Here is a 67,246-nt window from a genome sequence, read left to right as displayed (position 1 = left end):
AGCAGCCTCTCACTGAAAGGGACCTGGGGTCATCTAGTCTAACCTCCACGGAAGGAGAGCCCCCCCCCCCCAGTTGCCTGCCAGATGCCCCTTACGGGAGCCTCTTCCCCTCTTGCGATTCCCAGCCACGGGGAGGCAGTCGAGTCACCAGGGCTAGGAGCCATCCAATAGCTCTCTCCCATCATTGACTCCTGTGGGAGGGAGTTCCACAGTCTAACCATGTGCTGCATAAAGAAAGACTTCCCTTTTTTTTAGGAAGGGGGAGGCTGGGACTCAATCTCTGTCCGGGTAACCATCCCTTCTTCTGCTCCTAATGCAGGCATAGGCAAACTCCGGACCTCCAGATGTTTTGGAACTACAATTCCCATCGTCCCTAGCTAACAGGACCAGTGGTCAGGGATGATGGGAATTGTAGTCCCAAAACATCTGGAGGGCCGAGTTTGCCTATGCCTGTCCTAATGCATTGTGAGTCAGAGAAGAGCAGCGAGCCACTGCCCACTGCGCATGCTCAGAGAATCCCTGGTCCAAGGAAGGAGAAGGCACCTTGGAGTCTTTGAGGCCAAGTCCTAAGGCAGCCTTGGCCAACTGGGCACTCTTCACATGCTCTGGGCTGGCAGCTCCCATCAGCTGCTGCAACATTCGGCTGCGGTGGCTCAGACTGTTGGGAGTTGGAAATGCTCAGAGGGCGCCGGGTTGGCCAAGGCTGCCACGAAGCCTTCCTCAGCACCGGAGGATCCTGCAGCAACAGAGGCCAGCTGGGTGAGCCTCCGGCTTAGGGGCTGAAATCTGTGAAGGGGGAGGACTGCTGGCACACCCACCCTCTGCCCAAATAACCCCGGGAACTGCCCCCTGCACAGAGCACCCTTTACAAACTAGGGTTCCTAGGAAACTTGCTAAAGGGAGCTTCCAAGGCCAGAGGCAGTCTACCTCCGAATGCTGCTAGTTCGGGGGGAGGGGAGGAAGGCCCTTGAACCCAGATGGAAGCTTGGATACAAGCCCCCCAGATTAAGTGGGGCTCCCCAGCTGGAGCGAGGCCTCCTAGAGTGAGAGAGACCCCTCACATATTTCTCAGCTTGGCCTTGTGCTCCTGCCCCACAAGAGCTGGGAGGGAGGGGGAATGCCCTGAGGGGCTGGCCGGATGCCACCCCTGGCACCCTCCCTCCCTCCCAGCCTTGGCTGCCTCTCCTGGCCACCCAGGACCTGCCCTTGGCCCTGCCTTGCCCTTGTGGCGCCTGGCAAGGGCGGGCAGGGAGCGGGGAGTCGGTGCCCTGCCTGGCACAGGCTTGGAAGTGACTCGGTTCTTCTTCTTCAAGGGCAGCCCCAGGGAGTGGCTGGCAGTGCCAGGACCAGGCTCCTGCCTGCTTCACGCAGCCCTGGGGGGTGGGTGGCTGCCGCACTAACCAGCAGCCCAGGCTGCACATGGCGGGGAAGCCGCGGAAACTCTTCCCTGACGCCGTTTCTTGTTGGCATCGGAAGCAGACTCACACAGAACCCTTGGGCAGGAAAAGTCGTTTCCTTCCCTCCAAAGAGTGCAGATATTTAACAGGGTTGAGCCACCAGATGGGCAAAGGGCTCCCCATTCTAGCTGGGGGTCTGTGACCCCAAGAAGAGCCGGACAAAGGGTCCCCTGGCCTGTCCCCTGGTCTTTTGCTCTCCCCCGCCCCCGAGGGCAAAAGTGGGTCCTCACGGATATCTCCCCCCTCTAGCTGGAGGGCTCTGCTCGGCCTCCGTAGTCTGAGGCAGCAAATTCTCCTCCAGACCAGTTTTGGGAGGCAGTGAGACAAGAGGGGAGGGTCGCTCCTGGGGGTTTCGCACAAGAGGCATCTGGCTGCCACTGTGAGAACAGCATGCTGCATTGGCAGGGCCCCTGGCCTGATCCTGCAGGCTCTCCTTAAAGGATCAGCCCTGGCCAGAGATGTCCCTGGACTCTGCCTGCCCCCAGCTGCAGGGGGTCTCTTTTACCTGACTGCACAGGAGGGTCTGCGGAGCGGCTTCCTCGGCCTCTTGTCCTCTTCCTTTGGTGCTGAGGTGCCAGCCACCTCCTGCCTCTCCTACCGCTGCTGCCACAGTCTCTGATAACTCCCCCCAACTGCCTTCCTTATCACAGCAGTGGCCGTGGCACGTGGAAGGGATCTCGCCTTGGCACAGCAAGAGCCGCCCCCTTTGTGTGTGTGTGTGTGTGTGTGTGTGTGTGTGTGTGTGAACAGGGGCGGAAATGTCTATGGTTACCAGATTTTTTTCAATGAATCCGGGGACACTTTTTTTTGAAACTGAGTAGCAACAGGGAGTCAGTGGTGGGGATGGTGAGGCAGAAGACCCTGGGCCCAAGCACACATGCATGTTGTATTAAAGTGCAAAGCCCTTCTTTCACACCCTGTCAAACATAAACATACAGTTTTTAAAAAACTGGGCAACAGCTGGCCGCGACTCCTGAAACTCCCTCGGTCAGTCAAAACAAAGGGGGAAGGGGGCAGGAGTTCTGTACCGCCAGACGTCCCTGGTTCCTCTTCGGCAGTTGGCTCTGGCTGGCTTCAGGAGCTGCTTGCTGGCGCCCGCCATTTTTCTCTCTGGAAGTCCCCATATGATGGGTTGCACACAAGACACATCATATGGGGACTTCCAGAGAGAAAAATGGCGGGCGCCACGGCAGCGAGCAGCTCCTGAAGCCAGCCAGAGCCAACTGCGCTACCAGGCTGGCTCCGGGCTGCTGAGGCTGTCGCTGCCACGTTTCCCGGGGACAGATTTGCAAATCCGGGGACATTCCAGGGACGGAATTTGTCCAGGGACAGATTTGCAAATCCGGGGACGTCTGGTAACCCTATCTTATGGGAAATAGTGGGACCTTTTAAGAAGCCACGTGTCTTCTGTTCTGGGCATCTTTGTTGTTTTGCTCGGAAGCGGGAACCTTGTTGCAACAAGGAAGGATCTTGGCTTCCCAGCCGCTGTTTGGCTTCCATTTGCCTGGCTGTGGTCTCTTGCTTGAACCTGACAGACTCCAAACCCCCAGGGCTAGCAACGTTGGAGGACAGTTTAAGTACCACCCCCCAAGATTTTGCCCTTATCAGACGTCCGTCTCTCCTGAATCTCCCAATATTCAGCTTCATTTGGATGTCCACAAGTTCTAATGTTAGGAGAGGGACAGAAATTCTCCTCCATCCACCTTCTTCATGTGTGTACAATGTTACAAGCTTCGATTCTGTGTCCTGGAGACGTCCAAGGTCAGACCTCTGGCCCCAGCTGGAACGGACTGTCACCAGGTGATGGGCACCAAACTGTGTTTGTGTCACATGGAGCCGACTGCAAGAGGATCACTTCCTGGTGGCAGGGCCGTAGCTGGGGGGTGGGGGGTGGGGTGGTGAGGTGGACCCCTGCCAGGGTGCAGGCAATTGGGGGGCACACAATAGGCTAAAAATGTGTCCATAAATATAAATATCGATTATTGCCTCATAAGAAATGGTTTTTAATAGAGGGTGACTTGAATGGGGGGGGGGAGGGGAGAAGCAAAAAGAAGATCTTATTTGTCCTTGACTAGGGGGCACAATCTGGACAGTTCTGCCAGGGGCGCAAGACCACCTAGCCTGGTGGCAAGCAAGACCCTTCTCCAGCCAAAGCAGAACCACAGGACCAAGCAGATTGTGAGGCCTAGCATCAACACTTAAGACAGCATCTTCAAAAGCAGAGACATCACCTTGCCAACAAAGGTCCGTATAGACAGAGCTCTGGTTTTCCCAGTAGTGATGTATGGAAGTGAGAGCTGGACCATAAAGAAGGCTGATCGCCGAAGACTGGATGCTTTTGAATTCTGGTGCTGGAGGAGACTCTTGAGAGTCCCATGGACTGCAAGAAGATCAAACCTCTCCATTCTGAAGGAAATCAGCCCTGAGTGCTCACTGGAATGACAGATCCTAAAGCTGAAGCTCCATACTTTGGCCACCTCATGAGAAGAGAAGACTCCCTGGAAAAGACCCTGATGTTGGGAAAGATGGAGGGCACAAGGAGAAGGGGACGACAGGACGAGATGGTTGGATGGTGTTCTCGAAGCTACCAGCATGAGTTTGACCAAACTGCAGGAGGCAGTGGAAGACAGGAGTGCCTGGCGTGCTCTGGTCCAGGGGGTCACGAAGAGTCGGACACAACTAAACAACAACAACAACAACAGGATCAACACTGCCAGAACAGCCACATCTGAACTTTCTGAACACTTCTCCTATTCTGTCAAGCAAGCTCTTCTGAATTGCCCCAGAGATAGTGTCAAAGCCAGGTGGAACCACATCAAAGAGGCAATGCAGCTGGAAACCTTGTCGGGCGAGATCACGCCAGACCGCAGCAAGCAGAGCACCATCAAGATCTGAACTGACAGGAAAACATGGTCCTTGACACGACAGGAGAACCGGGTGTCCCTCCCTGGATGAGCTGGAGATTCTCATCAACTCTCTCTCTTTTTTTATATAAGATATTTATTAAGATTTTTTTAAGATATTACAATACAAAATGAAAAAGAAAAAAACACAAAAAACTGATTAAAAAAAAAACCACTCCATTTTTCTATTACTTATTTTCCTTAGCTTGTTTCCTGGACCTCCTCATACCTCCCTTTTTTGTATTCCAGTTCAATTTGTTGGCTCAGCAAATCCTTACCCTCTTTGTTTATCCTAATCTTTGGTCTTGAAATAGTAACATTAGATTTTTCCCTATTAACAACCCATTTTTCATATTCCCTTAAAGCATTACAGCTGGAAACCACTTAATTTCTATCCAACATCGTTCTAACATTCATTAATTTTACAATATTTCTGTAGATAGTCTTTAAATTTCTTCCAATCTTCTTTCACCGACTCTTCTCCCTGGTCTCGGATTCTGCCAGTCATTTCCACCAGTTCCATATAGTCCTTCATCTGCCATTCTTCCAGAGTGGGTAAATCTTGTGTCTTCCAATACTTTGCAATGAGTATTCTTGCTACTGTTGTAGCGTACATAAAAAAAGTTCTATCCTTCTTTGGCACCAATTGACCGACTATGCCCAGGAGAAAGGCCTCTGGTTTCTTCAAGAAGGTATATTTAAATACCTTTTTCAGTTCATTATATATCATTTCCCAGAAAGCCTTAATCCTTGGGCACGTCCACCAAAGATGAAATAATGTACCTTCAGTTTCTTTACATTTCCAACATTTATTATCGGGCAAATGATAGATTTTTGCAAGCTTGACTGGGGTCATGTACCACCTGTAAATCATTTTCATAATATTCTCTCTCAAGGCATTACATGCCGTAAACTTCATACCTGTGGTCCATAACTGTTCCCAGTCAGCAAACACAATGTTATGTCCCACATCTTGTGCCCATTTAATCATAACAGATTTCACCGTTTCATCCTGAGTGTTCCATTTCAACAGCAAGTTATACATTTTTGACAAAGTCTTAGTTTTAGGTTCTAACAGTTCTGTTTCTAACTTTGACTTTTCCACCTGGAAACCAATTTTCTTATCCAAATTATATGTCTCCATTATCTGATAATAATGAAGCCAGTCTCGCACTTTGTTTTTTAATTTTTCAAAACTCTGCAATTTCAATCTATCTCCGTCTTGTTCCAAAATTTCCCAATATTTTGGCCATTTGGCCTCCATATTGAGCTTTTTCAGAGCTTTTGCTTCCATCAGTGACAACCACCTTGGAGTTTTATTTTCCAATAAGTCCTTGTATCTTATCCAGACATTCAACAATGCTTTCCTGACAATGTGATTTTTAAATGCTTTATTCTCATCAACTCTCACGCGTGTGGCGAAGCCCCAGGACAGGACATGATCCCAACGGAAGTGCTGGAAGCCAACCTCCACTCCTCTCTCCTAATGCACCTCCACGGCTTCCTCTTGCCACGTTGGGAACAAGGATCCACAAGACCTCTGCGACTCCAGCAGTGTGACCCTCGACAAGAGTGCGGCCACTGAGGGGTGAAATCCCCAAAAAGGATGTTCCTTTTTTCCTGTATGCCACAGCAGCTGCGAGAATTTTACTAACAAAGAATTGGAAGAAACAAGATTTACCAACTATCGAAGAATGGCAGATGAAGATGATGGACTATATGGAACTTGCCAAACTGACTCCGAGACCAGAGAGAAGAGATGGTGGAAGAAGACTGGAAGAAGTTTAAAGAATATTTGAAAAAATATGTGAATATTTAAATCTTAGAATAGCTTTGGAAGTGGATATAGGCTGTAGGGTTAGAAGTAGAAGGTAGTGTATTTTAGAATAGTATTACCTGTAAGGGATAAAATGTCAAGATTTTTATGGTAAAAGTAGGTGTGATTAAAAAATGGTTAAAAATTATGATTCAGTGGTGCCTCGGGTTACATATGCTTCAGGTTACAGACGCTTCAGGTTACATACTTCTCTAACCGAGAAATGGTATCTCGGGTTAAGAACTTTGCTTCAGGATGAGAACAGAAATCATGCTCCAGCGCTGCGGCAGCATTGGGAGGCCCCATTAGCTAAAGTGGTACCTCAGGTTAAGAACAGTTTCAAGTTAAGAACGGACCTCCAGAACGAATTAAGTTCTTAACTTAGAGCCAGTGTGGTGTAGTGGTTAAGAGCGGTAGTCACGTAATCTGGGAAACCAGGTTCGATTCCCCGCTCCTCCACCTGCAGCTGCTGGGTGACCTTGGGCCAGTCATATTTCTTTGAAGCCTCTCAGCCCCACTCACCTCACAGAGTGTTTGTTGTGGGGGAGGAAGGGAAAGGAGAATGTTAGCCGCTTTGAGACTCCTTCGGGTAATTTAATTTAATTTAATTAATTAATTTATTATTATTTATACCCTGCCCATCTGGCTGGGCTTCCCCAGCCACTCTGGGTGGCTTCCAAAAAAAATATTAAAATACTGTACTACATCAAACATTAAAAGCTTCCCGAAACAGGGCTGCCTTCAGATGTCTTCTAAAAGTCTGGTAGTTGTTGTTCTCTTTGACATCTGGTGGGAGGGCGTTCCACAGGGAGGGCGCCACTACCGAGAAGGCCCTCTGCCTGGTTCCCTGTAACTCTCGCAGTGAGGGAACCGCCAGAAGGCCCTCGGAGCTGGACCTCAGTGTCCGGGTAGAATGATGGGGGTGGATAAAGCGGGATATCAAATCCAAACTCCTCCTCCTTAACCTGAGGTACCACTGTATATGTAAACTGCTAAAGATGAGGTACAGTGGTACCTTAGGTTACATACGCTTCAGGTTACAGACTCCGCTAACCCAGAAAAAGTGCTTCAGGTTAAGAATTTTGCTTCAGGATGAGAACAGAAATCGTGCAGCGGTGGTGCGGCGGCAGCAGGAGGCCCCATTAGCTAAAGTGGTGCTTCAGGTTAAGAACAGTTTCAGGTTAAGAACGGACCTCTGGAACGAATTAAGTACTTAACCCGAGGTACCACTGTAAAATGAAAATCAGATAGGGGGGACTTGGGGAAGCTCACCTAACAATGCTTAGAAAAAATAAGGATAAGATAAGAATTTGTATTGTCTGTTCTTCTGATTGTGTTGTTTAGTTGTGTTATAAAATGAATAAAAAAAATTGGGGGGGGGGGAGGGGAGTGCTGCCACTGCTGTGGGATCTCCCTGCTGAGTCCTGTGAGGGAAGCCTTTGCCTGTGGACAGAGCAACTCCTGTCTGCAAACAAGCCCTGAAAGCTGGCAACATCAGCCGTGCCAGGTGAAAATCCCTGGTAGAGGAGCCCAGGGCCTGGGACAGTCAAATTGGGCATCCCTGGCAGTGACAGAGGAGGAATGGCCCCTGGGAGGAGCAGCCCTGGGGGGCATCTGCAGCAGCACAACCGGACGCCTTCCTTGGAGGTTGTTAAGCAGCGCTTGGATGGCCACCTGTCATGTAGGGGAAGCAGGCAGAGGGCCTTCTCAGTGGTGGCACCCTCCCTGTGGAATGCCCTCCCATCAGATGTCAAGGAAATAAACAACTACCTGACTTCTGAAGGCAGCCCTGTTTAGGGAAGCTTTTAATGTTTGATGTTTTATTGTGTTTCTAATATTCTGTTACAAGCTGCCCAGAGTGGCTAGGGAAGCCCAGATGCTGTGAGTTCCTAACAGTTTGACTTCCTGCCCAAAGGCTCTTCCCTGGGGTCACGAGACAGGCAGGTGCCAACCAGCCAGCGTCACCTCTTACCTTTTAAAAAGCCCCCAATTCTGCAGCGTTTCTTCCCAGGGGAGTCACTCCACCCCTTGACAGTTTGGCCTGCTCTTTCCTGAACCTTGTCCAGCCCTATAATATCCTTTTTGGAAGTGAGGCAACTGGGGCTGCCACAAATGTGGTCCCACCACAGATTTGGGCCTCCTGGTGGTTCCCTCATTGCGAGAAGTGAGGTTACAGGGAATCAGGCAGAGGGCCTTCTCGGTGGTGGCACCCTCCCTGTGGAACGCCCTCCCACCAGATGTCAAGGAAATAAACAGGTACCGTATTTTTTGCTCTATTAGACTCACTTTTCCCCTCCTAAAAAGTAAGGGGAAATGTGTGTGCGTCTTACGGAGCGAATGCAGGCTGCGCAGCTATCGCAGAAGCCAGAACAGCAAGAGGGATTGCTGCTTTCACTGCGCAGCGATCCCTCTTGCTGTTCTGACTTCTGAGATTCAGAATATTTTTTTTCTTGTTTTCCTCCTCCAAAAACTAGGTGCGTCTTGTGGTCTGGTGCGTCTTATAGGGCGAAAAATACGGTATCTGACTTTTAGAAGAGACCTGAAGGCAGCCCTGTTGAGGGAAGATTTTACTATTTAATGCTGAATTGTTTTTAACACTTGATTGGAAGCCACCCAGAGTGGCTGGGGAAACTCAGCCAGATGGACGGGGTATAAATAATAAATTGTTGTTGTTGTTGTTGTTGTTGTTGTTGTTGTTGTTGTTGTTGTTGTTGTTGTTGTTGTTGTTGTTGTTGTTGTTGTTGTTGTTGTTGTTGTGACACATTATGATATTACTGGTTTTATTTCCTATTCCTTTCCCAAGGATCCCTAGCGGGGAATTGGCCTTTTCCAGGGCTCCCACACCTGAGCTGGGCACCAATTGCACCTTACAAATTATTTGAGAGGTTCGGGAGAATGTGCAGCTTCGCCTTTCCTACGGGAGAGTCCGCTGCCTGGCTTCGCGGTTAGAGCGCCCGGCTGGGACCCGGGGGTCCTGGGTTCGAGTCTTCGGTAACGAGGTTCGGGTGACCTTCAGAGTCCGCGAGTGCCTGGAAAGAACCCAAATTGATGCCCAGTGGCCAGAAAATCTTGCGAAAGGGCGGGCGCTGTCGGTGCCCAAACGCTGAAGGTCACGGCAGGGCGGGGGGGGGGAGCTCCGTCCGTGTCGGATTTCCAGGCGACCCCCAGGGCGACCCTCTCCCCCCCCCGCGGGAGATGGAGAGAGGGAGCCGCCGAAGGTGGCATCTCCCGTCGCCAGAGACCCGGATGAGGCGAGCCGGGTGCCCAGCTGGCACTGCCCCCTCCCAGCTGGATCAGGCGCCCCCCGCCCCTTTGGGGTCTCCGCCGGGCGGGGCGCGTCAGCGAGGGGGTGGGAGACTCGGAGGGGCGCCCCGTCGGAGACCCCTGCGCTGAGTCGGCTGCCCCCCGCGCGCCGGGAAGCCAGCTTCAGAAGCGGCCCCCGTGGCGCAGGATTTGCATCCGGAGCCCGCGGACGGGGGGGACCCCAGCAAGTGCCCCCCGCCCGACGAGCCCAGGTCCTTCCCTCCCCCCCCCCACGCCGGAGCCCCTCTAGACTCCCCCCTCCCTGCTAGCGGGCGGGGCTCGGCGGGCTCGGAAACGGAAACGACGCCTCCCCCCCCCCGGTTCTCTCCCTCCTTCTCCCCCCCCCCCCGGCCGCCCCGTCTCCATCCTCACGCAGGCGCCGCGCTGCTGCAGGTACCGCGATGCAAAAGGGAGAAAAAAGAGGGGAGGGGGTCGCTAGGGATAACGGAGCCCCCCCCTGGGAGGGGTGCACGGTGGGGAGGGGGCTGCAGAGGCACCGTCGGGGGGGGGGAGCCGGCGTTCCGGGATGCCTGGGCGGGGAGGGAGACGGTGCCTGGCCCCCTCCTTCAGGGAGACCCCTTCCCACAAAGGGACCCCCAGGGGCATCGGGAGCAGATTCTGTGCCCCCCAATAGGTCTGGCCTTGCGGGGTGGGGTGGGGGGGCTGCACGATCGCGGCCGGGGATGCCCGACCCCCCGGGAAGGGCGCGCGGGGCTCCCTCCTTCCCCCGGCTCCTTTCTCCGCCGACGGCCCCCGACTCTGGGCATCGGGGGTGGGAGAGGACGCCCCCGATTCCTTGGCCAGCAGGGCCGGCTTGGAGCAGACGGGGGGGGGCACACCTGCCAGGGAAGCTGCGCCAAACCCCCTCCATCTCCAGCATCCTTCCAGGAGAGGCCTTGGACGGGGATTTGAGCAGGCGGGGAGGATGTGGGGCTGGTGCCCAGCTGGCACGGGGGCGGGGAGAGGCCAAAGCGCCCCCCCGGAACAGGAGCAAGCTGGCCTGGATGGGCTCCCCCTCAATCCAACCACCCATTTCTGGCCGCCCCCCAAAAGGGCCTGTTCACAACTAGAGAGGAGTGGGCAGTGGGGGGCTTCCCTGGTCCAGCCCCCTGCAGACCCCCCCTCCAGGCCCTGAGCCCCCCCCCAGCGCTTGGTGGGTTCAAGGGGGGTCACGGGGGGCTTGTGGAAGGTGGTGAACTAGGGGGGTGCTGTGATGAATTAGGGGGTCCTGTGGGGCAGGGCAGTGGGGGCCCTGGATCTCCAGGGCGTTTTGCCAGGCTCTGGGGCTGAAGGGTCTTGGGGTGGGAGGGGGCTGCTGCTTCTGGGAGACCCCCTTCTCCTGCCTCAACTGAGCTGCGCCTTTTCTGCCTCCAGGCTCTAGGGGCAGACCCTCTCCTGGCCGCTGCCCGTTTTGCGCCACCCAAAGCATGTAGTTGCCCGCTCTTCTCTCTCTCCGGCCCACGACAGGTAAGTCCAAGGGGGTGGGCAGAGGCCACTGGGCTTAGGGCAGGGGGTGAGCAGTTGCAGGGGGCTGCCGAGGTTTCTCAGGAGAGAGGGGCATAGAGCATGTGCAAAGTGCCTCGGCCCATTAGAGCTGGGGGCGAAACTTTGAAGGCAGGCTGTTCTGGGGGTGCCAGGACTGCGATGCCAAAATGCCACCTTCCCTGCTAACAAAGAAACCCTTTTAAACAAAGAATTCCAGCTCTTTTCTGAAATTGAGCTCTCAAACACTGCCCGGAGATCTTTGGATATTATTGTTGTTATTGTTGTTGTTTTATTATTATATTTTCTGAATGCCAGGCCTTGTGGCTCAATGCTGGCACAGTGAAGGCCTTGTGGTGGCTGGGAAATGGATTTCCTTACCAGGATCAGCTATAATAAGAATAATAATAAAATTTATACCCTGTCCATCTGGCTGGGTTTCTCCAGCCACTCTGGGTGGCTCCCAACAGAATAATAATAATAATAATAATAATAATAATAGCGACAAAACATCAAACATTCAAAACTTCCCTAAACAGGGCTGCCTTCAGATGTCTTCTGAAAGTCAGGTAGTTGTTTATTTCCTGGAGCGTGTGATGGAATTCTGCAGAGCATGTGCAGAGCGCCTCTCCCTTTCCCCTGAGAGTTAGAGCAGGCAGCCTCCAGGGATCTGGAGAGGGGGTGGGGTGGGGTTGGCAGTGGAAGAGACCAGAATCCCTGCTTTGCACAGGACATTGTTCACCTGCGGAACTACCTGCCACAGGAGGAGGGAGTTGCTCTTGTGCTGGGATCCTGCTTGTTGTGGGTTTCCCTTTGGGGCCCCTGGTTGGGCACTGTGAGGGTGCCAGAGTGGGGCTGAGCGCCTAAGAGGCCCCTCTCTTTTCCTCTCTCTCCTTCCTTCCCAGGGCTCCCGCCATCTCCTTTCCTGCCCCCCACGGGACCCCCAGCGCCATGTCGGGCTCCCTGAGCAAGAGGGGCGACTTGGCCAACGACAACAGCTGCCTGGGCCTGAGCCTGGGCCTGGTGGCTCCCGCCGTGGGCCCGATCCTGCCCCGCAAGGGCCACTGCGCCTACAGCGAGCTGCAGGGGGTCCTGGGCTGCCCCCCCAGCGCGGAGGAGCCCCCCTCCAACACCAAGTGGGTGAAGGACGGGCAGAACCAGCTGCGCCAGGCGGCCGAGAGGGGCCGCGACCAGAACCGCAACGAGCTCAGCCCCCCCACCAAGGAGCTGAGCGCCCTCCTCATCCCGCTGACGGGGGACGCCCAGCGAGAGGAGGAGGAGGAGGAAGAGGAAGACGAGGAGGAGGAAGAAGAGGAGGAGGAGGAGGAGGAGGAAGAGGACTCCACGCCCGTCCAGAGCGAGCCGGCCACCGAGTCGGAGGAGCAGAGCTCGGAGAGGGCTCCTCCGCGGGGGGATCAGGGCCGCAGCGCCAGCCTCCTCTTTGGCATGCGCCACAGCACTGCCAGCGACGAGGACTCCAGCTGGGCCACCCTCAGCCAGGGCAGCCCCGCCGGCAGCTCCCCCGACGAAGCAGGTAGGGGGCCAAGGGGGCCTGGGGGTTCCTGAAGCCGGACCCCGGCCGTGCCAGGGCAGGCGGGACGGCTCCCTGTTGCCCGCTCTGACTGGCAGGAGATGCCCAGGAGGGGAGGGCTGAGGGTCGTGGGTTCAAAATGGATGACCCTTGGGGTCCCTTATCTGGTTTTTAAAAATATTTATATACCGTCTTTTTTTCATGGCTCCCAAGTACAGTGATATCTCAGGTTACAGACGCTTCAGATTGCGTTTTTTCGCGTAATGGGCTGCCGAAACCTGGAAGTGCCAGAACGGGTTACTTCCAGGTTTTGGTGGTCATGCACAGAAGCTCTAAATTGCACTTTGCACATGTGCAGAAGCGACGAATCGCAACTTGCAGATGCGCTGCTGCGGGTTGCGAACGTGCCTGCTGCACGGATCACGTTCGCAACCTGAGCGCCCGCTGTACGTGGTTCTCCTCCTGGTTGCCTCCTCACAACAACAAATTGATTTAAATCCAGATTTAGATGTGAATAGGAATTTAATAAATAAGCACAACAGGCCGGTGAGGTCGGCTGGGCTAAGAGATGGTGTCTGGCTCCAAGGGCAGCTCAGAGGGAGTGGGGAGGGGGCCTGTGGAGACAGAGCTGCCCCCCCCCAAGCATGATGCTATCGTTACGAATCCTGCCTAGATGACCCTCGGGGTCCCCTCCCCCTCTGCAATTCTCCTGGGGGGGGGGCTCTGATCTGAGCACGGTGGGGAGAGGGAGGAGGGGTCTCTCACGGCCACAGCCGGGACCACGTTGATGCCAAGGCAGCGGGGGGGGGGCTTGCCCACTGGGGCTCCCTGATTCCCCCCCAGCTCCTTATCTCTATTTGTCCATGGGGTGGGGTGTAGCGTTCCCAAAGCAAGGAAGGATTGGACTCTGATTAATAGAATACACACGAGGCTTGACCAGCAAGGAGCGCGTATAATAATTCCTGCCCACCCCTTGGCCCAGGTCGTTTTATTCCCCAAAGAACTTTTTACACCATGTTTGTAAGAACCAATCAGACTCCCTCTGAGCATTTCAAAACCCACGTGGGACAAAGTCAGATCAGAAGAAATTCTTTTAACTACAAAGAAACTATTTCCTACTTGAGCATTCATATGTAGTACAGAGTCAATAAAATAGGAATAAAAGGAGGAATGCATTCAGCAAAACCCCGGAGGTCTTAAACAGGAGAGGCGGTTTCTACCATCTCCTTGTGAACTCTCTTCCTGGCCCCCAAGATCTCTCTAAAGATTAAACCACACCAAAGTAATCTATTATCTATATGTCCTGAGGATGCCTGATGAAGCAACTGGCCTGTGCTTAGAATGCTGATACAGTGGTGCCTCGCAAGACGAAATTAATTCGTTCCGCGAGTTTTTTCGTCTAGCGAATTTTTCATCTTGTGAAGCACGGTGTCGGAAAAGTTTTGGAAAAAGCTTCAAAAATTGCCAAAAAACTCAAAAAAGGCTACCAAACTGCGTTCTATGAGTTGCTCCTCGAAGTCAAGTCGCAACTGTATTAACGGTGTTAAGAAAAAGGAAACAAACTTGCAAAAAGCGCAAGACGTTTTCATCTTGCAAAGCAAGCCCATAGGGAAATTCGTCTTGCGAAGCAGCTCAAAAACCGCAAAACCCCTTCGTCTAGCGAGTTTTTCCGTCTTGCGAGGCATTCGTCTTGCGGGGCACCACTGTACGTGCCCGTCAGGCATAGAAAATGAACAGTAGAGAAAATGGGCAGAGATGGAGAGGCTTGTGGGATTCGATCAGAAATTATTGTCAATGAATCAAACCCAGTCAACGCCATGCTTTCATTGCAGACACAATGGCTTGCTCCATATTTCATAATTCCTCATCGCAATGCCACCTGACCCCCCCCCCCACTCTGGATATTTGCACCCCGATAGTGGGGGGCGGGCAGGGGGCTGCGGCTGGACTCCCTGCTTTCTTGGTCTGGGGGGGGGAGAGCTCAGCTCTGAGCCAGATGCGTTTGCTGCTTCACGCCCGCCCCCGCTGCCTGGCATCTGGCTGTTGTCCTCCCCCCCCCCCGGGGAGCAGGGTGCCTTGGCGACGCTTCTTGCCTTGGCAGCCGTGATGTCAGTGGGTGCCTTGGGAGACGGGGCAGCCGGCGACACCCGCCCTCCGGGGCCCACAGGGAGCAGGCGTGGAAGCTGGATGCAGCCCCCCAGCAGGGACAGGAGCCATGCGGAGCCCCAGCCAGGGTGAGCGGGGGGGAGGGGGCTCCGGGGGACGGGACGGGCTGGCAGACGGGGGGAGGCCCAATTTACAGGCCTGTGAGGAGGAGGGCAAGGCAGGCAGGGAGACTCCTCGGGACTTGGGGCCCCCCTGACCTACAGCAGCAGGCACTGCCCCCCCTTACTGCCGGGGGGGGGGGAAGAAGCAGCCCATTGGATCGTGACTCAAAGAACTGGATGGAACCCAGGGGTCATCTAGTCCAACCCCCCCAATAAGGGGGAAGTTGCAGATCAAGCTTCGTTCTTTAAAATATCTATCCCCCCCCAAAAAAGTTGCCAACCAAAGGCTCTCTGGTGGTCAAAGGAAGGGACTAAAGGTGGGGGGAAGGAGGCAGAAAGTCAGAAGCAGTCCTTCTTTCCTGGGGGGGGGCGCAGGGGGACCCCAAAACATTTTGTGAATCTAAGTTTGGCTTCATTGGGGGCAGTATTTCAATGCCGTGGCACCTTGGTTCCCAAACTCCAAAAACCTGGAAGTGTTCTGGTTTTCAATCGGTTTTTTGGAAGCTGCATGTCCGACGCAGCTGCCGGCTCTTGTTTCCGGGGCGCCTGCACCAATCTGAAGCTGCGCCTTGGTTTTCAAACTTTTCGGATGTCAAACAGACTTCCTGGACGGATTAAGTTTGGTGCTTTTGTTTTTGCTATTTATGTTGTGTTTTTGTTTCTGAGGCTTTTTAGTTTAATTTGTTTTTGCGACTGTGCAGAACCCTGTTCAGCTACTGATTGATGGATTGCGTGACTGTGGAAATGGATCAAAGCAATGGATCCAAACAATGACTATCATCAGAGCAGATGAAAAATTAATTTTAATTTTTATCATCTACAATACTGTCTTGTTTATTTTATAGTACAGTACATTGATTATTGCTTTCATTTTAGGGATCAAGGGTCTCGTTAGATAGTACAATTCATATTAAATTGCTGTTTTAGGCGTTGTTTTTAAAAGTCTGGAACGGATTAATTCATTTTGCATTCCTTTCTATGGGAAAGTGTATCTTGGTTTTGGAACACTTTCGTTTTGGAACAAACTTCCAGAATGGATTAATAATAATAATAATAATAATAATAATAATAATTTTTTATATATACCCCACCCTCCCCGGCCAGGACTGGGCTCAGGGCAGCTAACACCAAATATAAATTACAATAAAACGTAATAGGAAAAAAACTACATCAGTTAATTAAATATGGCTTAAAATGCAGCCTCATTTTAGTAGTAGCCCATAAATCAAGACCATAAAGGGAGGAAACATCAGATATCCACCCGAGGCAGCTGTCCATGCCGGTCCTATATGGGCCAGCAAAAAAGCCAAGGGAAGATTCATATGCCAAATCCCATATAAGGCTGTGCCCTGGTCAAAGGTCTGGCAGAACAGCTCCGTCTTGCAGGCCCAGCGGAAAGAAATCAGATTCTGCAGGGCCCTAGTCTCATGAGGCAGAGTGTTCCACCAGGTCGGAGCCACAGCCGAAAAAGCCCCGGCTCTGGTCGAGGCCACCCTAACCTCCCGGTGGCTCGGGACCTCCAAGATGTTTTTGTTTGAAGACCGTAAGTTCCTCCATGGGACATACCAGGAGAGGCGGTCCCGTAGGTACGAGGGTCCTAGGCAGCATAGGGCTTTAAAGGTTAAAACCAGCACCTTAAGCCTGATCCTGGCTCTACCGGGAGCCAGTGCAGCTGGTGAAGCACTGGGTGAATGTGATCCTATGGTGAGGACCCTGTAAGGAGCCTCGCTTTCCATGGAGGCGCAGGTTACAGCAACAGCCAAGGCGACATTTTCTCACCTTCGCCGCATCAAGCAGTTGGTCCCTTACCTTCCCCGCCCCGCCCTGGCCACAGTCATCCATGCGATGGTCACCTCCAGGCTTGACTATTGTAATCTGCTCTCTGCGGGGCTGCCCTTGAAGGAGTACCCCTAAACATTTTTTTAACAGAAAAAAGCACTTATCGGAAGAGAAAACAAACTCCAGCACTGGGGCTGTAGAGTCAGAAGGGACCCCAGCAGTCACCCCACCCCAGGCAATGCGGGAATCTCAGCTTGAGAAGCCGGGACAGATCAGCCGCCCAGCCGTTGGGGGTCCTGCCTTGCAGGGGGTTGGACTGGATGACCTCGGGGTCCCCTCTGACTCTGCCATTCCCTGACCCCTTCCCTATGGGGTGGAGATCGGCTGGCAGGGGGCTGGGAGGCTGAGGGGGCCAGATCCCAGGGACTGGGGTGGGGGTTCTTTCTGACCGTCCCCCCTCCCCCCAGCTCTTTCACCCCAGTGCACTGCCTCCATTTTGGGTGGGGGCAGGTGGCCCCCTTTCCCTTTTTTTTTTAAAAAAAATATTGAATAAATTTTAACATAATGAAACATTCAAATTACATTTTACAATTTCAATTCCCGCCACTCCCCCCATGACTCCCCCCAACTTCCTTCCCTGGTTTATAACATATTTATTTCTTCTGCTTATACTTTGATATACCTTTTTTTTTTTACTTCATATTTGTATTTTCTATTGTAAGTGTATTACTCAAATCCTGCAAGTGAGTTTGCTTCAATGCATCTCTTCTGCATATACATCATAAAAGGTTCCCAATCTTTTTTGAAGTCCTTCTTGTCCTTCTCTTTGAGTCTCTCCATTAACTTTGCCATTTCTGTGTCTGCCATCAACTTTTCTTGCCAATGTTCTTTCGTTGGTATTTCATCACTTTTCTGTCTTTGGGCTAACACGATTCTAGCCACTGTTGTTGCATACATAAATAAATAATTTTTTCTTTAAATAATTTTTTATTAATTTTCCAATAAAAAACAGCCAACCAACATATCCAATCATGAACCAACTAAAACAAGAAACTAAAATTTAAAAAAGACCAAATTATAATCCAAATTGTAATTATTAATTTTTTTGGGCTTCCCATAGTCTGGACCTCTGAAGCACATCTCCAAATCTCAGTCCTGCCTCTCCTTGTTATTTTCATATTTTCCACATCCCGATTTTAACGCTTTAAAGTTCTCCATCCCTGGCTCTATGATTCTCAATCATGTATCCATCGAATACAGCTTTATTTGTGTATATATATATTTTCCCAACTGTCTATTTGCCAGCGCAGCTTTCCCTGACTCCATTCCAATCTTCCAATCTGGCCTGTTGTCCAAACCTTTCTTTTGAGATTTAATGACACAGTACCTTCCATGTTGAAGAAATAAAATCGTCTTTGGGTATATCTTACTCTAATATACCTAGCAGAAATGCTTGAGAGCTGACTCGCCCCTCTCTCTCCGCAGACTCCTTCTGGCTGTGCAACTCGCTGGAGACGGACTCCGACCTCCCGGCCGGATGGATGCGGGTTCAAGACACCTCCGGGACCTATTACTGGCACATCCCAACCGGCACCACCCAGTGGGAGCCCCCCTCGGGGGGCGGGGGCAGCGACTCCCCGGGAAACACCCCCTCCAAGGAGAGGCAGGTGAGGGGGAGTCTGGAGCAGAAGACCAGCCAGGGCCGGACGGGGCTTGGAGGCGGCCCTCAGCTCCGGAAGGGAAGGGGGCCCGTTCCGTGTCCAGCTCTCCTTTGCCCACAAGAAATGGTCACTGTTTTTTGTGTTGAATGTTTGTTAGATGGTCATTGCAGGAGCTCACAGGGATCTCAAGCCATTTGCACATCACAAAAGATGTACCGTATTTTTCGCTCTATAAGACACACTTTCCCCCTCCAAAAAAGTAAGGGGAAATGTGTGTGCGTCTTATGGAGCGAGTGCAGGCTTCAGTGCTCCCGCTGCGCTCCGGAGGCTTCGCGTTGCTTTCGCTGAAGCCAGGAGAGCAAGAGGGGTCCGTGCACACCGATCCCTCTTGCTCTCCTGGCTTTGCTTCGCTGGAGAGGCGCTGCGCAGCTTTCCTTCTATGCTCAGCGCCCCTTCAGCGAAGCGGGAGGAGAAATGGAAGGGGCTCTGTTTCTCCTGCCGCTTCGCTTGAAGGAGCGCTGCGCAGAGAGGGAGAGAATATTTTTTTTCTTGTTCTCCCCCTCTAAAACTATGGAGTCTTATGGAGTGAAAAATACGGTATTTTATCAAAGTAATTGATATAGAATTGAGCAAAGCAGTGGTATTTGAGGGAGCAGGCGAGCAGACGGGGCTCATGACTTACATCAGTGGTGTCCAAATTTTTTCAAAGAGGGCCAGATGTGATGAAGTGAAGGGCCATAAGTTGTTAAAGTTGAAGTTGTTGAGTTTTTTTAGGGTTGAAGTTGTTGAGGTTTTTTTGAGGCTTTTACCCCAGGAAATAAACTTACACAGGGGCCGGATTAAACTGGCCAGCAGGACTTTGGAGATGCCCGACTTACATCACAGGAGCCTACACAACACATAACACAGTTTTATTTTATTGGTTTTCCATCTTAAATTTTGGACATCCAGTTTTTTCCCCTTTCATTTTTTGGGGGGCCCCCAAGAGACAGTGGCGGAGGAAGGGGGGGCAGTCCTCCCAGGGTGCCATCTCTGAGGGGGGGACAAGAAGGCACCCCCAGGGGGACTCGCCCATCGTACCACCACAGCTGCATGCAGAGGATCATCCGCTCATGGCTGCACCCTCCGCCGCAGCCCATATGGCGCTTGAGCATTGCTGTCGGTAAACCGCCCAGTGGTGCGTGCACATGTGCTGTATGTAGGGTGCATGCGCGGTGCCGCTCAAGTGCCTTGTGGATGGCAGCAATGATCCCTCTGCCACCGCCACAAGCAGAGGATCCCACCATTGTCTGTACGGCGCACGCATGTGTGACACGTAGTGGCGCCTGCATGCGCCGTATGTAGTGGTGTGCATGCATGCACGCTGGGCGGTTTGCCCTGCCCCCCGACATCCTGCCCAGGGGGCTGCTTCTCCTTCCTTCGCCCCTGCCCAGAGAGGGGGGCCCTAAGCTATCGCTTGCTTAACTTAGACGTATATCCGGCCCTGAGCTCTTTCCCAGGCTCAGTTTAAGCACTGCAGGTCTAGGGCAGCTTACAATTTTAATAAATATGAGATAGACTAATAAATAAAAAATAAAATAATAAATAATAATTATAATTCCTAGGGACTCTCTTGTGACACTTTTTCTTCTCTTTTCTTCTCTTAAAATATATTTTTATGCAAAATTTCTTAGTTGACAAAAATACACGCATTGTCTCTTTTTCCACATTTGCGTTTTCTACAGATCAGTTTGATTTGTGGTGAGACGTTAGAGTCTCACTTTCAGTCGGTGGCCCTCCTTCTCGGGGGGGGGGGGCTGCCAATTCTGCGCTCGAGCCGTTGCTAAAACCCCTTTCAATGTTACATATTTATTTATTAGATTTGTATACCTGCCATCATCGTGAGGTCTCAGGGCAGCTTGTGGAATAAAATACAGGACAAAAGGAGCTGAATAAGTAAATCAAAACAGCAGGACAAGACGCCCGCAGTCTCTGTGCCGCCCTGGGCTGTGGGGATGGGGTGGGTTGGTGTTTTTTTTTGAGAAAAACCCTTTCTCACCATGTGAACCAGAGGAAAATCAAACAACAAGCAGAAGCTTTAATTATGAGCAAATGATTAATGTTGGCTCCACCCACTTCCCTCCCCTGGCGGGAGACCCAAAGAGCGCAGCTCTTCATGGCTGGTGTTTAATTGAGCGTTTAATATTCTCTGGGGAGTGGCGGGAAACCCAGATGGATGGGTGGCCGATAAATAAGAAAGTTATGATGGTGCTGATGGTACATTGAGGGGACTTTGGGGATTTCCTTTGTGCTGCACGTGCTCTGGGCTGGTTCTGTAGAAGCGGAGATCTGCCAAAGGGGCCCCCAAAGGTCCTCTAGTCTCACCCCAGCAGTGCAGGGATGGCAGCTGGAGCAGCCCTGACAGGCCGACACTCAAACTCTGCACCTCTTAGAGTCCTTCTCTCTCCTTCTTTTTCAAAGTTCTTTTTGTTCATTTTCACTTTTACCATTTGATATCTGTTGAAACCAGGAATGGGGGGGGGCAGTTAAATGACTCCCCACCAAACCCCAACCCCAGCCTCCCAAAAGTAGTCTATAAAACTATAAAACTTTTTTTTAAAAAAATTAATTTTTATTAAGTTTTACAATTATATATTCACCACAATAAATCTTGTGCCCACTTAATCAATACTCATTTAACCTCTCCATCCTTGGTTTCCCACTCTTATACATCTTCTCCAACAATTTCGTATTATCTTCAATAATTTCCCCTTGGAATCTGGATAAAGTATAGCTAAATCCTTTCTTTTTATCTTCTTTAAAGACCTCATTTAATTGACAATATTGCAACCCATCATGTACATAATCTCCCATCTCTTCAAGATCATTCCACTTTAATTTTCCCTCTGTTTCTGTTAACAGATCTCTAGATGTAGCCATTTTTCTTCCCTATTTGTTTTTCTAATTGAGGCTGCTTCTGTTGGAGACAACTGTCTTTTGTTCTAATAAACCTTTATGTTTTCCCCATACTTTTAAAAGTGATCTCCTAATTATATGATTATGGAATTATTTATGTACCGTATTTTTCTGTGTATAGGACGCTCCCTATTTTGGGGGACTCCAAATTAAGTAAACACCCCTCAGCACGACCCGTGTATAAGACGAGCCCCTAATTTTTTGGTAAAAAAACCCCTAGTCTTATACACGGAAAAATACGGTACTTTCCCTTGATTATACTGTAGACACGCATGCCAACCAAATCTATTATCACATCTTTCCAGATCTAACATATCCATATCTTCTCAGAGTAATTCTCAGCCCTCTCAAGGATGTTTGAGAACTTGGGGGTGGGGAGCAAGTAAACTCACCTGCCGGTGGTGGGGCAGCCCCATAGACCCCTCCCCTCGCTTGTGCTGAGCTAAGAGGGGCAGGGAGGGGCTGTTCTTTCTCACCTGACCCCCCTGCACCTTTTCAGCTCACCTGGATGGAGTTTGGGCAGGCTGAGCCCTCGGAGGAAGCCGCTGCCTTCTGGAAGGTGAGAGGCTGGATGGGGGGGGGGTGAGGGGGTGAGGGAGGGGGCTGGGGCTGAGCTGGGGGGCTCCTTTCTCACGGTGTCCCTTTTTCCGCTGTGCTCCCTGCAGGACGTCCCGCCGGAAGAGGGGGTCCCAGAGCCCCAGGAGGACAAGAAGGGCACGCTTGGCTTGTGCTTGGGGTCCCCCAGCAACTGGTGAGTGGGGCGGGAAGGGCCCCCCCCCAGGAGGGAAGAGTCACTGTTTGCACGACCCACTAAGAAGGACGGTAACGCCACCCGGTTCAGAACAGGGACAATTGAGTGCACATTTATACGCAGTGGGACCTTGGTTCTCAAACTTGATCTGTTTCGGAAGTCCGTTCCAAAACCAAGGTGCGCTTTCCCATAGAAAGTACAGTGGAACCTCGGGTTACGTACCTCTCTGGATACGTAAACCTCAGGTTATGAATGCGGCAAACCCAGAAGTATTTTCCCAGGTTTCGCCTTGCGCACATCCGCAGAAGCACTTCACACGCATGCGCAGAAGCGGTGCCTCTGGATACAGATTTTTCGAGGGCGCACAGACCCCCGGAACGAATTAAATTCATATCTAGAGGTACCACTGTAATGCAAAATGGATACTGTCAGGGGTTCAGGAGCAGAGACGCAGAGAAGGGAGGAAACAGAGAGCGAGGGGGAGGAATACGAAGGAAGGATGAGTGGGGATGACGACCCGAGATCACCGAGCCTGTCTAGCGAGTCCGAGGATTCCCAGAAGGGAGCGCCAGCAGCCAGAGCAAGGGGGGAGAGCAGGGGGACACCCCAGGAAGGAGGGTCCAGAGAGGGATCAGAAAGCAGCAGTTGGAGATCGGGACCCACGTTCCCAGCCGGGAGCAGCGGGGAGAAAGGGGACCAGATATCGGGCTCCGGAGACTTTCAGAAGGAGGGAGGGCATGAGTCAGGAGTAGTCACGCCCACCTCGGGGAGCGAGGAAACGATCAAGAGGAAAGTGGATAGTTGGGCGCGCGCGCCAAGTTCAAATGTAACGGAAGCTGGCGCAGTCAGCAGCCCAGAGAGTGAGCCGGGTCCCAAAGCCCGCCGCAAGGAGGCGGAAGGGTCAGGGGGGTCCGCGTCAGAAGAGAGTAGGAAGGGAGAGACCCAGGGGGGCAGGAGGACCCAGAGACGGAAGGAAAGGCGCAGGAGGTGGAGCAAGGCTAGGGTATTAAGCTGGTGCGCTAGAGGCGGAGACTCAGACGGGTCTTCGTCGTTCTGACCTAGAAGAAGGAGGGCTGCACGTTGCAGTTTGGAAATGGAACCTGTAATCCAATAAAGACTCTTTGAAACTGAACGCTGGCTGACTTGGTCCTATGTGAGCTGGGACTGGGCGGCAGCCCTGACAGATACTTTTAAAAACAAGCCCTAAATCAGCAATTTAACATGATTTTTTCCTAACTAACGAGATACATAAAATTAAAATGAAAAATGAAAGTGATAAACAATGTACCGCAGTCACACAGTCAGTCAATCAGTAGCTGAACTGGGTTCCACACCGTCACAAAAACAAAGCAAAAAAGAGCCACGAAAATGCAAAATAAATAGCAAAAACAGACAGACCTCAGCGTAACACTCAAAAGGAAGCACGTTCGGCTTCTGAAAAAGGTTTGCAAACCGGAACGCACACTTCTGGGTTTGCAGTGTTTGGGTTCCAAGTTGTTTCAGTACCAAGGTGTTTGAGAACCAAGGGACCTCTGTAGATCACATTTAAACGATTCAGTTTAATTAAGCCAAACGGACGAACTTGACCCAGGGGTGCCGGCTTCTCAAAGACCGAGAGCCATTTATGTCTCCAGAGCCCCCCTGCCTCTCAGCTCCCCCCAAGTCATCTTACCACCTACTTTCTGGACCCCTGGTCTAAGGGGACTGAGGATCCTTCTTTGCAAAATGGGGTGCAGTTGGGGGGTCTGGCCTGTGGCAGACTCCCCCTCCCCGGCTGCTCTGGGCTCCGGCGGCTCCTTCTCCCTCCACTTTCCAGGGGACTTGGAGGTCCACTTCAGGCAGCTGCTGTCTACAAAGGGTGTCTGGGCTCCATCGCTCTGCGGTCAGCGAAAGGCGCTCTGCACATGCCCCGAGGAAGCCTGCCATGTCCTCTGCCGCCTCTGGCTCCAACTGTGACCTTGAATTTGCTGCTTCCTTCCCCAGGTCTTCACTGGAAGAGGGGGGCGAGGAAGAGGAGCAGTTCCTGGGCGTCTCCCAGGGGTCCAAGGTAAGGGGGGAGGGGTCCCAGCCATGGGACGGGGAAGGGTCTCCTCTTGGCCTTAGGGACCCACCTGGCCCCTGGGGCTTGGAAGAGGAGAGGAGAGGCCCTTTCCCTTGCATTTGGGGGTGGGCAGAGGAAAGGGGCCCCCTCTCTTCCTGTGGCACTAAGGGGGGGGGCCACACCTGCTGCCGCAGGCCAACAGAAAACCAGACTATTTCTTAAAAAAATATTCATTAAGTTTCCATTTCATCACCTTTAAACAAATCCTTATTATACTCATTACATATTTGCTCAGTTGAGCTCTGATGTCCCTCCCTCCCCTCTCACGGTTCCCATAATTCATTATTACTTCATAGCAATTATGCATTTTCCCATTTACATTTCACTCCTTCCGTCAAATAAATATAAAAAGGGACAAATCCTTAACACTGCAAGTTTTCTTACGACAACCCTGCCAGTGTTGTTAATTGTTCACAATTGTCCTCCAGATATTGTACAAATTTACTCCAGTCTTTTTGGAAAGCTGGATCGCGCTGGTTTCCGATTTTCCCGGTCAGCCTTGCCAGTTCTGCATAGTCCATCATCTTTGCCTGCCACTCTTCTAGCAATGAGTTTTCCTGTTGCTTCCATTTTAGGGCTAAAAGAGTTCTTGCTGCTGTTGTCGCATACATAAACAGTTTATATCTCTCTTTGGGATCTCATTCCGTACTATTCCTAACAGAAATGCCTCTGGTTTTTTCACAAATGTACTTTTAAACATTTTCTTTAGCTCATTATATATCATTTCCCAGTAAGCTTTTACTTTACTATAAGTCCACCACATGTGATAAAAATTTCCCTCCTTTTCTTGACATTTCCAACATTCCTTATTTCTTGTCTTATACATTTTGGCTAATTTGCTTGGGGTTAAATACCATAAATACATAAAACCAGATTAAACCCCAAAGAAAGTGGCCTCCTGGGGCAAAGACCCCCCTGTCCGCCTGGGAGGGGTGGCGGAAGAAAAAACTGTTTCCAAAAGTGCCCCGGATCTTGTGCCCTGAGGGATGCTGGGCCCTGGCGCCTCTCAGACCCAAATGTCCCTTGGGGGGGGGCGACTGCTGCGTTGCTCCTGCCTTTTTGGGGGCGCCTGCTGGCCACCCTGGGGAGCAGGAGGCTGGGGTCCCCTTGGGCATGATCCATCCTCTGCTGCCGCAGGGCTCTACTCGAGTCCTCAAGAAGCTGGTCTCTCCCTCCTACCTCCCCCTTTCCCTTGGCCTCCTGAGACCCAGCACTGCTTGCAAGTAGGGCCATCTTACCCATAGGCACTAGGGGTGTGGGGTACCCGGGCGCGGGCTCTCAGGAGCGCCAGGCCGAGAGTCCTGGGCCGAGATTTGGAGTCCAGGGATTGGGAAGAGCTGACAGCTGCTGCCGAGTGGAGCAGAGCCTGTCGGAGCGCCACAGCTCTTCTGCTGTGGGCGAGTGAGACGCTGAGGCAGCTGGCCGGCTCTGCCCTCCTGCGTACCCGGGATTGGCGGGCTGTTGAAAGCCCCCCCCAGTGCACACTGCTCACACGAAGCGCCCGGCTTCGCTCAGTCGCTGCCATTGCCGCCTCGGGCTCGACTTTTGTTTTTGCACTGGGCTCTGCTTGCTGCCCCCCCCAGGTGCCCAGCCCAGGCCTTGCTCTGCTGCCACCACCACCACTGCCTCTGCCTCGGGCTCCTCTGTTGACGGCGAGGTGGCTGGCCAGGCCAGCTCTGCCAGGCGTGCCTCACCAGCCCACCCTAAATAAGGTCAACAACTTTGGGGTCCCCCCCTAAAAAAAGGTTGACAACTCTGGGCAACCTGGGGGAGGTGGGCGCCGGGCAGATCTTTGCACCCCGGTGCCGCATATGCTTAAGACGGCCCTGAGAGAGGCTAGGGCAATGGGGTCATTTCTTGGGGGTCCCAGGGGCCAGTGCCAGGGCCCCCACAGGGCAGGGCTCCGACACAGCTTCCGCCCAAGACTTGGAAGCAGCTTCCGGTAGAAACTGGAAGTTGCATGTCTTCCTTCCATGAAAGGAGGACAAGGTTGCAAGCAGAGAAGAATGAATCGTCCAGATGATGGACTCTGCCGAAAGGGCAAAACGGGCAGGGAGAATCAGAAACCAAGAAGATAAGAGATTTATTACGGAATGGGGGAAATTATAGATTATCTTAAGGATCACTGTACAGAGTTTAAAACATTAGCAGGATGAATATAACACTTGTAAGGTAATAATTCTGGGGTTATACATGGAAATTTTAATATAAATTTGGATAATATTATAAGATGCAGTATATAATGTAATACTATGGAAACAGGGCCGGATTTCAGTTTGATGCAGCCCTCGGCTCCTGAAGGTAATGGCCCCCTTTCTGTGTCTAGCTGTCAACAACAAATTGCTGCTGTTTTTTGTGTTGAATATATGCTAGATGATAATTTAGGGACCTAATAAGTATCTCAAGCCATTTGCACACCACAAAAGATGTATTTTATCAAAGGAATTGTTGAACGGAAATACAATTACGAAGAAGTATATTTTGGGGGGACCCCCAAGAGAGGGGGCCCCTGAGCTATAGCTTGTTTAGCTTATACATAAATCAGGCACTGTATGGAAATCACTGGGGAGTTAAGGGAAGTCGAAGGATTCAGAGAATCCTGTTTGTGTATAAAACTGATTATACTTGAATGTGAAAGTTATTTGTAAAAACTGAAGAGAAAAAAAGGGGGGGAGAAACTGGAAGTCACATCAGAGGTCTTGTCAGGCCCCCAACGTGACCCCCCAAGAGCCCCCCCATCACCAGAAGATGACGTTACAATGCCATGACATCATGTTACCTCTCAGATGTCACTGGGCACCCATAATCTGGGGCCCAAGTCGCTGCCCCGGGCTGGGAGACTTCTCTGGGGGGCCCTACTTGACCCCCTGCCTCTGTCCCCCCCCCCAGTGCTTCTCTGTCCACTCCCTGGGCTGGGTGGAGATGTCCGAGGAGGAGCTGACCCTGGGCAGGAGTAGCGTGGCCGTCAACAACTGCATCCGGCAGCTGGCGGGGCAGAACCCGGACCTGGGGGGCTCCTGGGAGGAGGTGAGTCCTGCTGGGGGGCCCAGATCCCTAGGGCTGCGAGTGGGGGCGGGGGCAGCCTTCACCGGGCAGAGGAGGAGAGGGTGGTTTGGATGAGTCTTGGGTGCCCCTCCTCTGTCCACAATGCCTGTAGGGCTGCAGGGGGGGGGTCCTGTTGGGGAAGGGGCCTCAGTGCAGCTGTGACCCCCCTCCCCCCTCCCCGCAGGGCAAGGCGATGCTCCTGGTCCTGGAGAACGAGACCCTGAAGCTGCTGGACCCGGAGGAGCAGCTGGTCCTGCACAGCCAGCCGGTTGTCACCATTCGCGTCTGGGGGGTCGGGAGGGACAGCGGAAGGTAGGGGGCCCCCTGTGGGGAGGGGGGCAGGGAGGGGTCCCCTTTCCTCTGGCCCCGGGTCAGCCGGCCAGCTGCTTGGGCATGGACTCTGAGAAGGGGCCCCTGAGGGTCCTATAGCCCACCCCCTGCAAGGGAGGGGTTGAGGGGAAGGGGAAGGGGCTGCCCCACTGCCTCCAGATTCTGCCCGCCCCCCACCTGCCTAACTCTGACTGCTCTCTTCTCTTTTGCACTCGCTTCCCTTGGGGATCCAGGGAGAGGTAGGTAGCTCTGCCCAGAAACACCCCCTTCCTTTCAGTTCTTTGTGAGCCCCCCCTCTTCTCACCCCCACCCCGAAAAACAGTCCATTGTGAACAGTTGAAAGTGGCAGCCCCCCTTGACCCCTGCCTGCTCACCTTTGAAAGGGATCCTTTCTATGGGGGTGGAGGAGCCCCCTGCTGTGCCAGGGGGTGGGGGGGCAACCTCGTTGGGAAAGGCAGAGGGGCCCCCTCCTGTGCTGCCATCTTCACCCCCAAGAGGCGCCACAAGAACAGGGCCTTCTCTGTGGTGCCCCCCTTGCAAAATGCTCTCCCCAGAGAGGCCTGCCAGGCAGAAACTTCCCTCCATGCCCATTCATGAGTGTGTTTTCAGGGGGGGGGCTTCTAATTTTTTAACTGGTTTTATGTGGTTGTATTTCGTAATGTCAAGGGGCTTTGAGACTTTAGGTGCAAAGCAAATGAGAGATGTGATAAATAAGACCCCCCGTGTGTCCCCCCCCAGGGATTTTGCTTACGTGGCCCGGGACCAGCTGGCCCAGATGTTGAAGTGCCATGTCTTCCGCTGCGACTCCCCAGCCAAGGACATCGCCACCGGCCTCCATGAGATCTGCTCCAAGGTGACGCCGGACTCCCGTGCCTGACCCCCCCCATGATTCCCACCCCCTTTTAGCTCCGCCCCCCGGACAGGGCTTAGCAAGCAGCCCAGAATTCGTGGCAGGAGGGCTGTGTGGTGATGGATCCCTGCTCACGGGAGCGCCCCCCCCCGAGGAAGGGCATGTGGGTTGGGGGGAGGAATCCCCATTGGGGGCCCCCTGGAGGTCCTGCAAGAAAAGCCCAGGACCTGGCAGAACCTAACGCCCCGAGGCTCCGTTTCCGCGTTTAAAATGCAAAAAGCAGGTTTCTAGACCTCATTGCCAAGCAAGCCAGGTGGCCAGGGGTGGGCTTCAGCTCTGTGCGCCCCGAGGGGTTTCTGCTGCTCTTCCTTCATTCAGAGCTGGGGGGGGGGGGAATCTGCGTTCATGTACCCCCAAAGCCCCCTGCTGACCCTCCTTACTGGACCTTTTCCTCTGTGATTCCTGCCTTGTTGGGGGTTGGGCTAGATGACCCACAGGACCCCTTTGAGCCCTGCAATTATTCTGCCATTCTAGATCATGACTGAGCGGCGGAACGCCCGGCCCCCCCTGAACGGGCTGTCCCTCGACCACGCCAAGATGGTGGACATTCCCTTCCAAGGTAGCTTTTCTGTTTTCATAGAACAGTTACAACAACAGATGAACATTAAAAGACGAAAAAGTTCAAAATAGACGCGCCGAATGGGTCCGGTTGCATTTGGGTGAAAATAGCAGAGTCCGACTAAAGAGTATCAGTCTTCTCTGATTTATCAAGTCCGGTTCTGGCTTCCCCAGGCTTGGGACAAGGGTTGCCTTGGAAACGCACTGTATTTTTCCGTGCTATAAAACCATATTAAGTTTGAAATTGGGGGTCATGTTATACACGGAATGTTGCAATTACCGTATGTTTTGCTCTATAAGACTCACTTTTTCCCTCCTAAAAAGTAAGGGGAAATGTGTGTGCGTCTTATGGAGCGAATGCAGGCTGCACAGCTATCCCAGAAGCCAGAACAGCAAGAGGGATTGCTGCTTTCACTGCACAGCGATCCCTCTTGCTGTTCTGGCTTCTGAGATTCAGAATATTTTTTTTCTTGTTTTCCTCCTCCAAAAACTAGGTGCGTGTTATGGTGTGGCGCGTCTTATAGAGTGAAAAATACAGTATTTATTTCTTAATTTGGGGCTCAAAAAATAGAGGTTGTCTTATACACGGGGGCGTCTTATATATGCGAAAATACGGTATATGTCACAAAGGAACCCTATAAAAAGTGCCTGGAGGTTCTAGTCCTCATTGAAGCCTCAAATTATGTGTCAGGTTTTCTCCATGACAGCTCTTTTGCGGAGTGAGCAATGGTCCGATTTTGGGCTGGTTCCCGTTGGGATACAAGTTAGGGTGTCCATATTCTGAAGAGCAAAAAAGAGACACTTTTGTAGGTGGGGGAGAAAAGAAAAATAGTACTGATTGTGTGTGTGTGCAGTAAAAGATAACAGGTGTATTGAAATATTTAATAATGGTTATTAAAAATGAAAATGACATACCCTCCAACATTTTGTGAGATCAATTCAGGGCGCCGCCCCCCCAACCCTGTGTCTCTGTCGCTCACCCCTCGTTCCCTTGGCTGCCTGCGGCCTCCTTGCTCACGAGACGCTGCATCTCCTGACAAGGCGCGGCTGAGCAGCCCCAGGAAGGACAAAGGGTACCAAAAATGAAAATAAAGGCCATGATATTTTGCAAAATGTTAAAAAATCCACCCGGATGGCGATTTGATGTTTGACAAAGAAGAAATGTCCGGGGAAATAGGGGTGTTTGGCAACCCTGTTCCAAGTCTGTGCTGCCAGGATGAGGCCAATGCTTTGGACACCAGTGTTGGCACCCCCAGAAAGATCCGCCAAAATTAAATCCCCAAATATCGCACAAACCCTCCACCCTAAAAGGAACCCCAGGTCTCCCCTGCAGTTGCTGTCAAAGGGATTTGCCCAGGACGCCTTTGGGGGGGTCAAGGAGCTGTGCCCCCCCCAGCAAAACTGGCACCTCTTGGGCAAAGGGGACCCGGGGGGGGTCCTTGCCCAGCCCCCATTTGGCTTGTGCCCCAGGCTCACTTCCAGGCACGAGTTCTGCCCCCCAGTGCCCCACATGTGTGTTTTTTTTCGCCTCTCACGGCTGCTTCCTCTTCTCCCCCCCAGTTGAGTTTCCAGCCCCCAAAAGCGAATCTGTGCAGCGGTTCCAGGTCTTCTACTTGGGGAGTGTCGTCGTGGCCAAGCCTGTGGGTAAGGAGGGGGCGGGGGAGCCGGTCTGGCGGGGCTGGCCAGGACCAGGGAGAGACCCGGGTTCGAATCCTCGACCGGGAATCTCACTGGGCGGGACCTGGAGGGCCGGGCACTCTCAGCCTAGCCGACCTTGCAGAGGGGCTGTGAGCACAAAATGGGGAGAAGCTTGCAGGTTCGATCCCTGTTTAGGACAAGGGGTTATTCCTCTAGGGGCTGGTGGGAAATCCTTTTGGGTGCCACCCCCAAGTGGGTGCTGCTGTGTAGCCCTTGGCCTGCCCCACCTGGGGGGCTCTGGGCCTGCTTGCCAACCTCCCTGCCTCCCCCCCACCAGGCATGGACGTCCTCAATGCCGCCCTGGACGTGGCGCTGGCAGAGGGGGCCAGAGAGCAGTGGACCCCCGCCCAGGTCAGCGTGGCCCCTGCCACCCTCACCCTCACCCACCAGCAGGTGAGTGCCCCCTGGTCCCCGGGGGGAGCGGAGGGGGGAGGGGGAGGAAGATGGCAAGGCCTGATCCCCCCTCGCTTTTCTCCCCAGACGGAGGGGGTGCTGTGCGAGTGCCGAGTGCGCTTCCTGTCCTTCATGGGCATCGGGCGGGACGTCCGCACCTTCGCCTTCATCATGGCTGCCGCCCCGGGAAACTTCCGCTGCCACATGGTCTGGTGCGAGCCCAACGCTGCCGGCCTGAGCGAGGCCGTCCAGGCCGCCTGCATGGTAGGTGCCCCCCCACGTCTGCCTTGCACTCCCCACCCCCCATAATTCAGTATCAGGCCTGGCGGCAGCTGGCATCGTCCCCAGCTTGTGGGAATGTTGTGGGTGGCAGGACGGGATAGATTAATATTACTCTTCCTAACTGACGCTAGCAAGATTCTTCACTCAGCAGAATGTATTCCCTGTTACACAAGAGGAAGCTGGTTGCAGAATTTGCTGCCAAGGAGTGTGGTGGAGTCTCCTTCTTTGGAGGTCTTTAAGCAGAGGCTTGACAACCATATGTCAGGAGTGCTCTGATGGTGTTTCCTGCTTGGCAGGGGGTTGGACTCGATGGCCCTTGTGGTCTCTTCCAATTCTATGATTCTATGACTTGTTACGACAGCATAACTGTCAACTTTTCCCACAAGGAACCCTATTCGGAATAAGGAAATTTCCCTGAAAATAAGGGAGAAGTTGATAGCTATGTACAACAGGGGTCAGTGTCAGCAAACATTTTCAGCAGGGAGCCGGTCCACTGTCCCTCAGACCTGGTGGGGGGCCAGACTATATTTTGGAGGAAAAAAATGAACAAATTCCTTTGCCCCACAAATAACCCAGAGATGCATTTTAAATAAAAGGGCACATTCTACTCATGTATAAACACGCTGATTCCCAGACCGTCCGTGGGCCGGATTCAGAAGGCTATTGGGCTCGATCTGGCCCTCGGGCCTTAGTTTGCCTACCCATGGATTGGAATCTCTTAAGCTCTATTATTCCTGGCAAGACCCCTTTGATTCCATCCTAAAAGAATAAAGACACCCCAGTCTGCTTCATAAGTAACAAGATGAAGTTGACTCACGATCAGGCAGGGTGATCCCTGAAGGCAGGCTGAAGACTTAATAAATAGAAATAGGTTTGCCCCCTATGGGAGATCACCAGGGACGGCTGGCCCAGAGCTGGAAGATAAAAAGGACAAAAAAGAAGGGAGGGGGCTGTTGGCCTTGGACCAGGTCTGGAAAGGGCATGACCACCTTCCTCAGGCGTGTCCAAAGTCTGTTTCGGGGGCCTAATCCGGCCCACCGGTCAATTTAATCCGGCCCCCGTGGCAGTATATGTCCTGGGGTAAAATCCTAAAGAAAGCTCAACAACTAAGAACTTTGGGGTAAACTTCAATCCTCAACACCTTTGGTCGGCCCTCACGCATGTTCATGTCATCAAATCTGGCCCTCTTTGGGTGCCCCTGACCCACCTGGTCACACGCAAGGAAGGATGCTCCAGCAGGTGGAGCAGGAAGTCTGCCTGGCTGGACCAACATGCCCTGCATGTCCCCTCTAGCAAAACAAGGAATGTTGTACTTGACTGCTCCCAGTGGATTACATCCCACAGGTGACCCCTCTTGCCGCATTTTTGCCATGCGCCCTGTGTAGGGCAGGAGGTCCTGGGTGGGCAGGGACTGCGGGGGCTCAGCTGCCACCACCTTCACTGCCCCTTTGGATCCTCGAACTGCCAAGTTGGCGGGCCCCCCAGGGGTCACCCAGCCCACCCCCTCGCCGTTGGACTGCCACTCACTTCCTCTCTTGCAGCTGCGCTACCAGAAGTGCTTGGACGCCCGGCCCCAGACCACCAGCTCCTGCCTGCCGGCCCCCCCGGCCGACTCCGTGGCGCGCCGCGTGGGCTCCACCGTCCGGAAGGGGGTGCAGACCTTGCTGGGGAGCCTCAAGCCCAAGCGCCAGGGGGCCCAGACGCCGTGAGTGCCCCCTTGCCAGGCCCACTGCGGGGGCCAGCAGGAGGCTCCGCACGGGGGTCCTTGTCGGATGAGGTTGGCCCCCCCATCAGCCCAGCAGCTCTTGTCCCCCCAGCCCCCCCTTGGGGAGAGCGAGTGTGCGAGGTGCGTATTTATGAGGCGCGAGTGCGAGTGTGAGAGAGAGGAACGCTGTTGCTCCCTGACGTGAGCTGCCGGGGGGGAGCGAGGGGGTGCACATATCTAGGGTGCCTCTCCCGGGGGGGGCAGCTGCGGCCTCATCCCCCCCCCAAGTCGGGGCACCTGATCTTAAGCTGCTGCTTTTAATAGGATATGAAAGTGGAGGCTGGGGGGGGTATTTGGGGGTCCCTGCCCTAGTGAGGGGCACTTGCACCATTGCTGTGTCTCCCCAGGGGTGGCCCCAGCGGACAGAGGCCCTCATGGGGGGGGGAGTGGAGGCCCCGGCCGTCTCTGCTATAAGAAGAGATCTCTGTGTTGTACTAAAACTTAATAAACTTGGTTCCCCTGATGTGGCTCCTTCTTGCAAGGGGGGGCAGAGGGAGGGGCCCCCCCCGTCACGATCATGTCCTCCTGGAGATCCCTGGTGAGACTGCATCTGGGGTTCTGGGCACCGTCCTGGTCGCCTCATGTCAAGCTGGAGTTGGAGAAGGTTCACGAAAGGGCGCTGCAGGGATCCCCGGGGACGGAGCGACTTGCTCGTGAGGAAACGGTTTGGGTTCGAATCTGGGGCTTTTCAGGCGAGGGAGTGGCAGCCGTTGAGAAGCTGACAAAATTAGTAGAGCTGGGCGAGGTATCGATACATTGCCCAAAACCGGTTTGAAGCTCAGATCTCCATAACGATTCCAGAATTGCAAACCCCTGCCCGCCTCCCATGCGCTGCACTCCTGGGGATTGTCAGCATTTGGCACGCAACCTCCTCAGCTTGCTCCCCGCAAGGCTGCCCAGTGCTGGCCCCCTCAGGCACCGGCCTCCAGGGCCCAAGATGTGAGGGGGGCCTGCCTGCGCCTTCGCTGCCCTCTCTGGCCAGGCAACTGGACTGCCTCCTCCTTTGTGCCCGGCTGCACAACGGAGGCATGCCCACGTCCCGGGAGCCCCTTGGGCCGGAGTGGCCCCAGCTCCTCCTCCTCCCCATCTCTAGGGCACTGCAGTCACTGGTAATCGCACGCTGGCAACTGCAGTGGGTGGGAGCTGCGCCCAGGCAGGAGGGAGCCTTGCCCAGTGCTCCCAGTCGCCGCTGGTGCCAGGAGAGGCGATGGTGGGCATGAGCCGTGACTGGTAGCTCCACAGGCATTGGCAGAGCCCCGTGGCGCCATGCTGGCGTGCGCAGAGCCGTGTGCCGTCCCGGCCGATGCTCCCGCCCAGCACATTGACGCCGTCTGCCCACCTGGCTGATGACCGAGGGCAGAGGCAACTGACGCCTTTCCACTTTCCTGGCATTGCGATATCTTCAGGTTCAGATGGCGATATATGAGGATGTTGAAAAGCAAGCATCTCCCAGCCCTACTCGTTCGTAAGGCTAGAATTTGTATTATATTTTTTATTGGTTTTCTAAATACATACAAACCTGTCCAAATTATTTAAATTTAACACACTTTCTTTTGAAAATTAGGTTTCCCGCTCCTGTTGCAAACATGTCCTTTACTTCCTGATGTCGCCATTTTAATTTCTTCTTCATACTTCTCTGGATGTTAGCCCATTCTCACAGCTGACTTTTCCAGTTCCCTTGCATTCAGCACCTCTTTTACTTTTAAGAATATAAAATCCTTTTCATGTGTGTAGTCTTCAGACCTGGTGTGGAGATAGATCATTGCCACCTTCCTTTGTCCAGTTCTCTGCAATGTTTACAAAGTCTCTTTTCATTCCTTTGAGATCACATTCCCCAGCCTGTGTGCAGACTGCGGATACAAATAACTCTCCAACAAGATGACCACTCTCTGCTATCAAAATTCCACTCTGGGGTTCTTCCTCAGCACGCAGTTAAAAAACCCCAGTCTTTTCACAAATGCAAGCTATTGCCAGATTTAATTAGCAGCCATTCATCTTCTTACCCTTAATTGCTCTTACACTCCTGGTCCAGTCCAAAGATAATTTAAATAAAGTCCATTCAACCTCGGTCAAGGGGGGAGGTCATAATAAAACATTGTTAAATCCTTCATTGGGCATAAATCAAATGCCCCCCTTTCCCTCGGTGTCCGACAGAATAGCACAGCTACACACGGCTCATTCATTTTGCAGGGGAAGAGAAGAAAGAAAAAGACCATTTGGAAACCAGATGAAAACACAGAGTGTCTTGTCCTCCCCCTTCCTTCCTGGTTGTTGTAAGGATTTTCACGCTTCTTAAAAATCAAATACCTTCAGCAATCCAAACCTAGTCCTTTCGGCAGCTGATTGGTTGCAGCCCTTTGTCATATGCCCTTTGAGGAGGGCCTCATAATTAAGGCCAATACAGTTGAACCTTGGAAGCTGAACAGCTTCGTTCCCAAACATTTTGGCTCCCGAACGTTGCAAACCCAGAAGTGGCTGTTCCAGTTTGCGAACTATTTTTGGAAGCCAAATGTCTGACGGGGCTTCCGATTGGCTGCAGGAGCTTTCTGCAGCCAATCGGAAGCCGGACTTTGATTTTCAAACGTTTTGGAAATTGAGCAGGCTTCCAGAATGGATTCTGTTCGGCTTCCAAGGTACGGCTGTATTCCAAATTAAGGTAAAGGGTAAAGGGACCCCTGACCATTAGGTCCAATCGTGGCCGACTCTGGGGTTGCGGCGCTCATCTCGCTCTATAGGCCAAGGGAGCCGGCATACAGCTTCCGGGTCATGTGGCCAGAAGGACTAAGCCGCTTCTGGTGAACCAGAGCAGCGCACGGAAACGCCGTTTACCTTCCCACCAGAGCGGTACCTATTTATCTACTTGCACTTTGACGTGCTTTTGAACTGCTAGGTTGGCAGGAGCAGGGACTGAGCAACGGGAGCTCACCCCGTCGCAGGGATTCGAACCGCTGACCACCTGATCGGCAAGCCGGTTTAACCCACAGAACCACCCGCGTCCCTGTATTCCAAATTAGTGAGGAATAAATCACAAATCATGCTGGAGGTTCATCCATGGCAGGGAGACACTCGCAGGTCGCAGCTGATCTGCCTTTCAAATTGGCAGATATGGGCTTAAGCAACGCCGTGGGGTGCAGGGAACTCCCCAGAACCCCCTGAGGAGCATTGGCAGGAATTTTACCCCATAAATCCTGGCTTTCTCCTGCCCTGGAGGGCAGCAGAGCTCAAACATCACAGATCGTGACGTCAGCCGGAAACCTGTAAGGCTAGAATTTGTGGACATCCAAGGGGGCAGAATGTTGGGAGGTGAAATCAAGAGCTCCTTCAGCCACAGAGCAGCCACGGCCCCCAACAGAGATGGCTTTGAAAGAGGATTAGGTGACTTCACGGCGGACGAGGGGGTTATCCATGGCCGACAGCCCCAGTGGCCTCCGCGGAGGGAGGCAGCGGTGCTTCTGGAGGGGAGAGTTGCTCTTGTGTTCGAATCCTGCTCGGGGGCCTCCCGTAAGGGGCCCCTGGGAGAAGAGGTGGCTGAGCCAGAGGGGGCGTGGGCCTGATCCCACAGGCTCTCCCTATGCTCTGAAGGAGGAGGCTCTTGGTGCGAGAGGTTGGCTATGAGCCAGTGGTGCCTCTGGGAGCCTCCAGTGCCAGGAGCAATAGACCCCCAATGAACCTCTGTGGGGCAGGGGAAGGGCTGCCGCCGCGCATGGGGCCAGACTAGAAGCTGGACAGGGGGGTCCATTGGCCGGAACATGGCGTGTCTTCAGGAGCGACCGGACGGGGAGGGTGGGGGTCGCCATTCCTGGTGGGGAAAGACACAGACTGGAGCCAGGCGAGAGATGTGGCAGAGCCAGAAATAATTTATTGCACAGGTGGGTGGGGTGAATATAAATAGGGGGAAGCCCCCAACCCAGTTGGAAGACGACGAGCCTGTCACGAGTGCGGGTTTCCTGCGTATGAGGAAGGGCGAAAGCTCAGCGGCCAAGATTCTGCTTTGCGTAAAGAGGGTCCTGGGTTCAAGTCCCGCTGGTGGCATGTCCAGGTGTGGCTGGGTGAGGCTTCCTGCCCGAAATCCACGCTGGGGGTGTTGCTGCTGCCAGTCCGTGTCGGCATTGAGGGCTAGAGGGAGCAAGGGTCTGACTCTGCTTAAGGCAGTTCTGGGGGTCCTGTGAGATGCTCCCCCAGGCAGGGCCATGAAGGGGGTCAGGAGGAAAGGAGCGGGGGGGGGGCCCTCAAAGAGGCATCCAAGGCAACAGCGAGGAGGGGGGTGGGAGGAATCTGGGATGTCTTTGGAGGAGCGGTTCCTGAGAGTGCCCCCCCAGCAGGCAACTTGTGGGAGGCTGGAGGGCTGACCCATTGCCCCCAAACAGGCAGCGCAGCCCATCCTCCAGGTCTGTGGGCTGCGGACAAACTCTGTGCTTAGAGAATTAGTGGAGGGTGCTGGGAGCTGTAGCTCTGGTGGGGGCGAACTATAGTTCCCAGAGTTCTTTGGGGGGGGCTCATGTGCTTTAAGTGTAAAGTGTGGGGGAGTCTGAGAGTAGCACCCACCGCTCTCCTCCCTGACTGCAGGCCTTTCATTTTGGCCTCAGCCCCCTCTGAGCCCCGTGAAGAGAGACGGGGAAGACAGGGTTCAGCTAGATGACCACAGGGGGTCCCTTCCAACTCTACCATTCTGTGATCCTCCCTGCGATGCGGACTCGGGGGGGGGGCCCAAGCCAATCCAGCTGCAGCAGCAGGATGGGGGGGGGCTAACAAGGCAAAGCAAGAGCGTCGGAGGGGGAGAAGACCCCCCCCCAATTTCCTTCATGTAAATCAGTTCCTTCCAGCAGGGAGGCAGCTCCAGTGTTTGAAAGGGGGGGTCCTCAGTCCAGGCCACTCCCCCCAAATACTTGCATGGGGGGCTGGAGAGTCCAGGGCAAAGTCCAGAAGCCTTAGAAGCCAAGGGCACCCTGGGGGTCATCTAACCCAACCCCCTGCCAGGCAGGAGTCCCTAAGAGGCGGCCCCAATCCTGTTTGACCAGGCGGCGAACTCCCTTGGAAGGAGGCGGTCTTTCCTGCGGGGCCCGCTTCCTGGGGGGCTCCTAGCAGAGCTGGCGCTGCCTCCACCAGGCCTGGATCTGGGTGAAGGGCACCTTTTGGGCGTGCTCCGGGCAGAGCCTGGGGTCGTCGGCCTTGCCGGTCCGCAGGGCGCAGAGCAGGGCGGTTCTGCAGAGGTCCTGGCAGGGCTTGTGGGGCTGGCGCCCCTTGTGCATCAGGAGCCAGAAGCGCTGGAAGAGGCCCTCGTCCGTCTGCATGTGCCGCACCAGGGCGTCCCAGTCGGCCGGGAAGGCGCTGGCCAAGCCGTAGGCCTGGCGGGCCCCGTAGAGGCGCTGCCACTGGGGTCTGGCACCCGGCACGTTGGCCAGCGTCAGGTTCAGGATGAAGGTCTCGTGGTCCAGGACCTGGAAGGAGCTGCCGGGGCGGGGGCCGTCCACCTGGTAGACGCGGTAGCCTGGCAGGGAAAGGGTCGCGTTTAGAATAATTTCACAGAGCAGGGAAATCTTTCTTCCTACTGTTTGGACAATCAAACACAGATTATTGAATTATAATAATAGAGTCGAAACCGCAAAGTGATAGAGGGAAGTCAATAAATTTATAAGGGCCTCAAACCAGTATGGAGGACTTGGTGTACAAAATATATAAGTATTGGTTTGAACTTCCTGAATAATGTTTGTTATTAAAAAGTATTTTTATTTTTTTGTTGCTTTTTGTTGCAGGTTTTTAGTTTTGTCGTTTTGTTTTGGTTTTTTCATCTTTTTTTCTTTTCTTCTTTCTCTCTCTCAATGTTATTCTATTTGTCTTGACCTTTAAATATTTCTATTATAAAAAAATTCCTCCCAGTAGCACCTTAGAGACCAACCAAGTTTGTTATTGGTAGGAGCTTTCGTGTGCATGCACACTTCTTCAGATACACTCTAAGGTGCTACTGGAAGGAATTTTTAAACTTTGTTTTGACTACAGCAGACCAACACAGCTACCTACCTGTAGCTATTTCTATTATGTAATTTGTAACACTTATTTTTATCTTAGACTATGTCATTTAGGATCTTTTTTTTAGTATTCTTTTGTTGTAAATTTTGAAAATGTAAGGAAGTTTTTTTTTAATGAAAGGGGCTGTGGCAGCAGCATTCTGGACACCCCCCTAGAAAAGCAAAGCCCCCCCCCCCCCGGCCTCCAACCGCAACTGCCAGCAAGCATCTCTCAGACGGTGGGCCAGGAGTTGTTCTGGAAATAATCGCAATGTGTTTCTGCCAGCCAATTTCAGAGAGCCTAAAAGGAGGGACTAGTCTTGCCTTTAGCATTCACTCTGGAAGGGTCCACTCGATTCTGGCCAAATTCAGTTGAATATTACTGTATTTGACATTTGTTTCTTGTACTGATGTACTAAAATTACAGTTGCTCTTTAAGGATGCCTCATATCAATGATTAAAGGCGGGGAGTTTGAGGGTTTTATGGTCATTTTTTGGGAGGAAGGGGTGCGATCGATGTAGATTTTGCTTTAGGAGGCTTAGTTTGGTCAGAATCGAGTCCACGATTCCAGAGTTCATGCTAATTACTTTCCTCCTGGTCAATGAGCTACCAGATCTGCTAGAGGGCCTTGAAAAGGTGTTTGGGGGGGGGCGGTTTCAGACTCATCTACTATCTGAAATCCAAAGGGGGGGGGTCAGATGTGACCCCCCCACCCCAGCTCTCTTACCCCACTAGGAAGGTCAGGACAGTTTTATGAGTCCGTCTTGGGTGAACTGTGGAACTCCCTGCCACAAGAGCAAGTGATTTCCACAACTCAGACCGCTTTTGGAGAGGATTGGGCACTGATGCGGATGGGGGCCCCCATTTTAACCCTGGCCAGCCCTGGGGGCAGGATCCCCCCCCAACTCACCTGGGTTGAGGTTGACGTAGGTGGTGACACTGGGGGCTACGAAGGCGATGCCCACCGGGCGGGAAAGGGTCTCCTCGTCGTAGAACAGCTCAAATTCGTCCAAGTGTGTGTGGCCAAAGAACTGCCCGGCCACCGTGCCCTCAAACCTGGGGGGGGGGAGAACAGGGGTAAATGTGGGGCCAGCGGGGATCTCCTCTTCCCAGAACCCATGGCCACAGCCTGGGAAACTGAGGCAGGGCAGGGGGGCAAGAGGCAGGAAAGAGCAGGATTAAGGGGGCCAGGGGAGGAGGAAGAAGCCCCCCAACTGGACTAGATGGCCCTTGGGCTCCCTTCCGACTCCCAGAACGGCATGGAGAGAGGGCAAGGTGGCGGGGGGTCATGCAAGCGTCTCACCTGCTGATGATGCGGTAATAGTTCCACCCCCAGGAGCGCATGCAGTGCGCCGGGGGGATGTGGCCGATGATGTGGACCTGGGTAGGGGGCAAGAAGAAGACGTGGGGCTGAGAACCATTCTGGGGGGCTGGACTGGCACACAGCTGGACCGGGCAGGAAGGAAGGAGTCTGCCCCCCGTCCGCTGGCCGCGCCCGTCCCCCACCCCCTGTGAAGCCCCCTCACCTTCTCGCCTTGCTCCTCCGCCCCCTGCAAGACCCCCACCAGCCACTGCAGCTGCCCGGCCGGGTCCGTGGAGTTGATGAGGAGCCAGAAGTTGGCGTCTGAGCAGAAGTTCATGTTGAGGGAGACGAGGCGCAGGCCGGGCTGCACCAGGAGGGTGTAGAAGCCCCCCAACCTGCGGCAGGGAAGAAAGGGGGGGAGAGGCGTTAGGGCGCAGGAAGGAAAGGAAGCCCCCAGCCCCTTTGCTCTCCCTCAATCCAGATAAGACGGAGGCCCTGTTAGTGGGGGGTTCCCTAGACCAGGTGGGTGGGAGTCTGCCTGCTCTTGATGGGGTTACACTTCCTCTGAAGGAGCAGGTTCGTAGCTTTGGGGTCCTCCTGGATCCTTTGCTGTCGCTCGAGGCTCAGGTGGCCTCGGTGGCCTGGAGTGCCTTCCATCAGCTTCAGCTGGTAGCTACGCCCCTCTCTGGACAGGGATAGCCTAACTACTGCTGTCTATGCACTGGTCACCTCAAGGGAAAGGGTAAAGGGACCCCTGACCATTAAGACCAGTCGCGGACGACTCTGGGGTTGCGGCGCTCATCTCACTTTATTGGCTGAGGAAGCCGGCGTACAGCTTCCAGGTCATGTGGCCAGCAGGACTAAGCCGCTTCTGGCGAACCAGAGCAGCGCACAGAAACGTCGTTTACCTCCCCGCTGGAGCAGTACCTATTTATTTATTTGCACTTTGATGTGCTTTCGAACTGCTAGGTTGGCAGGAGCAGGAACCGAACAACAGGTCTCACACCGATCCTGGTCTGACTGCACTGGCTACCCATTAGTTTCTGGGACCAATTCAAAGTGCTGGTTTTGACCTATAAAGCCTTAAAAGGCTCAGGACTGCAAGACCTCAGAACCGCCTCTTTCCATATGAACCCACCCGGACCCTGAGATCACCTTCTGAGGCCCTCCTTCGTGTGCCCTGAGAGGTCCAGAGGGTGGCAACATGAGAACGGGGCCTTCTCTGCAGTGGCTCCCTGTCTGCGGGATGCTCTCCCCAGGGACGTTCACCTTCATTATACACCTTTAGGCGCCAAGCAAAAACATTCCTTTTTAACCAAGTCTTTGGTTGATCTTATTGACATCCAACCTTCTTTTAGAATCTGGCATTGGGGGGGGTATTGGGTTACTGCTTTTGGTTGGATTTTATATGTTGTGGTCTTGTTGCGAACCACCCTCAGACCTCTGGGTATAGGGTGGTGTATAAATGGAAATATTATTATTATTATTCCGTATTTTTCGCTCCATAAGACGCACCTGACCATAAGATGCACCTAGTTTTTTAGAGGAGGAAAACAAGAAAAAATATATTCTGAACAAAACAGTGGATGTATGATTTTTGTGGTTCATGCTGTGGCCACAGACATGTGATCTGATGGTAAAAATCCTGAGGATCCATGGGCTTTTACCTCCCCCCTCCCAGGCAGCCTCCTTTATCTCTCCCTTATCTCTCTTCCGATCCCACCGATCAGCTGTTTCCTTTCAACACGCCCTTCCCTCTTGTTTGCCTTAGTGTCTTTTCCTCAGCTGGAGCCGTTTTTTGCTCCTCCTTTTCTTCTAATTTCTCTCCTTGTTGCTTTAGTCTTCCTGTTTTCCCCTTTTGCAAGTTTGCTGTCTTTACCTCCCCCCTCCCAGGCAGCCTCCTTTATCTCTAGCGTCCCTTATCTCTCTCCCCATCAGCAAACGATCAGCGACTTTGTTTCAACACCCACTTCCCTCTTCCCCCCCCCCCCAAAAAAGGGGGGGAAGCATGATCTGCTTTTCACCCCTGGGCAATTCGGCTCCAGGGAGCACGCATTTGCTCCATAAGACGCACAGACATTTCTCCTTAGTTTTTAGGAAGAAAAAGGTGCGTCTTATGGAGCGAAAAATACGGTAATAATAATAATTCCACTCTCACTGAGCCTGATACATAGAAGTGTGGGACCCCCAAGGACTCTCTGGCTGGGATCCCTATGAAATGTGCAATGCCCCCCTCCAGAGCAGGACCCCCCCCGCCTACCTGAGGGTCCCCAGGGCATGGGGGGGCAGCCAGGGGCGCCAGGCTTCGGCCATGGCCTCGTAGAGCCAGGCGGAGGACTGGTTGCCCACCACGAAGGGCGGGGGGAAGGCGTTGACGGGCACGGCCTCGTGGTTGCCCACGGCCGGGTAGACGGGCAGCGGCCCCAGGTGCTTCTGGATGAGGGCCGTGATGGTGCCCAGCGCCCCCAGCTGGTCAGCCCGGCTCTGCTCCCAGATGTTGTGGGCGGGGATGTCGCCCGTCCAGTAGGCCAGGTCAAAGGGGCCGGATCCTGCCAGGTGCTGCAGGAGGCTCTCCAGGGTGTGCAGGGGCAGGTCGCAGCGCCCGTAGGTGCCCCAGAAGCCGGCCCCCGGCCCGCGAGACGGGGAGCCCCCCCGGCAGCACAGGGCGTCCTTGCAGTCGGGGTCGCTGCCGGGGGCGTAGGCCTTGTCCCAGTGCAGATCGGTGAGGAAGAGGATGCGGGAGGAGGGGGCGCCCGGCGGAGGGGGCGCGGGGGGCACGACGGGCGGCTTGGGCGCCCGCGGCAGAGTAACGTTCCAGTCGGAGTAGATGTCCCAGTGGCCGCAGCGGGAGCCCACCAGCAGCCCACAGATCTCGTCCGGGCGCAGCACCGAGCGCCGCCAGGCCGTCAGGAAGTCGGGCACAAAGAGGCGGATGACGTCCTGGCACACCTGGGGTGTGCCCGCGCGGAGGCGCAGGCAGACGGCCACCCCCGTGCGCTGGATCCAGTCCTGGCTTGACTGTAGCTGCAAGGGAGGGGAGGAGAGAGAGAGGGTCACACCAAGGGAAGGGCGGGGTGGGCTGGATGATGCCCAGGGGGCCCTTCCCAGTCCCTGGTTCTGTGGGAGCAGGGCTAGGAACCCAGTCAGACTCCAAGGAACTGGGAGAGAGCAGGGTTCGAATCCCCACTCCGACTAGGGGCAGGGGGGATTTGATTTAAATCAAATCAATTTACCGTATTTTTCGCCCTATAGGACGCACCGTCCCATAAGGCGCACCTAGTTTTTTTGGGGGGGAAATAAAGGAAAAACATTTTATTTCCCCCCCCCCAGGCATGGGGCTGGGGCGGGGGAAGCCCGAGCTTCCCCTGACCCCAGCCCCCAGAACAGGCAACTCTCCGCAAGCCGTGGGAGCCCGCGCCGGGCTCCCGCGCCTTGCGGAGAGCTGTGCGAAGTCTGGGCGCGCTGAGCTCAGCGTGCCCAGCCTTCGGCATGCAGGCAACTCTCCGCAAGCCGCAGAAGCCCGGCGCGGGCTGCCGCGGCTTGCGGAGATCTGCACGAAGCCTGGAGAGCAAGAGCGGTCGGTGCGCACTGACCCCTCTCGCTCTCCAGGCTTCAGCGAAAGCCTGCATTCGCCCCATAGGACGCACACACATTTTCCCTTCATTTTTGGAGGGGAAAAAGTGCGTCCTATGGGGTGAAAAATACGGTAAATCACTAGTCAGTAAGACTTGATTTACAATATATTTCTGTGTATAAGACGCCTCCAATTTTTACGGACTCCAATTTAAGAAAATAGGGGGGAGACTGCCCCGTGTATAAGATAACCCACAGTTTTTCACATCATTTTAAAGTAAGAAACCCTAGTCTTACACAATACAGTATTTTTCGCACCATAGGACGGACTTTTTCCCTCCTAAAAAGCAAGGGAAAATGTGTGTGCGTCCTATGGAACGAATGCAGGGGGGAGGCAGGCGGGAAAAGCCCTCAAGAGCCGCACACAAGCTCCGTGCGCTCTTGCGGGCTTTTCCACAGGAGGGAGAAGGGACTGACTGGCGGCATCAGTCCCTTCTCCCACCTCCCAGAAAAGCCAGGAGAAGCCGTGCAGCCCTTTTAAAGTGCGTGCGGCTTCTGCCGGTTTTGCGGGAGATGGGGGAATTCCCCCACCTCCCAGAAAAGCCAGGAGAAGCCGCGATCTCTTTAAAGGGGTTGCACGGCTTCTGCGGGCTTTTTTATTTTTAATATTTATTAAGTTTTCACACATTTTAAAAACACATACAATACACACAATACAAAAATATACATACAATAACAAACAAACACGTATAATTTCAACTCCTTTTTTTCTCTTAAACTTACTTCATCGACTTCCCCATACCTCCCCTTTCTGCATTCCAACTCCCAAAATTATTTCAGCAAATCCTTCCCCTTAATTTAACCGATTTTTTCCTTTCCTTTTCTTTTACTTAATCTTTAACAGCTGTAATGCCTTACTTTATATAATCACAACATTTTAACATTCATTAATTTTGCAATATTTCTTAAGATAAATTTTAAATTTCTTCCAATCTTCTTCCGCCGTCTCTTTCCCCTGGTCTCGGATTCTGTCAGTCATTTCAGCCAGTCCCATATAGTCAATCACCTTCATCTGCCACCGGCTTCTGCGGGCTTTTGGGACAGGTGAGGGAATCCCCCCACCTCCCAGTAAAGACAGGAAAGCCCTGCGCAACCCCTCCGCCAAGGAGAGGCTGCGCAGGGCTAAAGGGGAACCCAAACAGCGAGCAGAATCCATCCCGCTCGCTGCCTTGGCTTGATCCATAGCTGCGCGCAACCCCTCCGGCAGGGAGAGGTTGTGTGCAGCCTGTACGCTGCTCTTTGGGGCTGGGGGGGGGAAAGATTTTTTTTCTTGAATTCCCCCCCTAAAAACTGGGTGCGCCCTATGGTCCGGTGCGCCCTATGGTGCGAAAAATATGGTAAATCATTTTTTTACAGAAAGGCTCATTCTTACTGGTATAATCTTCATATTTACAACCAGATAAATGTCTCATTTTTGGATTTACATATGCAAGTGGGACTGGAAAGAAAGAGTATTTCATTATTGTTATGATTATGGTTTAACTACAGAATTAACTGTGTGGAATTTATGAATTTTGTAATCACTTTCAACGGATCGATAAGAATAGATGGTGGAAATTATGGTTTCTAGCTACAGCACAGGCTTATTTGTCTTGGAAGGAGATAAAACCAAGAAGTTTGGATATATGCCTGGTACAAATGGTGAAGAGCTTGGAGTGTGTCGCAGTAGAAAGCGACAGGCGTGAGAAAGTGAAAGTGAATTGCCACAGACAGACTGTCGAAGAACAAAGAGAAACACAGAAAATAAACATCCACACAGAAACAGACTCAGAGCCTGTTAAAAATAAACAAAGAATCTACAATGGAATGTCTTATCGGAACTACCTGGACTAATTAAGGGAAGCAGCACAAATGTGAGATCACTGGGAGATCATCACTCCCCGAAAATGGAAAACTTAATAAATATTATTACAGTCATACCTCGGGTTACAGACGCTTCAGGTTGCGTTTTTTCAGGTTACGGACAGCCGGAACCCGCAAGTACCGGAATGGGTTACTTCCGGGTTTCGGCAGTCATGCATGTGCAGAAGCGCCGAATCGCAACCCGCGCAGGCGCAGGCGTGGGTTGCAAACACTGCGGGTTGCGAACGGGCATCCTGCACGGATCACGTTCGCAACCCAAGCGTCCACTGCATTATTAAAAAACAAAACGGAAGATCTCCTCCAAGTCCACCTTCCGGAGTTCTTTTCTGCTTCTCCAGAGAGCAAGAGATCCCAAAGCGCCGGATTAAAAGATCGGGACTCAATATTTGGAAGAGCTTTGTGGCCCAAAGAGGGGCTTTAAGGGGGTGGGCGCTCCTTCCTGGGAGGTTTCCAAGCAGAGCTTGCATGGCCACCTGCCCAGGATCCTTGAGTGGCAATTCCTGCCGTGCGGGGGGTTGGACTGGATGACCCCTGGGAGTCCCTGGTCCCACTCTAGGGCTTTCTGTTCTTACACTCTGCCAGGCAGCAGAGAGCTGACTCCCTGTGGCTGCCAGACTCCCCTGAAGGCCCATCAGGGTCACAGCCGAGGCCCCGATCCAGCTTCGTCATGGAGGTGCTGCAAGTGAGGAAGGAGCTGGAGGCCAGGGGGCCTCCCTGTCCAGCCCCTGCCTCCTCGTTTTACGGTGCTTTTAATTCTGTTGGGAATTAAAAGACAAGAGTGGCTGGGGAAACCCAACCAGATGGGCAGGGGATAGATAAATATACCGTATTTTTTGCTCTAGAAGACTCACTTTTCCCCTCCTAAAAAGTAAGGGGAAATGTGTGTGCGTCTTATGGAGCGAATGCAGGCTGCGCAGCTATCCCAGAAGCCAGAACAGCAAGAGGGATTGCTGCTTTCGCTGCACAGCCATCCCTCTTGTTGTCCTGGCTTCTGAGATTCAGAATATTTTTTCCCCTTGTTTTCCTCCTCCAAAAATAAGGTGCATCTTGTGGTCTGGTGCGTCTTACAGAGCGAAAAACACAGTAATCATCATTATCACCCTCATCATCTCAGGGCCAGGAGGCAAGGACGAGGTCAGGGCCACGGCTTGGCAGGGAGGGGCGGGAGGAAGAGGGCAGCCTCCGAAGGGGAAGCGGTTGCCACACGCATGCAAATGCCACCTCTGCAGATAATCGCAGGATGCATGAAATGAAATGCATCATCCGGTAATTGAGGGGTGGCGGAAAAGCGCCCCAACCCGTGTTTCCTGTTTCAGGCAGGCAGGGGTCTCCTGTGCCCCACGGCACCCCCATCACCCCTTTGAGGGCGCTGCTCAACACCCCCTCCCCCTTTGCCAAGGGAGCAGATCGCCCTGGCCAGGGATCTCTGTGCCAGGCAGCATCCCGTGACCAGAGGAAGGCTGGGATTAAGAGGCAAAGAGAGGCCCCGCTCTGGAAGAGGCCCTGGCACCCTCCCTCTCTTGCAGGGGGGGGGGAGGCAGAGAGAGAGAGAGAGAGAGAGAGAGAGAGAGAGAGAGAGAGAGAAAGAAAGAAAGAAAGAAAGAAAGAAAGAAAAGGGAATGAAAAGAAAAGAAGGAAGGAAGGGGGTTCTTTGACAGAGGCTCTGAAAACACACCTCATTCCGAAAGAGGAAGTCACAGAATTGTGGAATCGGGAGGGAACCCCAAAGGTCCTCTAGTCCAACCCAACGTGGGAATCTCAGATAAAGCATCTTGGACAGACAGCCCCTCCAAGCTCTGCTTAAAAACCTCCAAAGAATATGAGCGCCCCCCCCTTACTCTGACCCTCAGGAAATTTTTCCTGACGCTTAGTCAGAATCTCCTTGTCATGTGAGTTTCCTGGACGGAGTCCTGCCCTCCGGAGCAGCAGCAAACTGGCTGGCTCCCCCTTCCCCGTGACAGCCCTAGAGATATTTGGAGACCCTCCAGAAGTCTGAAGAGAAGGCCCATGTTTGCTCTGGCGCAAGTCGCCCCATCCCCCAGGCTGTTTTGCCGCCCAGGCCCAGAAAGGACTCCCCCCCCCCCCGAGGGACTTGCCCAACCTGCTTCCCCTCTGGCTTGGCGGAAGGATGAGCTGGGTTGGGGGGAGCAGCTGGCAAACCGCATTGCCCCACCGGGGCCAGGCCCTGGGGGGCAGGTGGGGCAGACGGAGAGCAGCAGGGAAACCGGGCAGCCAGGGCCACGCAGGGGAGGAACTGCCTCATGGAAAAGTCTAATGACACCGGGAGCCAGAAGCTGCCACCGCAGAGCAGCTGCCGCCCAGAGCCAAGGTAGCTGGGCCTCTGCCCAAGTCGCTCGGCTGCCAGAAGAGCTGCACATCTGGAAGGAAGAGGTGGGATGGGGCTGGTGGGGCTGGCGCCTTCACACTCCACCTGCCACGGACCTCTGGCATTGCTTTACGCAGCTTCTGCCCACCAGGTGCCCTCTGCCAGGTGCGTTGGGGCTGCTGGGAGGCGCCACCCACAGCTTCTGGAATGGGGGGCACCAGGTGGGCAGAGGCTGGTCTAAGGGACTGGGCAATTCCCATACTTTATGGGGGGGGGGTCAATTCATTGATTCTGTAAGTTGGCACCATAATTCTTCCCCTCTCCATCCTATCCTCACAAGACCCCTGGAAGGTCGGGCCCAGAGATGGTGACTGGCCCAAAGTCACTCCCTGAAGGGGGATTTGAGCCCTGGCTTCCAAGCCCAGCCCTCCAACCACTACACTACACTTCCTCCCCAGAGCAGCCAGCAAGGCAGTCAGCTGACTCACCTGGGGGGGGCACTCCGGGGTGCTGTGGCTGAGAGTGACTTCCCCCTTTGCCAGGGATCCTGTTGCATCTGTGGGGTCTGGGTGGCGGGAGCAGCCTAGACTGTGCTGGGCTCAGCGGGCAGCTGCTGCCCCCCAAGCCACTCTCAGGCAGAAGCAGGGGCCGTGGCCTGGAGTTCAGAACTTGTCCAATTTCCATTGAACGGATTTAGCTGCACTGCAGGGGTTGGGCTAGATGTCCCAAGGGTCCCTTCTGGCGACAATTCGACGATGGCTTAAAATCTCGCTTGGAGGGGCGGGTGCTGGCAGCCTGTCCCTGACCCCTTTAGGGCAGCACAGGAGGGAAGGGCTCCCTCCTCTACCCCCCCCGTGCTCCACAAGACAGAGGGATTCCTTCGCTTTTGATACCTGCGTTGCAGGGGGTGAGGCTAGAGGACCTTTGAGGGTCCCTTCCAACTTTACAAATCTAGGATACTAAGAAAAGCTCAAATTCAGAGTAAAGGAAATGAAAGGTGTCCGTAGACACGAGACCTCCTGCCAGGTCATTTCAGGAATAATTGGGAAGATTCCCCACAGGACTCCCTTCTCTTGGGGGGGGGGGTGTCCCAGAAGGGGCAGAAGGAATTTCTTCGGGAAGAAGAAGAGCAAGGAAGGGCAGGGAGGACAGGGCGGATTCCGGCTTCTCGCAGGGATCTGTGGAGCCCTTGACCCACCCTGACCCCCTGGTCACGGGGCAGAGAACTGTTTTGCAAAGGGAAGGTCCAAAGGTTGTCCGGGCCAGCAGCAGCCTCTTCAGGCGCGGGTGCAAAACATCTCCTGCCTGTGTGACGGGGGGGGGGGGGGGAGGCAGCTGCCGGCCAGGGAGGGCAGTCCTAGCTAGATAATAAGGCTCCGGCGAGTGGCAGCTTCTGGAGCTGCCCCCTTCATCTGGGGTCTCCCTCGGGAGCCACCCTCTGCCCCAGCTTGTAGCGTTGGACGGGTCCCCGCGAGGCCATCCAGCCCAACCCCGTGCAATGCCGACTGTCTCCCCCGGCGCCTCCAAAGCGGCCTTGCCGGGACCGCGGCGCCGCTCGGGTCGCTTTCCTGCCATCCTGTCAGCTGATTCGTGCGGGGAAGCAGAAGCCGCAGGTTGCGGTCGGAAGGGGCGTCCGGGGGGGCGCTTCTCCTTTTGGGGGGGGGAGAGTGAAGGACGTCGCCCGAGCGGCCCGCCCCGTCCGAGCCTCGCTGCCCCCCCCCCGGGGACGCCTCCTCCCCCCCCGGGCCCCCATCCCGCGCGCCCAGGAGACCCACCTGCACGCCCACGTCGAGGGCCAGGAAAAGCGCCTTGCAGGCGGGGCAGCTGAGGTTCCTCCAGCCGAAGCGGACGCCGGTCTCGGGGAGAAGCTCCGCCAGCGCCGCCGCGTCCTCGGAGCCGCCGGCCCCGATGGCCCACGGCCCGGCCAGCGCCCCGGCCAGCAGCGCCCCCCAAAGCAGCGCCCGCGCCCCCGCCGACCCCCCCATGTCTCCCTTGCCCGACAGCAGCCTCGACGCCCGGGAAGAAGCCTCACTCCGCGGCTCCCTTGCTCGCGGCTCCGAGCTGCGCTTCCTTCCTGCTCGGGCTGCGGGCGGAGGCGAGGGGCGGGCCGGGGAGGGGCGTCGGCGGGCCGGAGAAGCGCCCCCGCCTGCCCGCCCACCCGTCGGCCGGCCGGCCTCCCTTCCTTCCTCCTTCCCGGCTCTTCTCCTGCGCGCCCGGAGCCAGTGGGGGAGCCGGGGGCGCGCGGCGGTGCGGGGGCTCCGAGGGGGCGTCCGGGGTTGGGGGGCTTCCCGGTTCCCCCGCGCTCAGCCTCCTTGCTCCGCGGCGATCAGAGCGCAGCTGCCTCTTCCGGCCCGGCTCCAAGATGGCCGGCCCGGCGTCGGCGCCCTGCGCGGCCCGAGCCGGGGGGGGGGCAGGAGCCGCGGCTGTGCCCCCCAAGACGCGCGCGATTCAGGGTTCGGGGCCAGGCGCGGCGTCGGAGCGGACTGAGTCTCCTGGCCGCGCGCAGTGTATCTGGACAGGGGGCCGGGGGGGCTTCGGACCCGCCAGAAAATATTTGGGGGGCCGAGCTCCCCCAAAGTGGATGGACATTGCCATTCCAATGGAGTGGATGCCGCGTCATGATCGATTATGCGTCATGATCGATATTATGTTCAAGTTGGCACCCGGAAGGGGGCTTTTTAACGAGACCCCCGAGGTCTTTTCCGAGGGACGGGGAGGCGCAAAAAGACCCCCGAGAGTCTCGGCCTCTTCCGGAGGGCGTCTGGGGAGGATTATTTATTAAATAAATGCTTTATTTATTTTGCAAATAAAAAAAATCAACAATAACAATCCCAAATCGAAACAAAAGAGAAAAACAGAAACAAGTAAACTAAACAATAATTTATTTATTTTTTTAGTCTGCGGAGGATTTTATTCCGGCCTCTATTTCAGGCACAATGAGGAGGAGGGCGAGCCGATCCTGCCAGGCGGGCGGCTCCTACACGAGTGTAAACGGGGTGGGAGCCGCGGGGCGGGATCCCCTCGGGGGCGCAGCGCCCGCCTGGCGAGCCGAAGGTCCGAGGGGGGAGGGGCAAAGCGCGCTGGCACCTGGCCAGGTCGGCCTGGGAGCCGGAGACCCGGGAGAGCCGCTGCCGGTCCGGGCGGGCAATATGGGGCTGGGCCCCGTGGCCTGACTCGGCCTGGCAGCATCCGCGCGAGGAGCTGGGCGCCGGGACCGTTGGCTGCGCGCCGCTCGCTGCCTTAAGCGCCCGCGCCCCTTCGTCAAAATGCAGCATCAAAATGCAGCGCGTGGATCGCAGGATCTCTGAATATTCAGGGAGCCGCTGTCAGCTGTCAGTTAAGCCTGAGTGACAGGCGGCTGCCGATCCAGCCCACGTAAACAGTTCGCGGCATAATTGCATCATAATCGCCAGGCGAGAAGCGCGCCTGAAAGACATTCCTCGGCTGCGCGATGGGGCTTCTGCGGGGGGGGTTTCGGATGAACGAGCCTCCCCGCCTTAGCCAAGGAAAAAGACCCCAAGGGAGCAGGCGAGGCTGGGACGTTTCCTCTCCCTTGGGCCTCAGAACTGGAGAGTTGGAAGGGAACTCCAGGGTCATCTAGTCCAACCCCCTTAGCTGAAGCGTCCAGGGCAGGTGGCCGTCCAGCCTCCGCTTAAAGACCTCCAAGGGTCTAGGAGAGTCCAACATCCGCTGAGAAATAGCAAATAGCTCTCACCGCCAGAAAGTTCTTACTTCATGTGCATTTTAAAAAGGATTTTGAACCTCTTGCAAGGCAGGGGGTTGGACTAGATGACCCTTGGTGTCTTTTCCAGATCTGCAATAATAATAATAATAATAATAATAATAATAATAATAATAATAATAATAATAATAATAATAATATTCTGCCCGGACACTGAAGTCCAGCTCCGAGGGTCTTCTGGCGGTTCCCTCATTGCAAGAATGAGGTTACAGGGAACCAGCAGAGGGCCTTCTCGGTGGTGGCACCCACCCTGTGGAACGCCCTCCCATCAGATGTCAAGGAAATAAACAACCACCTGACTTTTAGAAGACATCTGAAGGCAGCCCTGTTTAGGGAAGCTTTTAATGTTTGATGGACTACTGTATTTTAATATTCTTTTGGAAGCCGCCCAGAGTGGTAAATTATTATTATTAATAATATTATTTGACTGGGTTGCCCCCAAAATTATGAACATTGAAATAAGCACCACCAGTCTAGGTGCCAGTCAGCTGGGGGGAGGGCAGTGGTGATGGACCAAGCTACAGAAGCTGAAGGGTGCAAATGCCCCACAGCATGATGGGAGTTGTAGTCCAGCAGCCTCTGGAGGACTGCAAGGCCCACCTCCATCCTGTCCAATCAAGGATGAGGCCTCTGCCTTCAGCTGGAGGCTGGGGAGGGAGCAATTTCAGCTGATTGGCCTTTGCTGCATCCTGAAACTCGACTGTGATTTGTGACCTGGGAATCGGGACCCCCCCCCCCCGTTTACTCCCTTGCAGGCCTGCTGCAAGCTGCTGCCTCTGCGCATGAGCCTCCAAGCCGCAAGAGGAATCCTGCCGGGGAGCCGCACTGCAGGGCTGTTGTGCGCTATTCTCAGGAGTAAAAGGCCATGGAGAAGATTGCAGAGTTGTCTGTCAGGCTGGAGCAGGGCCGGATGGAGCTTGGATGTGGCCCTCAGCTTCGGAAGGGAATGGGGCCCTTTCTGTGTCCAGCTCTCCTTTGTCAACAACAAATTGACACAGTTTTTTTGTGTTGAATATATGCCAGATGGTAATTGATGGACCTCATAGGTATCTCAGGCCATTTGCACATCAGAATATGTATTTTATCAAAGTCATTGTTGAGCTGAAATACAATGAATAAGAAGGATATTAATTGTGAAATACAATGAAGAAGTATATTAATAGTGTAATAATTATGAAACTCTAACTTAAAATGATTTTTGATTCATAACAAACTTAATAACGCAAGCACATTGGCATTTGGCAGGAAGAAAGGTTCCTTTTAGAAACACAAGACTCATCATCTAGTTTCTAGAAACTTGTTAGAACATGAAATAATAAGAGGTGTAAATATATGATGCAAATGACTCATAATTATAAATAGTAGAATGTAGGCACCCTATATATAGAAAGGAGCAAACCGGTGATATTTGAGGGAGCAGGCTAGCAGGCGGGGGCCAGCACTTACATCCTTGGAGCCGACAAAACACAAAACATGGTTGCTGTATGTTGGGTTTATTTGTTTTTTATCTTATATTTTTGAAATATCCAGTTGTTTTTTTCCTTTAAATTTTTTGGGGGCCCCAAGAGAGTGGGGCCCTAAGCTAGAGCTTGTTTAGTTTATAGGTCAATTGGGCCCTGGGCTGGAGCAGCTCCTGTTGGACAGGCCCCAGGGCCACCGCTGGACCTCCTGGCCGGCCTCTGCCCCAAGGACAGTTGGCCCTCGCTGCTCCAGAGGGACTGGCCAAGCGGGAATGGACCGCCTGATGATTGACAGCAATGGGGGCAAGTTCCGCCTGGGCAGGCCACACCCACCTTCCCACTGGCGGCAGTCCCCCCCCCCCATCTCCCCCATGGCCCGCGACTCGGACCCTGGCCAGCCCAGCATCTGGCTGAGCTGCCTTAACGACAGGCATGAGGTGTGTTTGTGTGTTTTCATGAACTGAACAGAGGGAAAGGGTCTGAGTCCTGGGGGTGCAGAGATGGTGGGAGTGAACTTAGTGCTTATCTTATCTTTTACTTGCTATTTTGTGGATGTTCTTAATATTGTTTTATAGATTCCAAATGCTTCCTTGATTTGTTAATCAAATGACTTGCCGTAATTGTGAGGCTTAGCTTATTTTTTCGTTGCTGATTTGGTACGTTTTTTAGAGATTGCAACTGTTTTATTGATAATTTGTTGATTATTTTAGATGACGTATGCTGTATTCACAATGTGCTGTTATGTTTTATTAGGGTTATTTATTAGTTGTAAGCCGCTTTGAGATTTATTTGAATGAAAAGCGACATAGAAATATTATCAATCAATCAATCAATCAATCTGCTGCCAGAGGGGCCTGGTGCTGCTAGGCGACACCACAGGGTTGTGAAGCAGAACCACTCAAACCATTCAGCATGGACTACATTGCTGGGGGGTCGTAAGGAGCTCTGTCTCCCAGGCCCCTCGGATCTGCAGACTGGAGAAGGAAGTGGGTTTGGCCTCCACAGCAGGGTCTGTTTCTTAATGTTTGACACTAAATAAGGGCAGGGACTCTGCTGCAACCTTCTGGGGGGTGGGAGGTTTGCAGTCAAACCTAACAATGCCAGTTAGTATGTGAGGGGGTTAAGAGGCAACTTTGCTCTCTTCCTGTATCTTTCCACAAAAGCACATTCGCCTGCAGGATAAAGCATGACTGGGACCTTGGATTAAGTAAGTAAAGCATTTTTAAACTTACTTCTGAGTTTGGTCTCTCTCACTGCATGAGCGTCGGAGGGGCTTCAGCTGCCTGAAGCAGCTGGAACAAAATAAAAGAAGGTCGAGTAGCCCAGTGGTGGCCAAACTTGGCCCTCCAGCTGTTTTGGGACTACAATTTCCATCATCCCTGACCACTGTTAGCTAGGGATGATGGGAGTTGTAGTAGCCTATTTCTGTGCTTTGTGACTCTGCCTAACAATGGGATTTAAATGCTTGTTTGAGAGCCAGTGTGGTGTAGTGGTTAAGAGCAGTAGACTCCTAATCTGGTGAAACCGGTTCGCTTCCCCGCTCCTCCACCTGCAGCTGCTGGGTGACCTTGGGCCAGTCACACTTCTCTGAAGTCTCTCAGCCCCACTCACCTTACAGAGTGTTTGTTGTGGGGGAGGAAGGGAAAGGAGAATGTGAGCCGCTTTGAGACTCCTTCGGGTAGTGATAAAGCGGGATATCAAATCCAAACTCTTCTTCTCCTCTTCTTGTTTGTTTAAAATCTTTAATAAAAACACATAATTGAAAAGCTCTGTGTGTAAGCCCAGAGTTTTTAAGAACAGGCACCAGCTGTTTCCCCTCTCTGTGTTCACCCACACATGTGGGTCTGTAGAGGATTAAATATGATTCATATATCATCTTGCTGATCCCCATCAGTGGGGGCTTGTGGAGGGCGGCTGGGGGGGGGGGGCCCTGCTGGCATCCAGTTCCAGCTATGTTTAAACCTTGGGTTTCTCTGCAGATTTCTAGGGATGGCTTCCCTAGGGACTTTGGAAAAAAGCGAGGAGGAGGAAGGGGTGAGCTGTTCAGGCAATGCCCAGGCCCAGAATGTTGGTTTTTGTCAGGCTGATGGTGAGGCTGAACTCCCTGCAGGCTTGCAAGGGCAAAATGGTTGGTGAGTCTCTGCAGAGCTGATTCCGAGTGCGATGTCAAGGCCTGTTTGAGCGGAGATTCCTGCGTTGCAGGGGGTGGACTAGAGGACCCCTGGGGTCCCTTCCAACTATGATTCTATGATAGTTTGTGTCATCTGCAAACACTGTCCCTCGGATAAGGAGGGTTAGACAATTTGCCGCTAAAACATGTAACTTATTTTGCTTAACTGTTTAGGACAGGTTATAACTTGTTGTTTTAAATTGTACCGTGAAGAGGGAAGGTATGGAAAATTCTGGTGTAGATGGAGGAGTCTATGAGCAGCCACCACTGAGAAGGCCCTGTCTTGCGTTCCCACCAGGCCTGTCTGTGAGGATGTCTTCCCCCAAAGATCTTGAAACCCAGGAAGGCTCATCGGAGGGGAGACGGTCTTTCTGCCTTGGAACAAAGCTGTGGAGGGTTTTATCAGCGGCACTTTGAACTTGTTACGGAAAAATCTAGGTGTGAGGCTGCTCAGTCCCCCAGCTGGTTGGGCAGAGCCCGCTGGTCCCTGCAGAATAAAGGAAGGAGTCCAGCCACCAACTGGAGCAAATAGCTGTAGACCAAGGTTTATTGCGCAACAGGCTCAAAGAGGAATATTGAACCCTGAGGATGGGGTGACAAGGACTTTTAAAAGTTTCTATCTTATCCCAGCATACAGTTCATTAATCATCATCACTACATCATTCCTACATCAGAAAAGGGGAGGGTTATACATGATTAACAGGAGGAATGTGTTGGGGCAACAGGCAGATACAGGATATGTATTGGGAAGTACATTCTAAGCACCTACTACAAAAGGATAATGGAACTTTGGTTTGCCTAGTCTGCCACCTGGGCAAGTCCGGAGGAGTGCCTTTGCCCAGCGATTGACACCTATGAGTACCTTCCTGTGAATACATGACCTCCCGCTTGAGGGATTGTGGCGGGACCAAGTGGTTTCCAAGTCCTTGGCCAATGAAGCAAATTGGCGGTGGAATGAAGGAAACTGGCAAAGGAGTTGATTTTACAGTGGTGCCTCAGGTTACATACGCTTCAGGTTACAGACTCCGCTAACCCAGAAATAGTGCTTCAGGTTAAGAACTTTGCTTCAGGATGAGAACAGAAATTGTGCAGTAGCGGCGCAGCAGCAGCGGGAGGCCCCCATTAGCTAAAGTGGTGCTTCAGGGTAAGAACAGTTTCAGGTTAAGAACGGAACCCTGGAACGAATTAAGTTCTTAACCCGAGGTACCACTGTATGTGATTGATAAAGCTAGGTAACTTCCCTGAGCTGTCAAGTCAAAAGGATACATTTATGCATAATATTTGTAACATTTAACAACTTTAAAGATGTCCCCCCCCCCCGTAATTTCCGTAACAAACTGTGCCTGGAAGCAGTCAGGAGGGAGGGAGTCGTGAAGGCACACCTGAATACGTGAGCAAGGGCCATAATAAATCTAATTGATTAAGTGCGGCAGCTGCTCTTCTTGCGCCACTCCAGCCAGTAATGAAATGAGCCTCCAGTCAATCTGAAGGCTGGCGATTGGATTTCATCCTGGCAACGGCGTCGGCTGCAGCAGGCAGCTGGCTGTGGGCTTTGCCCCCTGGCCACGGGCAAGGAGCTTTGGGGGCTGGGGGCTTGTCTCCCGGCCACCGCGCTGGGCTGCCACCCCCCACAGAAGCTGCCCCCTCCCCACAGCTCCATTCGCCAGCCCTCAGGTGGGTTCCTGGGGTGTGTGTGTCCAAATGCCAGGTTTCAGCCAGTGGGTGGCGGCCTTGGCAGAGCTTTGGTGACTCTTCTGCTGCAGAGAGAACAGAAGCCTCTTTGGTGCCAAAAATCCTCTCTTGGCTGCCTTCTTTCTTTCCTCCTCTGATTGGCTGGCGTCCCTTGCAAGGCGTAGACAGACAAGCCGCTTTGCCCGCCCCTCCCTGGCTCCTCCCTGCCCATAGCGTGTTGTGTGTACAGTGCAGCAACATCTCGCTCTGTGTCGAAAGATCAGGAGGACAGAAGAAGATCTTGCCCAGCGGCCTCCTTTCGGTGGCCAGGCAGCAGGAAGGGAGAGCAATATTTTAAACAGACTGCTGTATTTTAATATTCTGTTGGAAGCTGCTCAGAGTGGCTGGGTGTCGCAGGACCCCCCCCCCAATCATTCAGTTTGTACAAACTTCACACACACTCACACTCACACACTACATACGCTACGCTTCTGTGATAAATTCATAGAAAATCAACCATACATCGGATTTGCACTGTTCCACTTTTATTTTACTCCATGAAAGAAGGACTACAAAATGGGGAAGGTTTGATACAGGGCAGCCATAATCCCTTCACCATCCCAGCCAGTGGCATAGCGTGGGGGGTGCCAGGGGTGCCGGCCGCACCGGGCGCAACATCTGGGGGGGGGGCGTGAGTCCAGAGGGAAGGGACAAGCAGTCAAGGCTTGTTTGTGGTGGGGGGTCGTCGTCTCCGTTTGGCCGGCCCCCCTCGAGGAAGCAGGAACCTCTCCAAGGCGCAGCGCGCCGTCGGTGGAGGGAAAAGAGCCATGCAGCAGCAGCAGCAAAGCCGGGAGGAGGAGGAGGAGGAGGTGGAGGCACCGCCTGCCGCAGGATCCGATCCGAGCCTGCTAATCGCTTGCTGGGAATTAAGCGGCTCAAAGAGGCAAAGGAAGAGGTGGAGCCGCTGGCCCGGCCGGGAGGAAGCTGGAGAGAGCAGCGTGCCTGGGCACGGCGAGGTTGGGTAGGTGCACCCTGGCTGGCTACCTGCCTCCCGGGCTCAGTGCCTCCATGACCCCTCCAGCGGCGATGGGAGAGATGGGGGGGGGAGCAGCCCCGGCTGGCCTGCTCCTGCTTCTCCCCCGCCTCCTTCCCGTTGCCGGCGCCTTGATCTCATCCGGATCAGGGACGAAACACGCCCATCCTTCGCTACTCCTTGTCGGGTCACTGCTTCATTTCTCCAGGGAGAGAGAGGAGAGGAGAGGTGCCGGGGATTGCCAAGCGTGCGTGACGCAAAGGGCCTGCCCACGCGCAGGCTGAGCTCCGCGTGGCGGGGGCGGAGGGAGGCGCTCTGCACATGCTTAGGAGGCGCTCGCCAGTGGTGTAGTGTGGGGGGTGCAGGGGGGGCGGCTGCACCGGGTGCAACATCTGGGGGTTAGGGGGTGCAAATCCACAGGTTAGGGGGCGCAAATTACTTGCCTTGCCCCGGGTGCTGACAACCCACGCTACGCCACTGATCCCAGCACATCCACAGGAGCTCTGCCCAGTTGCTATGCCAACCCTGATGGTCCTAGACAGAAGACCATCAAGATCACAAAGAACTTGCATATGGGAGTGGATTCAGCATGGACTGGAACAAAGGACAATGATCAGATCTTCCCTCTGGGGGCAGGAAACTGCCAACTCCCCTCTGTCACCTGGAAAGTACTCATGGGGAGGGGGAAAGGGGGAAACAGCCAGGTGACAAGACACTCAGGTTACCACCACAACTCCTCCCTCAACCCCTCCTTTCTGTGATGTATGCATGATGTTTCTGGGTGTGGTCTTGATCTACAGGATGGGAATTTCAAAAGTCTTGATAAGGCCTTGCACACCATTTTTCTGGGTCCCTCCCCTCTCCTGCAAGTGAGGGGAGCCCCCTGTTGCAACAGGCTGCTGTTTTGCTCCAAGTTATCCTGGTTGGTGTCTTTCTTTTTGTCCAAGGGAGCCCTCGGATTTCTCCGTTAACATGGGGAAACCCAGCCAGTTGGGCGGGGTATAAATCATAAATAATAATAATAATAATAATAATAATAATAATAATAATAATAATTATTATTCCAAGAGAGCAGCCTGCTGCCCTCCTGCTTGTTCTTGTTCTTGCTTCGGACAGAACCGAAGAAACTCCTGTTATTATTTGTAACTTCCCTTGCAAGCCTGAGCTCATTCTAAGCTTGAGCCGGCCTGACTCCCCCCCCCCCCCCTATCCTCCTCCTCTCTGATTTCCCCTTTCTTCCATTTCTTATGCATTCCTTTCTGAACTCTCAGCTCATCCGTGAGCTCCTTTTGCAGCCCCACCAGTTTCCTTAGAGGCTTCCTACGTTTCTTTCTTGTTGGTCTTGTCTGCATTTGGGCCTTTGATATTTCTCCTTGGGGAAACTCCATCCATCCTGGACTCCCTTCTCTTTGAGTATTTCCGACCATGGAATCTCTCATCCAGGAGCACTTTAAGCTTTTGGAAATTGATCTTCCTGAAGTCCAGAGTGTGTCTCCGACTACGCTCAGTTTCCCCTCCTCTCTGTATCCTGAAACCCAGGAGAACACGATCACTTTCCCATGTTATGGAAATGACGGGGGGGGGGCACATCTTTAAAGTTAAATGTTACAAATATTATGCCTGAATGTATCCTTTCAACTTGACAGCTCAGGGAAGTCACCTAGCTTTAAAATTAATATAAAATCATCTCCTTTCCCAGTTCCCCCCATTCCAAAGCTATTTCCCCCTTGTAAAAGGACTGGAGGTGACAATTGCTGGGCTCCTTGTTAGCCAAAGGAAGCCAAGTCTCATCACCTGACTCGCCTCAGGCTCCAGACATGCAAAGGAACTTCTATTGTACTTTTGGGTGGTGGTACTTAAGACATATTTGTCTATGCTAATCTTATACCTGAGTCTTGCCCTGCCATGTCTGCTTTAATCATAATGTGTGTGGGGGGGGGGGGGACTTAAATTTGCCGCGCAAGGGGAAAATGAGAGGGGGAAAAACTTTCTTACTATGTGGGGGACTCAGATTTTTTGGCTTCTGGGGCAAAGTTCGAAAACCGGAACACCTACTTCCGGGTTTGCAGCATTCAGGTTCTGAGTTGTTTAGGAACTAAGCTGTTCGAAAACCAAGGTACCACTGTACTGTAATTTGAACTGTACTGTAATTTGTTCCAAGTCCTCCCCTCTGGAGCAGAAGAAACAGGCTTCCTCCCCCTTCCCTTTGGTGTTTGGTCATCTGCGTCATCTGGCTTGGCAGTCTATAGCAGACACCCACAGGATAAGGTCTTACAAGGCCTTCTGGTTTCACCCATATGCTCCCAATGTGGTTTCCATGCTCCACTTCAGGGATTTCTTCACAAGCATCTACATCATTTACCTATGATGCTACTCCTCCCAGTTTCCTGTTTGAGCAGATTGTAACACTCCCTTTCTACATTCCAGTCTTGACTCTCATGCCACCAAGTTTGGGTAATGCCAACTAGGTCGTATTTGCCACCCTGTGCCGAAATCCAGCATCGCCTGAGCTCTGGGAGTGTGGCTTTCTCCCAGCTGAAGTGCAGAGTGTTTGAGGACCGGGACATTGGCAGGGACACCAAAATGCTTGTTTACAAAGCTATTGTACTACCAACCTTACTGTATGCTTCTGAAACATGGACCACTTATAAACGCCATCTCCAACTCCTCCAAAGATTACATCTGAAAAATCTGACACATCACTTGGGAAGACAGGCGAACTAATATCAGTGTACTGGAAGAAGCAAAGATCACCAGCGTTGAAGCAATGATTCTTTTTATTCATTTTACATATAATCACATTGCATCCCATCATATCCTCATATCAAAACTCTTTGGCTCTACTGAGCCTTACGACTTCCCTCCCTCCTAAGGGTTTACAAACTTACATTTTGTCTCTTTGCATTTCCCTTCCTTTCCAGTTCTTCGTATATCATTGCCTAAATTATTACATTATTCATCCTGAATAGGTAGCAATTTCTTCTTACAGTTCTTCAGATAACCCTGCTAGAGATGTTAATTGTTTACCGTTGTCCTTCAAATATAAGTTTATTCCAGTCTTTGGTCTTTGGTCTCGCTGCTTCCGGATTCTTCCCACCAGTTTTGCCAGTTCTGCAAAGTCTATCATCCTCGTCTGCCCCTCTTCTTTTGTTGGTACTTCTTGTTGTTTCCATTTTGGGGCTAATAAAATTCTTGTCGTTGCATACAAGGAGAAGTTTTTGTCTTGTCTCGGTATCTCTTTACCCACTATACCCAGTAAAAAGGCTTCTGGTTTTTTAACAAAAATGTTTTTAAACATTTTCTTTAACTCATTATATATCATCTCCCGGAAAGCTTTTACCTCTTTACGTGTCCACCACTTATGGTAAAAAGTACCCTCCTTTTCCTGGTGTTTTATTGTGTTTTTAGCATTCTGCTGGGAGCCGGCCAGAGTGGTTAGGGAAACCCAGCCAGGTGGGTGGGGTATAAATATATTATTTTATTTATTTATTTATACATACATACATACATACATACATACCTACCTACCTACTGGATTTCTTCCTGCAGTGCACCAGTCCTGCCTGAGTGTAATGGTGGGAGGGGTTGTACTGGATCTGATCCCGGGGGGGGGGGGCACTAAAGCAAGATACAGCACAGTGGTACCTCGGGTTACATAGGCTTCAGGTTACCGACTCCGCTAACCCAGAAATAGTACCTTGGGTTAAGAACTTTGCTTCAGGATGAGAACAGAAATCGTGCTCCGGCGGCGCAGCGGAAATCTACAACACTTAAAATATAAATCCAGGGACATTAAATGAAATCCGGGGACACTCCGGGGACGGATTTTGTCCGGGGACAGATTTGTGAATCTGGGGACTGTCCCCGGGAAACGGGGACATCTGGTAACCATACTCTACGACCTTGAAATAATCTCCGCTGGGCTTGTTGTGCTGCGTTGCTGCTCCTTTTGTGAGCGAGTGTTTCTGTGTGGTGTTTTAATTCCTTTTAATTGGGTTTTGAAATTTTGGTAAGCTGCCCTGGGGTTCTTATTGAAGGAGTGGGTGTTATGTAATCCCCAAAATAAATAACATAATATATGAGGACTTCTTAAAAAACAAACAAACAAGGCTGAGGCTCTTCTGAAATGAGTTTATGATTCATTTCATGCACCAAAGCTGATCTTTATCTTGATGTGAGGGAAGTTTGCAAGCTGATATCGGGCATGGAGGAAATAGAGAAAGAAAAGTCCCGCCCCCCCCTCTCTCATAAGGCTAGAAGTGAGGGACATTCAATGAAAGGGAAGATTTGGGACAGTTAAAAGGAAGTCCCTCCTAGTTCAACTGTGGAACTCCCTGCCACAAGAGGCAGTTTTAAAAGAAGATTAGTTAGATTCATGGAGGAGGAGGGGGCTCTGTGTGGCCTCAGTGAGGGCAAACCAGCAGAGGGTTAAAATTAAAATTACTTATTTTTCATTCATAATATAATTACTAGTAGTCCTAGAATGCTGCCTGTGTATTAACCTGTGTGCATCGCATTTGTATATATGCAATAAAGTCCTTCCATTCTTCCTTAAATTCGCTGTCATCTCTTTCTCTTAGTTTCATGGTCATTTTCGCCATTTCAGCATATTCCACCGGGGGGGGGGGCAATCTCATTTGTTCCAGGGGGGCTGCAGCGCTTTGGGTTAGTTTAGTTTAGCTTCAACAAGAACTTGAATTGTTCTTTAATTGGATTTTAAATGGTTTTTAAAAAATGTTTGCCCCCCCCCTCCTCAAAACATTTTTTTAAAAAAATAAACTCAAAGCAAGAAAATAGGCTTGTCATTTGGGGTGGGGGCAGCACTGGAAGAAAGGCATGTAGGCCAACCCCCCCCCATGCGGGGGCGCAAGTCTCTCGCCTCTGCCCTCGACATTTTGCTTCCTGCACGATGCCTGGAAGCTGCTGGACTCTCCTTTTTTTAAAATAAGCTTTATTTCATTTTCAAAATTGACAAAGAAAGAGTAAAAAGAATAAATTGATCCTCAACTACATATTCTAAGATGTTAAAAAATATTACAAAGCACATAATAGAACCGTTGAAAGATCCAAAGTAAGCAAAATAACATTTAAAAAACAAAGAGAAAACAAAACAAAATGACAAAAACGAAAAAATACAGAAAACAAAATTACTTTTCAAAGACAAGCGATATTTAGGAAGTTCAAACCAATACTTAGATATTCTTTACCTTCATACTGGTTTGTGTCCCTGAGGAATTTATTGACTTCCGACTATCTCTTTACGGTTTCAACTTAATTACTACCATTCAATCATCTGTGGCGGAGGCTTTTCCACAGAGCTGGGATTGTGGCGCTGGGATTCCTGCCTTGCCGCGGGCTGGGATGGATGACCTCTGGGGCTCCCAGCTCTGCAGTTCTGTTCCTCCTTGCAGCGGCAGCTGGCCCAAGCGGTGTGCTTGGCAGGAGCCGGCTGGCTGATCAGACGGAAAAGCTTTGATCACCAAGAGGGTTTTATGGAGAGAGATCACAAGAGGCCAGCGAGTTATTACAGGAAATCAGAGTCAAATGCATCCTGCCAGCCAAACATACTCGCTTCGCTCGCCTCGCCGGTCGGCAAATTAACTTGTCCAGGACCGAAGGTCACGTCTCTGCCGGGCCTGTCTCTCCACGCGCAAAGCGGAGCGTGGCCGGCGGTGGCTCCAGCTCAAGATGCAAAAGGACAGCAAAAGGCACAGGGGCCCCGATCCTGGGGGGGGGGCTGCCAACCGCTCTGATGGCCTCGATCCGACAGCCTGATCTGCTGCCAAGAAACCGTAATGAGAAGCTTCACATTGAGAGTTTGTTCTCTTAACAAATGATAACCACATTTTAAACCGTTTCTCAATTTACTCAAATCAGTTCCATATGAAATAGTCCCGCTCTGTTCTGCCTCGGTCAGACCACACCTGGGATACTCTGTCCAGTTCTGGACGCCGCAATTTAAGAAGGATATTTATTGACAAGCCGGGAGGTGTGCGGAGGGTCTGGAAACAAAGCCTGATGAGGAACAGTTGAAGGAGTTGGGTATGTTTAGCCTGGAGAAGAGGAAACTGAGAGGAGATACGGGAGCCGTCTTCAAATACCTTAAAAGCTGACACAAGGAAGAGGAAACAAGCTTGTTTTCTCCCTCTCTGGAGGGTAGGACTCGAACCCATAGCTTTAAGTTGCAAGAAAGGAGATTCCAACTGAACATCGGGTAGACCTTTCTGATGGGAAGAGCCGGACTTCTTTGAGGTGACAGCCTAGAGTACAGTAGTAGGATCATAGAATTGGAAGGGACCCCAAGGGCATGGGTCTATCTGGGGGGTAGCTCCCCCCCATCAAGTAAATAAATATAAATAGTTAACTAACTGACCAATTGTATCACAAATAGTAGTAGTAGTAATAGTAGTAATAATAATAATAATATTTATATCCCACCCATCTGGCTGGGTCTCCCCAACCACTCTGGGCAGCTTCCAATAGAATTAATCATAGAATCATAGAGTTGGAAGAGACCACAAGGGCCATTGAGTCCAACCCCCTGCCAAGCAGGAAACACCATCAGAGCACTCCTGACATACGATTGTCCAGCCTCTGCTTAAAGACCTCCAAAGTAGGAGACTCCACCACACTCCTTGGCAGCAAATTCCACTGTCGAACAGCTCTTACTGTCAGGAAGTTCTTCCTAATGTTTAGGTGGAATCTTCTTTCTTGTAGTTTGGATCCATTGCTCCGTGTCCGCTTCTCTGGAGCAGCAGAAAACAACCTTTCTCCCTCCTCTATGTGACATCCTTTGATATATTTGAACATGGCTATCATATGGCGGTGGGGGCAGATGGTACAGGCGAAGGGGATCGAGATATGGATACGCTCGTACCCTTTCCAATCTGCGCCCCATCCCGAGGTAGGGTGAGCAAGGATTACTCACCTCCGTCACTGGTGCTGTGCAATGCCAGGTCTATAGGCAATAAAACCGCCACCCTGCGAAATTTCTTTATCTCGCAGGGGGTCGACCTGGCTTGTGTGACGGAGACCTGGGTGCGCGAAGGGGCAACAGTTACCTTACGAGAGATGGCGCCCCCGGGTTTCTCCGTCCTCCACCAGTCGCGGACTGTGGGCCGGGGGGGAGGGGTGGCATTATTAATCCGGGAAGATTGTCCTTTCAGGGCTCTACCATCGCCATCGATCCCCGGCATTGAATGTGTTGGCCTAGTGTGGGGCTCCGAGGAGAGCTTGGCTGTCTGGCTGGTGTACCGGCCACCTAGCGCACCAGCAGCCACCCTGTCAGGCCTATTGGAGGCGGTGGCCGGCTGGGCCTTGGAGTTCCCCAACCTATTGGTACTGGGGGACTTCAACATCCATGCTGATGCCACTCCCTCCTCACAGGCTCTGGACCTGGTGTCTTCCATGGCGACACTAGGGCTCTCCCAGTTTGTTTCGGGCCCCACGCATCAAGCAGGCCACACGCTGGATTTGATCTTTGGCGTAGGTATAGATGTGATCATGTCTCCTTCGATGAAGGTGCCATGGTCTGATCACTACGCTCTGAAAGCCAGGATTGACTTTCCGCCCCCACCCTGCTTAGGTGGTAAGCCAATTTGGGCTCGCCCGCGGAGGCTGATGGACCCTGATAGATTCCGTCAGGCCTTGCGGGACCTTGCTCCCCCTGGCGACTCATTGACTGAGCTTGTTGAGGGCTGGAATATCCAGCTCCTGGCAGCCATCGATGAGATCGCACCTAAGCGCCCTCTGCGACCCCGCAGAAACCGGGCTCCCTGGTTTACCGAGGAGCTCCGGAAAATGAAGCGGGACCTCAGACGGCTAGAGCGAGTATGGCGGGGTGCCCGTGACGGAGCCTCAAGAACATCTTATAGGGCTTTTATGAAAACCTACGAGATGGCGGTGAAGGCTGCTAAGAAGTCATACTTCTCGGCCTCCATTGCATCCGCTAGCTCTCGCCCAGCGCAATTATTTAGTATAATCAGGTCTTTAACGTCCCTTGTGGGACAGCCAAATTTAAATAACAATTTGACACTTAGCTGTGAGGCATTTGCGAGCTTCTTTGCGGAGAAGGTCTTGTTGCTCCGCCATGACCTCCCTGCCAATTTGGATACAATAAAGGAACTGGAGGCCCCTCGACTGTCCTCGGGTCCAGTATTGGACCACTTCAACCGGATATCCCCAGCCGATGTGGACAGACTCCTCCGAGCTGGAAAGCCCACCACCTGTCCTCTCGACCCGTGCCCGTCTTGGCTGATTAGAGCGTGTCCAGACGAGGTGCGGGCCCTCCTGGGGGATATCATCAATTTGTCCCTTGGCACGGGGACATTCCCAGGGGAACTGAAGGAGGCAGTGGTGCGCCCGCTCTTAAAGAAAACATCATTAGATCCTTTAGATCTATCCAATTACCGCCCGGTTTCGAATCTTCCGTTCCTGGGTAAGGTGATTGAGAGAGCGGTTGCCGAACAGCTTGGTGGGTTTCTGGATGAAACATCGGCTTTGGATCCATTCCAGTCCGGCTTCCGCACTGGTCATGGGACCGAGACGGCTCTGGTCGCCCTAACAGATGATCTTCGTAGACAGCTGGATCGAGGCGGGTCGGGGCTGCTGATTCTTCTAGATCTATCAGCAGCTTTCGACATGGTCAATCACGAACTTCTGGACCACCGCCTTGCCGACGTGGGGATCCAGGGCACAGTCCTTCAATGGCTGCGCTCGTTTCTCTCTGGTCGGGGACAGAGGGTGGCGCTTGGGGGGGAATTGTCATCGCGCCACTCCTTGGTGTGTGGAGTACCTCAGGGTGCGATACTCTCCCCGATGCTTTTCAACATCTTTATGCGCCCCCTCGCCCAGCTTGTCCGGAGTTTTGGGCTGGGTTGCCATCAGTATGCCGATGACACCCAACTCTATCTGTTGATGGATGGCCATCCTGACTCGGCCCCAGACACACTGACCAGATGTTTGGAAGCTGTGGCTGGATGGTTACGTGGGAGCCGGTTAAAGCTAAATCCTTCGAAGACAGAGGTCCTGTGGCTAGGGCGGGGCGATATGG

General features: G+C 53.0%; 2 protein-coding genes across 5 annotated transcripts; one reads left to right on the top strand and one right to left on the bottom strand.

Annotated features, from left to right (window-relative positions):
• The first annotated feature begins 9,795 nt into the window (after window positions 1-9,795).
• On the top strand, window positions 9,796-33,450 carry APBB1 (amyloid beta precursor protein binding family B member 1). Of its 4 annotated transcripts, none has more exons than XM_083499606.1 (15): window positions 9,796-9,872; window positions 10,854-10,946; window positions 11,867-12,495; window positions 18,024-18,205; window positions 21,654-21,713; window positions 21,820-21,905; window positions 23,889-23,952; window positions 26,896-27,033; window positions 27,236-27,363; window positions 28,120-28,234; window positions 28,766-28,850; window positions 30,410-30,493; window positions 30,825-30,940; window positions 31,028-31,204; window positions 32,764-33,450. In XM_083499606.1, the coding sequence occupies exons 3-15, from the start codon at window positions 11,913-11,915 to the stop codon at window positions 32,929-32,931; spliced, it is 1,986 nt and encodes a 661-aa protein (XP_083355732.1). In that variant the 5' UTR covers window positions 9,796-9,872; window positions 10,854-10,946; window positions 11,867-11,912; the 3' UTR covers window positions 32,932-33,450. The 4 variants fall into 4 exon arrangements, with proteins under 4 accessions (XP_083355732.1, XP_083355730.1, XP_083355731.1 ...); XM_083499607.1 differs by having other exon boundaries at window positions 9,808-9,872; window positions 10,861-10,946; XM_083499604.1 differs by having other exon boundaries at window positions 30,825-31,204.
• A 3,369-nt stretch (window positions 33,451-36,819) lies between these two features.
• Window positions 36,820-50,198, bottom strand: SMPD1 (sphingomyelin phosphodiesterase 1). Its single transcript, XM_083499668.1, has 6 exons — window positions 49,894-50,198; window positions 42,557-43,320; window positions 40,520-40,691; window positions 40,297-40,373; window positions 39,904-40,049; window positions 36,820-38,475 (listed from the first exon to the last, which is right to left on the bottom strand). The coding sequence occupies exons 1-6, from the start codon at window positions 50,101-50,103 to the stop codon at window positions 38,066-38,068; spliced, it is 1,779 nt and encodes a 592-aa protein (XP_083355794.1). The 5' UTR covers window positions 50,104-50,198; the 3' UTR covers window positions 36,820-38,065.
• Window positions 50,199-67,246: the final 17,048 nt, after the last annotated feature.

This window comes from Podarcis liolepis, assembly GCF_965112155.1.
Source record: "Podarcis liolepis genome assembly, chromosome: 4".
Classification (NCBI taxonomy): domain Eukaryota; kingdom Metazoa; phylum Chordata; class Lepidosauria; order Squamata; family Lacertidae; genus Podarcis; species Podarcis liolepis.
The sequence above is the reverse complement of the archived record's forward strand: the minus strand, read 5'-3'. Positions and strand labels throughout refer to the sequence as shown.

Bases quoted from the DNA above. Each gene is read 5' to 3' on its own strand.
- APBB1 (XM_083499604.1), top strand. From the start codon at position 11,913: ATGTCGGGCTCCCTGAGCAAGAGGGGCGACTTGGCCAACGACAACAGC. The intron at 18,206-21,653 runs GTGAGGGGGAGT...GCACCTTTTCAG, and splicing joins CCCCCTCCAAGGAGAGGCAG to CTCACCTGGATGGAGTTTGG. The intron at 23,953-26,895 runs GTAAGGGGGGAG...CCCCCCCCCCAG, and splicing joins GCGTCTCCCAGGGGTCCAAG to TGCTTCTCTGTCCACTCCCT.
- SMPD1 (XM_083499668.1), bottom strand. From the start codon at position 50,103: ATGGGGGGGTCGGCGGGGGCGCGGGCGCTGCTTTGGGGGGCGCTGCTG. The intron at 40,692-42,556 runs GTAGGCGGGGGG...TCCCTGCCGCAG, and splicing joins CATGCCCTGGGGACCCTCAG to GTTGGGGGGCTTCTACACCC. The intron at 40,050-40,296 runs GTGAGACGCTTG...CCCCCCCCCCAG, and splicing joins TATTACCGCATCATCAGCAG to GTTTGAGGGCACGGTGGCCG.